General features: G+C 36.5%; 2 protein-coding genes and 2 long non-coding RNA genes across 6 annotated transcripts; 2 read left to right on the top strand and 2 right to left on the bottom strand.

Annotated features, from left to right (window-relative positions):
- Positions 12471-20355, top strand: LOC109710385. The gene is made up of 2 exons (XM_020232910.1): positions 12471-12916; positions 19970-20355. Exons 1-2 carry the CDS (start codon positions 12471-12473, stop codon positions 20160-20162), a joined length of 639 nt encoding a protein of 212 aa, XP_020088499.1. The 3' UTR covers positions 20163-20355.
- On the bottom strand, positions 27111-34856 carry LOC109710938. Of its 2 annotated transcripts, none has more exons than XM_020233752.1 (7): positions 34449-34856; positions 32960-32989; positions 32259-32357; positions 31617-31743; positions 30992-31313; positions 30700-30754; positions 27111-28690 (listed from the first exon to the last, which is right to left on the bottom strand). In XM_020233752.1, the coding sequence occupies exons 1-7, from the start codon at positions 34572-34574 to the stop codon at positions 28640-28642; spliced, it is 810 nt and encodes a 269-aa protein (XP_020089341.1). In that variant the 5' UTR covers positions 34575-34856; the 3' UTR covers positions 27111-28639. The 2 variants fall into 2 exon arrangements, with proteins under 2 accessions (XP_020089341.1, XP_020089340.1); XM_020233751.1 differs by lacking the exon at positions 27111-28690 and adding an exon at positions 28863-29186 and having other exon boundaries at positions 34449-34855.
- Positions 39452-41058, top strand: LOC109710063. Of its 2 annotated transcripts, XR_002216276.1 has the most exons (3): positions 39452-39551; positions 39711-39815; positions 40514-41058. It is a non-coding gene; the product is annotated as an uncharacterized LOC109710063 (long non-coding RNA). The 2 variants fall into 2 exon arrangements; XR_002216275.1 differs by lacking the exon at positions 40514-41058 and having other exon boundaries at positions 39711-40021.
- Positions 63129-63674, bottom strand: LOC109709831. Its single transcript, XR_002216216.1, has 3 exons — positions 63505-63674; positions 63299-63402; positions 63129-63224 (listed from the first exon to the last, which is right to left on the bottom strand). It is a non-coding gene; the product is annotated as an uncharacterized LOC109709831 (long non-coding RNA).

The raw sequence follows: 72089 nt of genomic DNA, 5'->3' as shown, positions 1-72089 counted from the left end.
AGTGATTTAGTAGTACTAGGTTAACAAAGTGACAATTATTAACGTGTCGTATTACTTCCACATCAACGACATATCATTATTTAGTCAATTAAATTAGGGAAAACTTCAAAAAACCCTCCTGTGGTTTCGTAGTTTCTTACTTTGCCCCCCTGTGATTTAAAATGTATCAATTTGCCCCCCTGTGGTTTCTTTTTTCTCTTTTTCTTATCAATTTCATTTTTTTTTTTATAAATCAGTGATAAAGTTAATTTAAAGGGTACTAAAGTGAATATTTGATAAATCTAGATGGATATCTGAAGTTTTTTTGTATATAATTTAATAAAATATTAACGAAAAAGATACCGAAAAGATAAAAATGAAACCACAGGGGGGCAGTTTGATACATTTTAAACCACGGGAGGGCAAAGTGAGAAACTATGAAATCACAGAGGGGATTTTTGAAGTTTTTCCATTAAATTATGTTGCAGAACTTATTTATAATAACTTATAAAGTTTGAGCGAAAATTATATTATATAAAATTAAAGATTGAGGATCAAAATATCACACATTCTATAGTTTGAAGATAAAAGTGCAATTTGGCTTTAATTAAATAGAAATGTTTAGTCTACCACTTTTGGGTTGTAATCTTCGCAACCACCTAATTTTGGCTTAAATAAGCCAGCATCCTACCTATGGCGGGCTGTTAGGTTGGATCAAGTAACGTTCGAAATAACACGAGGCTGGTTGGGACGAGTCATAATCGAGATCTATGAACGCTGTGTCTGTAGCTTTAAGTAAATTTGTTGTATATTTCTAATAGCTCGAACTTAATTTTGGGATTAATAGTAGTGCGAACAATCCGCCAAGTGGTATTAGAGTCAAAGATCATGGGTTTGATTCCTGCATGCTATAATTTTGTACATATACTAGAGAGAGTATTGTTGGCTTAAATGAGCCACCATCCTACCTTGTGGTCGGAGGCGAGGTTAGACCGAGTCATATTTAAAATGGTGTGAGGCTGGGTTAGGCTGACTCATGTTCGAAATGGCGTAGGTTGGTTTGGGCGAATCACAATCGAGATCCATAAGCATTGTACTTGTATGCCTTAAATGAATTGGTTGCGTATTTTTAACATGTAAAGCTTTTGCACAAATAATCCGACACTAATCAGAGGGCCTAGCATTTATCTAACACTTTTTGCTTCTTAGTACCAAAGAAAAAAAGGGCAAGACAAGTTGAAAAAAAATGATTCTTTAAAATGGTTTAAATTGTAAAACATTACAACCCTTCATTAGAGGCTGTAGGACTAGCACTGCTCTTGCGGCAACTAATTTAAGAGCTACGTCGCTCACAGACAAGAGGTTGTATTAGGGACACAAGAGTCACTGTACTATTTTGTGATCTTTTATCTTTTTTTCTTTTTTATTTAACATACTTTCTTGTATCTGGACTCCACTTTTAAAAGACCTAAGATATTTACTTGAATAAATAAAAGAAAATTAAATAAAGTTAGGAGCATATCGAAACCCAAAGTTATAACCTTCCATTCCAATATATACTACATTAAATTATAAAAAATAATTATTTTTTCTCATAGCTTACACTACCTACCAAAAAATAACATTTTTAATTTATATTTAGTAAGTGCACAAATAAAATAGTTTTGGGGTATAATACAAATTATAATCTCATGTTTAGTTGCCTAAACAGGATTGAAGTGAAAAAAGTTATTTTTATAAAAGTGGCTTTTGCGAAAGTAATTTTTGAATTTGATTGTTTGGTTGGGTATAAAGTGAAAAATAAAAAAATTTGGTTTCGTGACTTCGATTGTTTGATTATTTGATTATATTAAAAAAGTAAAAATATAAACAAACGACTATAATTTAAATTTAAATTTAAATTCACTTGGAATTCAAAATTAAATTTTAAATTTTAAATTTAAACCTAATTCTGATTAAAATTTATAATTAAAATTTAAGACATATAATCAAATTTAATTTGAATTTAAATTTTAAGTTATACCTTATAATTGAAATTAAATTCTAAAATCATATTTCAACTTAACGATTAAATCTTAATTCAAATTTGAATTCATAATTTGAATTCATGATTTGACTCAAATTTTGATTTACTATTTGATCTTAAATTTTGAATTCAAATATGAATTCACAATTTGAATTAAAATTTAAATTAAAATGTGAGTTTAAATCATAATTCAAATTGAACATTTGAATTTATAATTCGAATTAAAAGTTCAAACTAAATCTTATTACTGAAATTAAATTCCAAATGCAAACTTAAATTCAAGTTCAAGTTTCAAAATTAAAAATATAAATTTTGAATTCAATTTCAAAATTAAAAATATAAATTTTGAATTCAAATTTCAATGTATAATTTGAATTCATAGTTTGGAACAATTTGAATTCAAAGTTCAAATTGAAATTCCTAGATAAAAATAATTTTATTAAAATTTAAATTTAAAATTTTAAACTTAAAATTTTAATCTAAATGTAGTGTTCCTGAGATTTGGATAGGATTGGCTGCAGTATTAGTGACTGGTCAACATATCTGGAGAGTGTCGGACTGAGTCGAAGTCGTTTCTGCACGAAACGGATGCAGAAATGGACTCGGCGCACTCAAATAGGCAAAACTGGAGTTTTGCCAGATTCGGGCGCCCAGAACTTGGTTTAGGTCGCCCAGAACTGAGTGCTGAAATTAACTGAAACTGGAAGCCAATTCGGATCCTATGTTTCGGGCGCCCAGAAATGGGTCCGAAAATTCACATCGTGAATACCGATTGTGTTGACACGTGGCTGGTGGTAGGTGAGGTCCGCCGGAGTTGGTTACGGGCGCAGCATACCGCGGGCGGAGGAATCGAAGGGGAGCATTTGTGCAGACTGGAAGTTCTGGGCGCCCAGAACTGGGTTTAAGGCGCCCAGATCTTGAGTTTTCTGCAATAGTGCAAGTTTGCAGCCTTTGTTCCTGAGGTTCATCTGATCATTTGTTCATCCTATAAATAGCTGTGCAGCGTCCCTGGTGAGCTCTTTTCCTCTCTTCTTCACAGTGATCCTACACTTTGCATTCCAACCCCTCCAAACTACTCAAATTGCAACAAAGTCCATAAAATTCAGCTTGAGGAGTGCTGATTTTGCAGTTTTCCAGCGACGACCTTCAATGTTTTGGCTCGTGTGCGACGTAGGAAGGTCGGATTGTGGTGAAACTTAGTTTGCTGGATTCTAGACTTCAAGAGGAATCCACAAAGTCCAATTTTGCAGATTTTTGTTGAGGTTAGTAGGGTCGAATTAAGATTTTTCTGAACTGCTGTCACTATGAGGCTTATTTTGAGCTTTTTGAATGTTCTTCAATGCTAACTTTGGAAGCAGTAGACTTTTGAACCTGAGACACACCCTCATCATTATTTACTGGATGTGGGACTGTCCTCACCTGATTTGGAGATCTTTAGGTGAGTGTTGACGTTGAAGTTGGGTGATTTTTAAGCTTAAAGTGCTGAAATTGTGAAATTTGATGGATTTTAGTGGGTGTTGATGTTCAGATATTGATTGTGGATCATCGCTGGCTGAGAGCAGGTTCGGCGGGTTCCGACAAGGGGGATCCGCAGCTGAGTGATCTCCTTGCTGCCAAGAAATTGCTCTAGAGGTGGGTTTATCATCGGTTTTGCTCCTAAGTATATGTATAGTAAACATGTATAGTTTCGACTTCAAAATATCATGTTGTAGCTCAAATTCATCGATTGGTTTAATGTATGAATCTGAATTTGGAGCATGAATAGTAATTAGTTGAATATACATGTTGGACTTGGATCTTGACTTAGGAGAAAACTAGTGATTTAACCTGTCATATGATTCTACTACCTGATTTAGCTCTAGGAGCCGTCATTTGATCGTATCACTGCTGTTTCAGCGCGGTGGATACCCGGGATAGTTTAGAATGCATTTACGCTCGTGCTTGGATGCCGAGCTTATTTTACAGTAGAGACTAGACTGTTTCGGGTTGTCGGGTGCCGTCGGGGTGGACGGTGGACCCAGATTCCTGTTTTTGGTCTCAGATTGTGCCGAGGGTACGTGAGTTTGGTTTTTAGACCTGTTTTGATCCTAACTACTTGACTTTGGCTAGTTGGAGCCTGTTTGAGCTCGACAGAGATACGCTGCATACTCGGTTGGGTAGCTCCCACGAGTGCCACTCCAGAGACGGGCGCTGTGCTTTTGCGTTGGTGTCATTCGTGCAGGTTGGACTTACTCTCCACGGACTGGTTAGTATGGAGGTAGCTGTATAGTCGCGACCGGGCAGGATAGGTGTGTTCATAGTCCCAGCGACGGGTATAATTACAGTCCTTATTAAGATTGGGTCTAAGATGACATTGTTCTACAGAGAGTAGAGTTGGAGTATGATAATATAGTGGCATTTAGCTGTAGATTTATTCCAGCTTTCCTTACTATTTCTGCTTATTCCTGTAGACTTAGTCGGTGAACCGATGAGTTCGAGGGCGGTACCCATTGAGAACTACTTTTTTTTGCAGTAGTTCTCACGCCCAGTTGTTATCCTGTTTTGGCAGAGCCTTCTGTTCCGGCTGCTGCTTCTACTGAGACTGATCGTGGCAAGGGCGTTGCGAGTTAGAGCCCTTCCAGACGAGTCGCAGAGCTAAAGGAACACCAGCTACAAGTAGTTGTAGTTTTTGGGCCTTTACATACAGTTGTTGTATCTCNGTGGGTCCCCAAGGATTGAGTGGGTAGTTGGTTGAATAATATAATATAACGTGTGAAAATGATCAAAGGCGTAGATCTAATGGTAAAATATTTACAAGCACCAAGTACTTTGTACTTTTACAAGCACCATAGACAGACTATATATATATATATATATATATATATATATATATATATATATATATATATATATATATATGGTTTATTTTTCCTATCTACTCTATACTACTATTTGTAGTATTGTATGATTACAGGTACTTCTACTTTTTCGCTTCGTATACAGGGGAATTACCTATGTATACGGCTGGTCTGTTAGCGAGCCCGGGAAACAAGTAATCCGGGACGTGACACTAAAATTTTAAATTACAATCCAAATTTAAATTTAAGTTTGAAATTTAAATATAAATTTGCAAATTTGAATTTAAACATTTTCTTTTAAATTTGAAATTAAAAATAAAATTCAAAATATGAAATCAAATTCATAACTTTAATTGAAATTAAGTTGAAATTCAACTCTAAAAATAAATTCAAAGATTAAAATTTGGACCAAATATCACTATTTAGATAAGCTTTCTGCTTTTGATTATTTTGAAATTTTTAGGCCGAAGTAAGAAAATAAATAAATAAATAAATATTTAGTCATAACTCACTTTCTTAGCCCAATTTTTGTATTGTGACTTTTGTATCTTCTTTTTTCAAAAAAAAAAACTTTTATATCTACTTTCACAAACAAAATAGCTTATAAAACGTCACTTTTTAAAAATAATACTTTCGGTGTTCATTTTCGGCCAACCAAATATAATAAAAGAGAAAGTAGAAAATTAATCTCAAAACTATTTGAGAGAAAACAATAAGGACAATTAATAACGGACCCAAAGCGAATCAAAATAAGATTTCTGCTTTTGATTATTTTGAAATTTTTAGGCCGAAGTAAGAAAATAAATAAATAAATAAATATTTAGTCATAACTCACTTTCTTAGCCCAATTTTTGTATTGTGACTTTTGTATCTTCTTTTTTCAAAAAAAAAAACTTTTATATCTACTTTCACAAACAAAATAGCTTATAAAACGTCACTTTTTAAAAATAATACTTTCGGTGTTCATTTTCGGCCAACCAAATATAATAAAAGAGAAAGTAGAAAATTAATCTCAAAACTATTTGAGAGAAAACAATAAGGACAATTAATAACGGACCCAAAGCGAATCAAAATAAGAAAGGAAAGATATAAGTATGAGTTCCCTAACCTAAGCAATAAACTAAATATCAACTCGTGTCTTTAATATTTGTTATCTGTACCAATGTCTATTGGATCATTGATCTCCAGTTCAACCAATAGTTGAACTATCGTACGTGTAGAATAACGTAAACATAATGATATAAATATTTAAAAAAAAATATAAACTAAGCATAGTGCTATGTATAATTGTTATATATTATTATGTTATATATATAGTTAAAAATGTATTTTAAGTGTAAATTATTAAAATAATTAAGCATTTTTTAATTAATTATCGAAATATAAAATAAAAAACTATGACCATGACCAATTCTTGTAGAATCTAGCCGGTTCAACAATTTGTTGATTGGACCATTGGTTGGAGCAAGTCAAAATCTATGTTAGTTAATTCGCGAACTATTCGTGAATTATTCGCGAATTATTGAAAATCCGAATTAAACGGTCCGTTTATGAATTTTTTCCAAAGATAGAAAATTATTCGCGAATTTTTGGGCCAGCCGAATAATTCGCGAATTATTCCCGAATTATTTTCGAATTATTGAAAATATGAATAAAAAACATATAATTTTTATATTTAAATATAGATTATATTATATTTTATATTCTATATTTTATATTTTATACCGAATTTATTTTTTAAGCCGAATTTTTCAACGAATTTAAAAATTAGAAAATAAATTTTATGCGCATTATATCCGTACCGAATTTTTGCCCAATCCGAATTAACTAACTATGGTCAAAATACATTTTAACCAAGTTCGATTTTACGGGTTGAACTGAACCGGTCCGAGCTGGGTTATGATCCGACCGGCCCAGTCAACCCGGGTTTTAAAACATTGATATGTACTAGCTCACAACCAGCTTCAACAAGAAATAACTTTATAAATTTGTGATTCTTTTATTAGACATTCATTTTATCTGGTTGTCCAATCTCTATTATTAAGTTTAAAATTGAGCGATAAAATTAATAACACGAGATGCATTAAATGGCTTATCTCCGAATTTATTGGTTTTCTATTAAGAAGGCAAACCTTGAAAGGTCAAGTAGTAAAATTAAAATAATGACCTCTTCGGAAGTCAGACGTCACAATTGGTATCAGAGCTAATTATCAATCGAAAATGTGAGATAAGTCTCAGCTAAGCCAAGATTATACAGCGGAGAAAGCGAGACTTTTACGCTGTTGACTGTTGTGCGTGGTGCGTAACTCACCATGAGGTCAATTTAAACTAACGAGACGAGTCTCACATCGCCTGATACTTATGTGTTTGATCCTGACGAGTAACGAGAACGTCAGGACTTAAGGGAGAAAGAATGTGAGACTCCCAGGTAATTCTATATATAAGATATAATAGGGTTAAAACTCTTAACCCAGTTTAAGTATTTTGGACTGTGGATAGGCCAAGAAGTTAAGAGAGTTAAGCATGTTAGGACGGAAATATTCCAAAAATGGATGGCATCCCGGAAAGTTAGGGTGTTACAGAAATTTTTAAAAATTATTGGATATTTCAAATGACCCAAAGTTTAGATCATCTTTATATAATTTTAAAATTGGATAAAAAAAATAGATAATGCCAAATTTCTAGAAATAGTAATTTATCATAAAAATAAGGGAAAACTTCAAATACCCCCCTCGTGGTTTCGCACTTTCTCACTTTAGTACCCTGTGGTTTAAAGTGTATCAAGTTAGTACCATGTGGTTTTACACTTTCTCACGGTTTAATATTTCATTAAGAGAAAAATAAAACCACATGGTACTAACTTGATACAAAAATAAAACCATATGGTACTAACTTGATAAAAAAATAAAATCACAGAGTATTAACTTGATACACTTTAAACCATAGGGTACTAAAGTGAGAAAGTGCGAAACCACAGGGTACTAACTTGATATACTTTAAACCATAGGGTACTAAAATGAAAAAATGCGAAATCACAGGTGTTTTTTTTGAAGTTTTCCCTAAAAATAACAGATACTTTATTTGTTATTTGTTGGATCAAATCTAAGAGTTCAAAATGTTTATGTGAATTTATTATTTAAAAAATCAAAATTTTAATGTAAGACTAATAGCAGTTTGTGTTAAATTTTTAACATCAACTAACAGTATTTAATCACAAAATCAATAAATAAAAAGAGAAATGCTTTGATCTCCCCGTGTCCTCCACTAGGTTATTAATTTGACGTGTTGGCACTATAATATGAAGGATTGTAATTGAACTATCTATATTTATATCTAAATTTATATCTATGCATTATTCTTTCTAAATTTTTTATATAGGAATGTTTTCTTCATTGTTGAGTATAGGCTCCATCCAGAACCGATTCAAGATCCCGCATATTTTTCTCTTTTTTTATTTGAACTAAACCGAATTTTTCTTTTTTCTGCTTGAAACGAACATGATTTCTTTTCTTTTTTTTACTTGAACCGAATTGTTGGAAATAATAGAGCAGCGGAAACTTACAAATCGGATAGCCAACGTATCCGGGAACCCAAATCGGATCGGATTACTTGTTTTACAAGCCTTCTTGAATCATCCTTGTCTCGATGCTTCTGGATCTCCCACGTTTCTCGCCTTCTCCTTCGCGTACGCCTTATGCCACGGATCGGATGCGGATCTGATGCGACGGATGCCGATCGAAGAGGGCTACCAGAGTCCTCTTCTATGTCCACACTCCAAAACCCCGGAAACATAGGTGGAAATCCCAGAGAGGAAGAAGAGAGAGAATAAGGAAGATATTTCGTGGGTTCTTACGAATTTGATCGTATTCAATCGTCCTCATGGGAGAAAACAAGGGGACGTATTTATAGAATAACAGAACCCCTAAATATCCTAAATCTCATATAGATTAGGATAAGAATTAGAAAATCTATTAACATGTAATAGATATCCACTAATAGATACGTTTCTTAACTGACAATAAACATATAATTTATTCTTATCCTAAACCCATTAGAATAAATCACAATCCACATCTTAAGTGGATCGGGTTAAATTAAAACCCGCCAATGTGGACACACCACATGGCTACAATCTCCCACTTGGCCACATTGGCCAATTCTCTCTTATTCATTCATCTCTTCGTACGGGTAATGGAGCGTGCGACCTGACGAAAAGAAACACATGCAGGAGTGCTATATTAAGTCACCATCCAACTAACATAGCACATCACTGACTTAATTCGTCTATGCCCTAGATGTTTCAACACACACCGGATCAAGCATCACAAAGTCCCTCTCCTATAATAACAGGGCTCGACCCCACCGTTATTTTTCGTACTCATGATTATCTCAAGTAACATAACCGAGATAACCGCTCGGGCAATGAGTTACAAGACTTAAGTGGTGTGTTATCGAAACATCTTCCTCACCCCCTCACGTTAATCTGTATTGGTCCAAGCACTTTACTAGACATGCTCCACGAGATCGTATTTTCTCATGACCATGAGATACATGCTAAGTTAGTTACTTTGGACCTCCACTTCATAACGTAGTTCTAAGTCGAGGGCACAAAAAAGATTAGTGCTCACACAGTGACATGGAGGGAAAAACTTATGTCACTCTACTAACTAGTCGACATGCACATACAGTATGATATGTATGCTATGGCGGAGCTCCGGTCATGTCACGCTCTAAAAAACGCCATACGAACCTTGGTCTAGGTACCACTAAGGTATCTAACCACCACAACTCAAGTTATCTCTCTAACCTGAGCATTTAAGTTCGGCTACTATACAGGCTCAATATGATATTTCACTAAAACTTTCATATCCGACTCTTTAGAGTCTCATCTTAAACTAATTAAGGCGACTTTAAATTATATCAACACTTCATTCATAACATATATGAACAAAATAATCATATTACAACTACTCAAGTTTAATATGATTATCTAGTCTCATCCTGCTCACCACTTAGGTGCTAGGGCGATCACCCGTGTGAGTGGGCTGATCTGAGCCTGGTGACTTAACGAATATGTGCCTACTAATATCAATTACGCTATCTCATTAAAAGGAGAAAAATATATTTTCATTAATAAAGCGTAAGATACAAAATAATGTCCATATCAAAACCTACGAAGACCCAAACTCCTAACATGGGTCTGGAACATATCCCTAGCTATCGGCTTGGTCAACGGATCAGCCACCATCCTAGTGGTGGAGATGTGTCTAAGAATGACCTCGCCTAGCCTGATCATCTCTCGAATGTAGTGAAAACGGATATTAATATGCTTGGTCCTGCCATGATACTTTGGATCTTTCACATACTCCAGGGCAGCCATGTTATCAAAGAACATCTCAACAGGTTCATTTGCTCGAGTCACGATGTCGAGGTGTTGGAGAAATCTCCTCAGCCAAACAGCCTCCTGAACGGCCGCTGAACAAGCAACGTACTCCGCTTCCATGGTTGACAAGGCAATACAGCTCTGCTTCTTACTGCACCAGGAAATTGCACCACCTCCAAGTATAAACACATAGCCTGAAGTGGACCTGCACTCATCTCTATCACCGCCCCAATCAGCATCACTATATCCTTTCAATCTCAAGTCCCCACCTTGAAAACAGAGAACGAGATCACTGATTCTTTTAAATATCGAAGGATTCTCTTGACCGCTTGCCAATGAATAGGGGTTGCTCTGGTAACGACTTACCAAGCTAACAGCAAAGCAAATGTCAGGTCGAGTACACATCATAACGTACAACAAACTGCCAATTGCACTTGCATAAGGAACCCTTATTTGCTCCTTTTCTTTATCCGTTTTAGGGCACTTATCAAGACTCGGAGTGTGATTCTTTTCCACTGGAGTGTCAACGGGTTTGCAATGATGCATCCTAAAACGCTCTAGAATCTTTTTAATATAAGTTTCTTGAGACAAATCAAGAAGCTTTCTAGAGCGATCACGGATGACCTTCACTCCAAGCACATAGTTCGCCTCACCCATGTCTTTCATTTCAAAATTGAGAGACAACCACTCCTTAGTGGTATTGATTAACTCCATGTCATTTCCAGCCAATAGTATATCGTCGACGTATAGAGAGAGAAATAAAATTCCGTTCTCTGTCTTCTTGACATATATATAGTGGTCCTCCTCTATCATGGACATACCGATAGAGGTGATGGCTTCATGAAACCTGAAATACCACTGTCTCGACGACTGCTTAAGACCGTAAATGGATCTTTTAAGACGACAAACTTTGTCTTCTTGACCTTTGAGTACAAAACCCTCAGGTTGATCCATATAGATCTCCTCCGCCAATTCTCCATTGAGAAAAGCTGTCTTGACATCCATTTGGAACAATTCCAAATCTAGATGTGCCACTAAGGCTAGAATCAAACGAATAGAGGCAAATCACACAACGGGAGCAAACGTCTCGTTGTAATCTACCCCTTGCCTCTGAGTGTAGCCCTTAGCCACGAGCCGAGCCTTGTATTTATCGATTGATCCATCCGCATTGCGCTTAATTTTTAAAACCCATTTATTTCCAATAGACTTGCGCCCAGGCGGAAGGTTAACCAATTCCCATACTTGGTTCTTGCTCATGGAGTCCATCTCATCTTTCATAGCAGCCATCCACTCACTGCAAGCTGACGTCTGCAATACTTCTTTATAAGAAGCAGGTTCATCATCATCGAGCGGAGTGCACATGAAAATATCCCCTTCGATCTCAAAATGTCGACGGGGAATATGTCCACGTTCACTTCTGCGTAATGGAGGGTCTAATCTGCCGACTTCCAAGGGTATGCTCTCACTCAAAGAAGCACTCCCAGTAGCCGGAGGATCGCTACCACTTCCTTCAGCGACTTCGGGAAGTGATTGATCACCCTCAACCGCAGATAGGGTAGCGTCGTCCTGTAATTCATACAATCCGACGTCTCTTCGCATTTCACCAATGCTTGGAAAATCCCCTTCTAGGAATTCCACATCACGAGACTCAATCTCGGTCATACCACCATCTGGGTGTTCACCATACATCACATANTTGGAGTTTCTTGTTGCGGCGTTTCGGATCTAATGAAGTTTTGGTCTTTAAGAGATTTTCTTGTATTCCGCCTTTTTGACATTAATAAAGTATTTGCTCCGTCTTCGCCCGTGGACGTAGGCCGTTGGCCGAACCACGTAAATATCGGTGTGTTCTTTTCTTATTTTTTTTTTTCTTGCATTAAGTTATTTTTCTGGATCTATTTTTCGCCGTTTCGATTTTAACATAATAGAGACTTATTTTTATAATTAATTTTTATAAATTTTTTTTTTATAATTATAAAAATTGATAGAATTATTTATGAAAAAAATTTGAACCCATGTGTACAATGTTACCCTCGTAAATATTCAAATTTGGAATCGTAAAAAGAGTCCCCACCACGCCTGACGCCACGGCCACCACCTCCCCCTCCGCTCTCGCTCGAATCCCGAAGCGCATTTAATCCCCTCTCCCCTTTCCCACATCCAAACAAATAGCCAATAATCCCTAGAGAGAGAGAGAGAGAGAGAGAGAGAGAGAGGGGGGGAGGAGGTCGCGTCGCCGGGATCCATGGCGGAGGCGGGGGCGGGGGCGCGGGCGTACGGATGCGGCGGAGGAGAAGAGTCGGCGGCGGCGGCGGCGGGGGGGATGGTGCTGAGCTGGGAGGCGGCGGTGCAGTCGCTGAACGGGATAATCCAGCTGCACTTCGAGAAGACGCTGGAGAAGAAGCGGGCGGTGGACGCGCAGAAGCAGGAGCTGTGGCGGCTGCTCGTGGGCTTCTTCGTCTTCCTGGCGGTGGCGTCCGTCAGCTGGGGTGGGGGTGGGGGTGGGGGTGGGGGGCGGATGGCGTGCCGGCACGTGTGGGCGCCGGTGGGGCTGCTGACGCTGGGGCACGCCGCCGTCTACGCGGCGGTGGCGCACCACCTCCGCTGCATCAACGGCTTCCGCTACCAGCGCCGCTGCCACAAGCTCACCCTCGCCCTCGCCACCGACCGCCTCAAGCACATCAAGGCCAGGTACTAACTACTACTCCTAGTACTACAACTACTGCTTTAATGTTTCTTTCTTCTTTTTTTCTTCTTTTTTTCTTTTTTTTTTCTTTTTTTCTTTTTTCCTTCCCAAAATGCCCAATATTTAAAACACTAGAGGCTAAATTCAGCCCTCCTCGTGCTTTTGGAAGCAGTACCGAGTCCTCAGTCCTATTAATTTGTTTTGGCAGCTGGATCACGCACAATAGAGGTCCTCTCCAATCACTAAATTACATGATCCAGGGGTGAAAAACTCATAATAAGCATCGAGGACTAATGATTTACTAGCGTAGACTTCCGCGCGATGCGGCGGATAAAATTTTTTTAAAAAAATTAAACTATAAGATGTGCATAAAAGAAATTATCATTTACCAATGNATGTCTAATAGAGTACGATTCCTTCGCTCTGCAACACCATTTTGTTGCGAAGTATCAGGAATAGTGAGCTATCTATTAATGCCCTTTTGCTCACAGTAAGTCTTGAACTGATCAGACAAGTACTCACGACCTCAGTCAGTGCGAAGCACCTTTACACTTCTTTCTATTTGATTCTCAGCCTTCGCAACAAAGCGCTTGAAGCAATCTAAAGCTTCAGATCGGCGAGAAAGCAAATACACATATCCATAACGGGAATAATCATCAATGAATGTGAGAAAATAGCAAGCACCATGTCGGGCCCTCACATTCATTGGCCCACAAATGTCTGAATGGATTAGCTCTAAAGAATGAGAGGCACGAGTAGTCTTACCGAAAGGCTTTCTACATGCCTTCCCAGCCAGACAAGGCTCGCACACAGATAGGTCAACTTTGGCGAGAGACCCCAAAAGGCCTTCTCGAACCAGTCTATTCATTCTTTGACCTATATGGCATAATCTGGCATGCCATTTAACAGATTCATCATTTTACATAAATTTTCCGTCGCGTAGCGCGGGCCTTCACTAGTATGTATTAAAACTTGACAAACCACCCCAAAATCCCCAAATCATGAATTTTGCGGTCCCAAATCCCTCTCCAATAATGTTCTCTAGTAGAAAAGTCTCTGCCCGAAGGTTTTCTCGCAAAACAAAGTGCCATTGTGTTTAAAAAATAAAAACACCGTGTATAAATTGCCCTATCTGCGATAAAAGCCATATATCTCGAAAACCGTACATCGGCTGTAAAATCCGCCGGTGCCATTGCTCCAGCACAGTCGAGCCATCGAAAACGAGCTATTGGATCACCCGAAATAAAATCCGATACGCAACAGAAGCCCTCTACACTTAATGGCCTCTTCCAAAAATATGAGTTACTATTCACTTTAAGTGAAAAGTAATAAGCATATAAAACTCTTATTTTAAATTATTTTTTGCTGAGATTTAACGGACAGTTTTAAATGTAAAATACACATGATAATATTTAAAAAGATATAATTTATACAGAAAAAAAATCTAAGTTCTCACATCTGTATAGAAAATTGATGGAATTCTCTAGATAGCCATGAATGATTTGCCGTTTACACTTTCAACAATTTTTTTTTTCCACTCCCATCCTATACCGAATAATATGTTATATTTGGTTTAGATTTGTAGTTATCTAAATTGGAGTTAAATACTAATCTAATTAGGATTATATATAATTTAGATTTAATTTGGCATATATGGATTATAATTAGGAGTATAATTCTAATTGAATTAGAATTAGACTCTAATTAGGAGACATGTATTATATATACATGCTACAGCCAAGTTAATGACGCCGCGACCAAATTAAGATGCCACGTTCTAATTAAGCCAAGCANGAAAAAAAAAAAAAAAAAAAAGAAGAGAGAGAAGGAAATAAGGGTATTTTGATTAGTTTGTTGAAAATTTGGCTTGAATATGCAAAATTATTTGCAAAAGCTGAAAACTTATGAATTTTTATGCAAATGGACCAAAGAAATCAAAATATCTCTTTTACCCTTAAAAAGTTGGTGATTGTAGAAGAGTATATTTGAAAATACAAAAAATTAAAATACTTTTTTTGCCTACAACTTAAGGGCAAATAAGAAAAGTTGGTGATAGTAGAACTGCAGAAGAGTATATTTGAAAGGGCAAAATAATAATTTTACAAAAATAATGATGGTTGCCAGAATTTAACTCTAGGGTATATTTAAAATAATTTGGAATGTTAAAAAAATATTTTTAATATTAGCTTTCTAGAAAAGGTAAATCAGACAGTTGAGAAATTTTAAAAAGTATATAAGCAATTGACCCTAGTTAATAAATGTAAGGAGCAGTGTAAAACAAAAGTATCACCAATGATGATCAATCACCTCTCCCTAAGGGTGCACGACACGACCCGAAATGGATTTCGACTGTGCTGTGCCGAGAAAAGGCCGGTGGCCCGGCACGGTCTGCTTGGGCCGTATTAACCGGCCAGCATGGCCCGGAACCCCAGGCCTGGGGTCTGATCTCCGGGGGAGGGAGACAAGAAGGCTGCCCTCCTCCCAGGAGATCTCCTTCCAACGTCTGCCTAGGAGTGGTTTTGGTCCAATGGGCCAAAATTGTTTTAGTCCATTAGACCGAAAAGCTACTCAATTCTCTTCTTTTTTTTTCAAATATATATATATACTAGCGTAGACTTCCGCGCGATGCGGCGGATAAAATTTTTTTAAAAAAATTAAACTATAAGATGTGCATAAAAGAAATTATCATTTACCAATGCAAAAATAAATTTTTTTTTTTTTATCACTTACCAATCCGAAAACAAAAAAGAAGAGGAGATGAAGAGAGATTCATATATAGTGAAAAAATTAATATTAATATCTCAACTCATAAAGAATGACAATTTTATAAATTTTAAGAGAGCCAAATAAAATAATTAAAATTTTAGAGAGACATACAAAATAATTATCTCTAAATTAAATTTTTATTAAATATTTTAAAAGGTTATGATAGCTTTCTACTTAAATTATCCTTATAAATACAATAAGTATGTAATTAAAATTTTGATTATCAAAAACCTATTCAAAGTTATTGTTTTTTTTTATCTAATAAATTTTAGTTGTAAAAATCAATAATTTATATGGAAGAAAATTTACAAATGAACATATTTATAAAAAACTTGTTACAAAATAGAGGGGTATTTCTTGAACTTATTTTTTTAGGAACTCTAATAATTTGGACTTCTTTAACTCTATTTTTACAGTGTTTTTCACTTTTTTATTGAATTTTAGAATTCTTTTAAGTATTTTTTATTTTTACTTTGTAAAATTGCTTTGAAAAAATATAATATAACATGCACTAAAGAATATAGTATAAACATAGATTTTTTTTTATGCACTTATATTTGTTTTTATCCTCATGATAGCTTCGTTAGGAATTAACCTAAAAAAAATCAATAATAAATTAGAGAAAAATAATTCAAAAGTTAAAATAAATATTTTATAATTAAACTCATAACATAAAATTAGTAGAGAAGAAAAATCAAAAGGAAAAAATAACAATTGTCTTACTAATTACTAATTAACAACTGAATTAAAAGTAGAGAATAAATACATTACACCTCCTACAGTGGTTGCCAAAGCTCCGAGTGAATCCGAAATAAGCCATGGACTTGGATCTACCAAATGATAAGAATGCCTCTGAGATTCAATCATAAACCATAGATAAGGTGCAATAATTTTAAGAAGATGAGAGGTCTCATAAATAAGAGTTATAAATAAGGTGCAGCATTAAATTAAATTGAAAATTAATTAGGAAGAATTTAATGAGAAAAAATTTTGTAATTTGAAAAGACATGTTAACTTTATGAGAAAAAAAAAAAAAAGTTAAGTTTTTTTTTTTTTTTTTTTTTTTTCCTTGCCAAAATTCCCAATATTTAAAACCCTAGAGGCTAACTTTTGCCCTCCTCGTGCTTTTGGAAGGAGTACCGAGTCCTCAGTTTTATATACTTTGTTTTGGCGAGCGTGGATCGACGCTACAATATGAGGTCTTCTCCAATCACTAAATTACATGATTGAGGTTATGCCAACGTCACCTCATAAGCATTGCGGATTAATAGAGAGTTATAGATAAAAGTCAGGCCAAATTGGTATATTAAATGGTGACCTAATCTATCTATAAAGTAATCAGGTTCAACGATTTGAACTGGATAAGTTAAAAAGGTGTTTTAAACTATTTGAATCGGCAGTTTGACTCAGTGAATCCGTCTGATCTTAATCAAGGCTGAATTTTTTTTTATCATGTTATATTAAAATTTTATTGACGGCTTAAAATCAAATAATTTTATTTTCTGTTAGAAGAGATTAAACTTATACAAACTAAAATTTAGAAAACTTATATCTACTTAATTTAACCTAAAAAATTATTATTTTATAATTAAATATGAAATTAAAATAATTATATATATACATATATATATATATATATACATATATATATATATATAAAATTGAGCTCCTATGCTTTTAAAAGTACCAAGTTATCGGTGCTTGTAGATTTTTAGTCATTGGATTAAGAGATATGCGGTTAGGATGATGTGGGCTCCCTAGGGTTGAGTGGGTGGTTGGTTGAATAGTATAATCTAATAGTTGAAAATGATCCGAGGAGTAGATTTAACGGTAAAAANGTAAGGACTATATCTGAGGTTCGGCATGTTCCGGATATGAGAAAAAATCTGATCTCATTGGGTACACTTGATACTAAAGGCTTTAAGTATTCTTCAGCTGATGGATTAATTGTTACGTCCCGCTATCGCCAATTTGGTCGATCCGGGCCCGTACACAGACGCCGAACGAACAGCACCTCCTCTGTTCGCCCAAGGCTCAACAACAACGGATACATGTATAAAAAAATTAAACAATTCTCAGGATCATATTTCAGTATACATGGCTTGCACAATGGCAAGCAACAAACACAAGTGATAGTAAAGCTAGCTAAACATGAAATTTCACTGTAATTTAAAACTTTAAACTGAATTACATAACTAGAATATTTAGTTATTTACATGTTCTTNAATATTTGTTTTGTCATTCTTACATCATTAGTTCAACCAGTTAGTGATTGAACAAGTGACTTTTGACTCAGTAACATTTTCAAGTTGCTATTCGATTCGATTTTTAAAATTTTGTTAAAAATTTAATACTTCTAAAAATATTCCAGCTCATTACGAACAAATTTGCACTTTCGGCCCTCAAACATCGTAGCTACAACTTTTCATCTCAAATCTTAGTTTTTCTATATTCGTCGGTTCAAATTTTTTAAATTATTGAAATCAAATTACTCATTTTAATTTAGTTGACCATATAGACCAATGTGTGACTTGTCTTATATATAGTTTGGAGACCAAAAATGTAATTTACTTAAAAGAAAAATGGTATCCTCTACTTTGTCCTACATGATTTTTTAGGGTAGCTTTACTGTACCATTCTATAGTTAAAAAAANTTAGTGGTGTGAGAACTACAAGAAAGTTCCCAGTGGGTTCCGCCGTCGACCTCGCCGACTCACCCACTAAGTCTACTCAGGCATATGTAGGCAATAAAAGTAAACTGAGATAGTAACCAACTATAATATGTAACTACTACAATGCCTGTACAAGCTGAAAGAAACGATGTATATGAAATCCTAAATATACATGCATGCTTTCACTGAATTTACCCAATTCACTGGTTAACCCTTTGGTTAACAACAACTCACCAACCAAATCCCTTACGGGCCCTAAGCTACCTCTCGACGGGATCGTCTGTCGGACAAGTACGTTAGTCCTGGGCAAATACGTTAGCCCAACATGTGACAACTCCGGAGCTCACTGCCTGGAAGGAGCGACCTCCACCAAGCTAAAAACAGACTATGTGAGTAAGATCCAATCCTCCTTTAGAGGATTCAATAACTGGTCATGCCACAATTTAACTCTAACTAGATCTTTATGCTAGTTTCACAATTTTATTGCTCGATGCTAACCAAATCTCTAGTTAGAATGTCACCAAGTTCACTATTGTTATAGTCCATGCATTCATAAGGTTCTATGTCCACATTCTAAGGTTCACAAGTTCTTACTGTTGATAGTAATTCACATTTTCACTCGCACTATGCCAAACACCCTATAATGCATGACTACAAATATAAATATGCTCAATGAATAATCATAGACATAAAAGGTGATTCAAAGACTTCGGATAGCACCACCCACCTGTAGTGGTGTCAACAACTAGAATCCACGTCTCGAACTGTGTCAAGAACAATCTTGCGCGTCTCAGTGTAAATAGAACTAGAACTGCCTCTACCGTAATTAGCGCGTCGTCGACCTGTCGAAAAGTCAATTTAGACTTTCGAGCATGTGTAACTTTCATTTACATAAGAATAAAAGAGATTACATTGGTGTCATATTCTTATATTTTCCAAGTTAGCATTTCTATTCCAACACTTCAATATCTATGTGTATACTACTTACACATAAATGNAAAATTGTGAGCTCAAACATAAAAAAAAAAGCCTTTAAATTATAAATGTTAAAACACCGTGCTGTATTAACTAACCACTTTGTAGGTAAATAATATTCGATAGAAAGCGTCTAATATAAAATACGCTAATAAACTACGGTGACGCTTTGTTCCGAAACTTTAATTATTTTTAATTTTTGACTTAAAGTTTTTAAACTTTTGCAAATATAGTTGATTAAATATTATGTTGATACGGAAGTACCGTGGCATTCCGATTATTGTCGCATCATCAATTACAAGCCTACTCTACCACTTTCACATTAGTAGAAATGAAAATATTGACTGAGCTAATTTAGATTGTCTAATTTTATTACAATAATTTTGAAAGTTTGAGAACTGAAGTATGGAGAGCGTAGAATAATTTTGAAAGTTTGAGAACCGAAGTATGGAGAGTGTAGATCTTACGTCTTCTATTCTAGAATTTACAATAATTAAAATAATTTATAGTAAAAAAAAAATAATTTGACGAGTAAAAAATTAGTAGTTTTTAATTAGAGTGGATGTAAGATATATGTTCTATTTTGGAGTGTACGAGTAGTATTGCTTTAATACAGTATGGTGCCGTAATAATGGTGTTTGACAGGTACTCCCTCCCCAACTTTGGAGCGGGAGGGGAGCCGCCGCCGGTGATGGCGGGGGAGATTGAGATCCCGTACCAGGAGCCGCCGGAGAGCTACTTGGGCAAGTTCAAGCGGAGCTGGGCCATGCATTTCGGCTTCCTCATGTGCACGTTCGGCTTCATGGTCTCCTCTGCCGTGGTGATCCTCTGCTTCTAGAAGCTTGCGGAACCTTCTAGAAGATACGATTGGGCCGTGGATGCGTTGCGTTTTGGGGTTTGGAGGGCGTTGAGAGAGTTCGATGAGTGGAGGAGAGATGGGAAGGGGATGTGGAAATGGTGGGAAAGGGTTAGTTTATTATTAGAGTATTTAGTGGTAGCTAGGTTTTGTGTGTCCATTTAGTTGTAGGAAATGATGCNCTTTTTTTTTTTTTTTTTTTTTTTTTTTTTGAGAAAAGAATAGTACGTTATCCGCTTCATTCATTCGGAAAATGAACTTAGCACAAACAGTGAGACAACTAGGTAGAAAAGAGAGACAAACAGCAAAACAAAGGATTTAAGGACCAAAAAAAAAAAAAAACCACACGCATAGTAAATGAGCAGTTCTCCAACCACCCGCCTCATCACCTTGCAATACAGTAAAATTCCCTTTGTTCCACTAGGCTCTTTATTTGCCCTACCACATTTGTCAGATTCAAGTTGTGCTGTCTAAAAATCAAATTATTCCTCTCCCTCCAAATGAGCCACCAGCTTGCCCCTAGGACACAACCTCTTTGCGGCGTTCTAGGGAAGTACTTGCGTATTGAACGAGTCCCAGAGGGTTCTAACATCCATCTCGCATGTGGTCTTGTACTCACCATCGAGGGAGGACGTAAAGTATGAAACGGCAATATACACATCTCGTGTGGAGATGGTCAATAGTTTCGGTCGTGTCCCCACAAAGCACACATGCCTGCTCTCCTCACGAACCCCTTTTTACAAGTTTGTCTACAGTTGGAATACTTTTATTTAAAACAAGCCAAATAAAAACTTTAATTTTCACAGGTAATTTCAGCTTCCACAGTTTTGTTGCCGTAGACTCTCTCCTCNAGTTTTGTTGCCGTAGACTCCCCCCTGCTCATCACGAAGCAGTTTGTACGCAGATTTGACTGTGAACCTGTTCCCAGTACTCCAACACCAAGGAACCGTGTCTGGCCTGTTAGATAGAGAAAATTTTGAAACCCTATCTTCGAGTTCTTTGATGCAATTGCCTTTGTTCTTAGTCTCCGGATGATATCCTCTCGGGATCCTCCTCCATTTCCACCCTCTACTATCCTAGCACTCTTTGACTTTAAACCGCTTTCTCACCACTTTGTCGTAAATAGATGAGAATTGTGTCAGCAGTGAATCCTCGCCGCACCATCTATCTGACCAAAAATCTATGGATGCCCCGAACCCCAAACTATAGTTCACTCCGCACTTGAATCCGTCTCTCAATTGCAATACACTTTGCCACCACTGAGAGGTTGGCTTGAAGGACCTACCTTCCTTCAGTGGCTCCCTTCTACCATAGTACATTGCTTTAATAATTTTGATCCAATGCAAATTTGGTTTCGTGAAGAACCACCACCACCATTTGGCAAGAAGGGCATCATTCATCGTGGCTAAGTCCAGTACTCCTAGCCCTCCTTCCTTACTCTCCTACATACTCTTTTTCAGGCTACCAAACAGTCGTTGCCTATCTTGTCCAAGCTCCTTTTCCAAGAAAAATCTCTTCGTAATGTCTTGATACGACGTACAACCCATTTTGGAGCCTTAAACACAGAGAGAAGATGGATAGGAATGTTTGAAAGCACAGCATTGACTAGCGTCAGCCTACCCTCTCTCGACAATAATTTCGCCTGCCGGCTATCAATCTGCAGTGGATTTTATCGATTAGACCTGCCCAGTCTCCTTTCTTTAATCTCTTGCTTGTAAGTGGTATACCTAGATACATTGTTGGGAATCTTCCTGTTTTACATGCTAATATGTTGGCTAGCTTTCACGCCCTCCTTTTTTTACTAGCAAAATAGAATAGTTCTGACTTTTTCAAGTTAACTTTCACCCCTGAGGCCCATGTAAACAAGCTCCACATAAATTTAAGATTTCTCATATATGTCTTTCTAGCCTCACAGAAAAAAAAATGTATTGTCAGCATATTGTATGATTGATACTACAGTATCCATTGTAGGCCCGATTCTTTTTAATTGATTGTGTTCTGTTGCCGCTAATGTCATCATTATAAGGCATTTAGCTACCATTAGGAAGAGAAAAGGAGAGAGGGGGGTTCACCCTGGCGTACTCCTCTCTTAGTTTTGAACCAGTTAGTTGCCTCCCCGTTGACAAGCACAGCAAGTTTCGCATTTTTGATAAACTCCCCGATCCACCTGTACCATTTCTCATTGAAACCCCACCACTTCATTATCCTAATTAGGAAGGCTCAGTTGACCTTATCGTATGCCTTCTCAAAATCCACTTTTACCCCTACCCCCTCGCCCCCTGTCTTAACGCCCCAAGCCACAATCTCATTAGCAGTAACAAAAGAGTCCACTAGGAGCCTCCCCTTCAGAAAAGCCGATTGTGAATTAGAGATTATTTCATGCATCACTTCTTTCAATCTATTAGCCAACACTTTAGAAATAATCTTCTGGATACCATTCAGCAAGCTTATAGGTCTGAAGTCGTTAGCCTGAGCCGCACCTTCTTTTTTAAGTATTAGACATACATATGAATAGTCAATAGATCTTGTGGAAAGTCGTTCATCGTAGAGCTCCTAAAAAATACATCCTATATCATCCTTAACGATTTCCCAAAATGTTTGATAAAAGCTCATTGGGAAGCCATCAGGTCCTGGTACCTTATCCCTCCTAAGTTGGAACACCGCTTTCTTAATCTCCTCCAAAGAGAAAGTTGTAAGCTACCCAAGGTTTGTAATACACCCGTTCTTGAACAAAGAATTGCAATTCCCAAAGGTAGCGGCTTCATGATTTTCTGAAGCAAAAATCTCTTTAAATTTGCACCTAAAGTATTGTCTTTTATCCTCTTCATTAAATATGTTGTGTCTATTATCCTCAATCACTCCGATCTCGTTTGGTCGCCTTCTGTTGTTAGCTTAAGTATTTGTTTATTCCATGTTTAAGAGGGCAAGGTGGTAGCTTGCTCCTTTAATGAGGGGGGAATTAGCTATACATTGCTAAAAGCTGTTGTACCCAAAAATGCTTTTTATGTAGTGTTTGGTCAAAAAATAGAGGATGGAAGCATATATTCTCAGCATTTTTTCTAGGATTGTTTGGTTGAATATAATTATAAATGTATTATAGTTGAAAATATAGCGGCCATAATTAGGGCAAAAACTTTGTGGGCATCATCCCCAAACAACTTGTTTGGGGATGATGCCGATGGGCACCACGTGGTATGCGGGTGCCCATCGCGACCCTCGGAAACGAAAAAAAAGAAAAAAAAATTGTGGGCTCTGATTTTTTAGAGAGAGAGAGAGAAAAAAGCAGGTGAGAAAAAGGGGCGGTCGTGATGGGGGCCCGCACGCCACGCGGCGCCCATCGGCTCCGTCCCCAAACAACTTGTTTGGGGACGGATGCCCACAAAATTTTTGTCCCCATAATTATATGCATTTTATTTGATTAAATATTATAAAAAGTAGCGTGGTAATAAATAATTTGTTTAAATGCATTTAGTTGTAGGATATGTATGCAAATTTCATCATTTCATATATGACGTGTGGAGGTATCCCAGTGTGGAAGAAAGTTTGTGTTATCTTGTTTAAAATGTAATTAGAGAGGTAATCATATCTTTTATTCAGCTATTCTCTCTGACTGCCATGGTTGAAATTGCGTTCAATTTCGGCATAGTTTCAACTGTTGCAATGTATAGTTCTATCTACTTTTGTAGTTTCAACTGCAATAATCGAATTCAAATGTATTAAACCATATATCCTATTTAAATCTGTATATACTTATAACCGCAACTACATACAAGCAAATAACCCCCCTTAGAGACAACAATTGTCAACCATATCTGTCGAGAATTTGACAAGAAAAGAAATTCCTTTATCCTAGAATGGAAATTTCAAGAATAGGGGAGGAATTATGGAAAAAAGTTGAGAGGGGAGCTACCCAATAACGCCTCGCTGGGGAGCCCCAACGGTAGCCACCTATCTCTTTTATCTCTATTCAAGATTATTATCCTTCCTCTAAGGGTTTTTTTTTTTTTTTTTGGATTTTTGTCTTAACTAATACGTAAAAATTATTGAATGGAAATAAAATTAACACATGACAGTAGATTGGGTGCTCCCCAACGAAGCAAAGCTGAAAAGCTCCTGAATGAAGTTTTATCTGAGGAATCATGATAGTTTCGCCATCATTCCAACCAAGCAAGATGAGGAATAGATCTAAAAATATCTTTTAATCACACAAATATATAACTAGTAGAAATATCTTTTAATCGCACAAATATACGACTAGTGAAAATTTTAGTTCGTTGACCTTATGTCTATATCAGCCGTCATATTTGAATTTGAAAACAAAAATCTCTTAATAGCTAATCCACGTGCATTGCTAATCCATCAACAATATTTTGAGATACATTTTCATGTACAATTGATTACCCTATTACCTTGTACCACTTGGGAATAATCACATAATAATAAAATGTTGATCTTTTGTTTTCTACTGTGTTAGCCGCAAAAGAGTACTCAGACAAACAAAATCTGCACAAGTTCCCCAAATAAATTTTTTTTTAGATAAAAATAGCCCGCTTTATTCATTCCATAAATGAATTTAGCTGCAAAACAGGACCTCAAGTAAGTTAAAAGGCGACAAAAGAAGAAAAAAACTAAAAACAAAAATAAAGGACAGAGATTACACCCCTGATTCAAAACATGTCACTTAGTTGCAAAACTCAGCCCATTCCCTCCCGACATCCCGAATTCATCTAGTAGCCACTAAGGGTCGGAAGATTGGTTCCTAGAGATCACATTCTTTCTTTACTGCCAAATCCACCAATAAGCAGCCGCCCAAGCCGGATCCTTCATTGCAGTTCCTCGGGTGCAGTTCCCCAACAGCTACTAGACACCCTTGATCTCCTCTACAGAGCTCGAATTATGTCTACCTTCTAGAATGTTGAACATTAAAAATTTGCTAAGTACACGTCCCACAAGTAGATGATTGACAGTCTCGACTTCGCTGCTGCACATAACGCACTGTTGGTTCTCAAACCAACCTCTTTTGAGAAAGTTATCAATCGTGAGTTAAGTGCTTTTTAAGGACTAGCCAAATAAAAATCTTAACTTTAGATGGTATATACATATCCCAGACTTTCAATAGAAGGACATTTCAAACGCCCCCGCCATTGATCAACGTGTACACTTACTTAATGGTGAAAGACAACCTCGTGTTCCATCTCCAACAGATTTTATCGGTCCTATCTACGATGTGGAATTTTGAAAGTAGCACCTTGAACTCTCTAATTTTGCTATCACCTCTTGACATCCCGACCCCAACTCCTCTCAAAATCTTTCTCCATCTCCAACCTTGAGAGGAGTAACACTCCTTGATAGAGATGTCAACGGGTCGGATTCGGGGCGAATTTTTAAAAACCCGAACCCGAATCCGACTCCAAACCCGAGAGCCGAATCCGAACTCGAATCCGAGCTTGACGGATTTTAATAATCCATATCCAAACCCGAACCAGACCAAAAATCCGAAATCCGAAACCCGAACCCGAAAATTTAAACCCGAAACACTTATTTCTTTTTCAATATTTCAAAATATATTATATTAAATCTAAATTTTTAAAATACAAATTCAAATATAAGATCAAATATATATATATATATATATATTATATATAATACAAAATAAATTCGGGTTTGGGTCGGGTTCGGGTTCGGATAAAATTTCAGGTATCCATACCCATTGACATCCCTACTCCTTGATTAGAACTCCCTTCCATGCTACTACTTTGTTATAAATATTGGGGAAGAGTGTCTTCAATGGCGCGTCACCACACCACTTATCAGACCATAAAGTGATAGACTTGCCCGCCCATCTCCAAAAGCAAAACACGTACTACTTTTAGATATTGTCTTGGTAATTAGCACACTCTTCCACCATTGTGAAGTAGGTCTAAACAGTTTTCCTTCACCCAAATATTTTCTCCTATTATAATATAAAGTTCTAATAAGGTTGTTCTATTGGAGTTCCCGTTCTATAAATAAACGTCAACACTATTTAGAAAGTAAAGCTTCATTCATCCAGACGAAATCTTTCACCCCGAATCCGCCTTCTCTCTTCTCTCTGCATACATATGTCCATACCACCGTCCATGCACCTCCTTTAACATCCACCTCCTCTTTATAGGAAAAATCCCGTCTTAATAACTCAATTCTTTTAATTATCCCCTTTGGAGGTTGTAAATGGAGAAAAAAAATGCGGTGGTTAGTTGGTAATAGCCGAATTCACCAAAGTTAATCTTCCTCCTTTTGATAGAAGTTTTGCTTGCCATCCATCAATCCTTCCTAGAACCTTATGAATGATCCCTGTCTAGTCCTCTTTGCATAGAGCCTTATTAGTCAACGGTAACCCTAATATTTTGTTAAAAATTTACCCACTCTACATTCCAAATATTTGGCAAGACTAGTGCCTTCTGAGGCCTACCTCCCAAATAAAATAATTTATTTATGTTTATTTACCTTCACACCTAAGACCCACTCAAACAAACCCACATGAACCGATACTCCTAAAACATTAACGACAAAGCATGATTGGCTAGTATAACAAAAAAGGGTGAAATCCAATCCACGAAATAATTTGATCTATGGAAAGATCCATCTGTCTAGATATCATCATATACATCTAGAAAGCCATATGTTTTGGAAGAAGCTTGTACAGTTTGGGAAGGGGTTTTTATTGATAAAAAAGAAGAATCTATTTCACCAAGCCTCTCTTTGGGACAGTGCTCAAATCATTACGCCTTTCGTGCAAGTCAGAAACTTAACCAATAGAAAATTTCGCTATCTTAGGACCGTTATAGTTACGGCCGCATCCAAATGCATGTGTAAAAGATCATAATCGCACTTAAAAGCCGAGTACTCTACCGTTGAGTTAGCAACCCGGATAAATAGGATACGTAGATACGATCGAAAAATACAAAAATCAATTATTCTTCAAATACTTCTTCTCTGTCTCACAAGAGAATAGAGTGCCGTCGGCGTACTAAATGAGAGTCGCCAAACTATCCATAGAGGGTCCAATGCCTTTGATCAGATCGTGTGTGTTTGCCGCTTCCATTATCCTGGTTAAGCATTTTCAACATCCACCATCACCCCAACCCCCTCTATTTTCTTTACAGCCCCACACAACCAATTTGCTCGCTATGACAAAAGCATCGAACAATAGTTTACTTTTAAGAAAAGCTAACTGGGATGTGAAAATAAGGGCTTGTATGATTCCTTTCAGTCTATTTGCCACTCCAGTACTTTTGAACTTGTCTTCTGTATCCCATTCAATAAACTAACGGGTCGAAAATAATTGGATCACATTGCACCTTGAAATAAGAAAAATCAATAGGACGTGTGGAGATCCGTCCATCATACAACTCAATGAAAATATTAAACACGTCCCAAAAGCTCTAATAAAAACTCAAGTGAGAAACCATTTGGACCTGGCGCTTTGTCATCTCCTAGTTGGAACACAACTCTCTTAATCTATTCCATAGTAAAGGGGGTAGTTAGCTGTTTAGGGTTCGAAACTCGCCTGGTTTGGAAAAGTTCACTCTAATCTCCATGAACGGCAATTTTTCTCCATTTTGTCCTCTACCGCCCTAATCTCGTTAGAACGCCATTCTGTTATTGGTTATTGCATGGAAAAACTTTGTATTTCCATGTCCGAGTTTCCACAACACTTCGCCGTTCTCAAGTGCACCTGAAAACCTACCTTTAAGGTTCTCCCTTTTGTCAATTAACTCCTTCGTTAAGACCTGGAACTCCTCTACTCCGTCTATATACTAAATTTCTTGCAATAGTACTCATTTTGCTTTCATGATATTATAAGAATTGTTCGCACACCACTCTCGTATCTGTTTATGACAGTGGCGCAGTTTGGTCGTAAAAGATAACACTATAATCCCATGAGTCTCCAGTTCTCTCTAGCATGCCAGGGGACTTGAAAGAAAATTCTTAATTTTCAACCAAACATCTTCAAGTCTAAAAACACTACCTCTGTCTTACCCCAATAGAAAGAAGAATTGGACAGTGATCTGTGATAATTCTGGAAACTGCCTCTACCTTCGAAAGTGGAAATTTCAAATTCCGCTCGGTCGAAATGAGGAGATGATCTTATTTCGCAAGAGCTGGACCAAGTGAATAATTGATTTACCATAGGCAACTCCAAAAGCGCGAGATTCCGAATAAGATCATCGAACATACGTCTCACTCTATTGCTCCACATTCCGCCTCTCCGTTCAGCTAGACTTATGGTACAGTTAAAATCATCACAGACAACCCAGCCACCCTTACAGATATCCCTAAAGAGCAGCAGTTCCATACAGAAATCATCCGTACCCTCCCAAGATGGAGGGCCGTACACATTAGCGACATAGAAAGTTTCCCCGCTCTGAGCATGAGAAAGTCGGATTGTGAGTGAGAAATTTTTCGTGATCACCTCACTACATGAAAAAATCCGTGAGCTCCAACAAGTTAGAAGCCCACTGGATGCTCTGCAAGCACCAAATAAGAAAATGTTAAGATAAGCTCTGTTGTAGTTGCCTAAACATTCCAAACATAGAAACAACTTCACACTCGACATTCACTCACAGTGGACCAATCAAATACTCAAATTAAATGAGGAATTATATGAATTAGGATAAGAATCAAAAGCACATTAGTTTGTTAGGTTGCCAAATATATGCATGGTAAATTAAATTGTGTAGTCCAAATCAAGTAAAAGAATCGGTGATATACAAATGATTGGAACAAAGAATGCGAGCTCCATCCATGTAGGAGCTTAACAGATATATTTGAAAGAAGAAAATGGTCAGTTGTATACAATTGGTGTTACATAAATAAATTGATTTTACGGTGCTCTCCTGGTGAGCTGTGTTGTTGGTGATAAATTAGTAAGAACCTAAAACTGCCACCCTATGGGGCCTTAAGAACACTGCACAGTGAGTTGTATGCATTTACACACAGTTTGAACTTCTCCTCCGCGACGGCCTGCACGAAAACAAAGATGATCCATCTTGGAATAGTAGGACTTTCGATAACTCAATTTTGACAGGTCAGGGTATAATCTTCTTAGTTATTTTCTCGGATGATGTTTTTTTAAGGGTTAATTGCCTATATACTCCTTAAAACTTCGAAAATATCTCATTTACCGCTACTTTTTTTCTTTCCAATATGCCCCTCATGCGTTTTCCGTTATTCCAAAATACCCTTACAGTTACCGCCCATTAAGTTAACGTGGATTAAACGTGAGTTAAATATTTATTAGAATTAAAAAAAATTAAAATGCCTCTTTTGCCCTTAACTTAAGGGCAAAGGAGAAATGTTGGTGATAGTAGAAGGGTATATTTAAAAAGACCAAAAATCAAAATACTTTTCGTGCCCCTAACTTAAGGAAAAATAAAAAAAGTCGATGATGGTGGAAGGGTATATTTGAAAGGTCAAAATAGTAATTTCATACAGATAACAGCTATTGCTAACAATTCATTAACGGAATTTTAACTCTAGGGGTATATTTGAAATAGGTTGGAACGTAAAAAGGGTATTTTCAATATTAGCTTTCTAAGAGGGATAAATCAGAAAGCCGGAAACTTTTCAGGGGTATATAAGTAATTGCCCCATATGTTTTTAAGGGTTACTTTCATACAGATCCCTTCAAATATAGTGAATTACAAATATATCCTTACAAAGTTCAACTTTCATATATTGTCCCTGCAAAAGTCCTAATATTTTCAAATATGTCACTCTGGTTTATTACCGTTACAACACAGTTTATTTTATAAGTGAAATGATCATTTTGCCATCACAAATATATCTATCCCAAAGTCCCAACTGTTAATTGAAGAGAGGTAAAAAGGTCAATTTACCTTATTAACTAACTAGGGTTATGTATTTTACTTATGGTTAATTAATTTTTCTAACGGATCCTAACAGCAGGGACATATTTGAAAACATCAGGAGTTTTGTAGGGACAACATATGAAAGTTGAACTTTGTAGGGATATATTTACAATTCACTATATTTGTAAGGACCTGTATGAAGTTAACCCTTTTTTTAAAAGCAATGTCCTTGTAAATGGCCTCATTGGACTTTGCAAGATCCTCTGTAGAAGTGTTGCTTGAGAAAAGCAGTTAGAGTAAAGCTATTTAGAAGGGCTTCAACAGCTTTATTAGTTAAAGCCACCAACAACTTCCTGCTGCAACCAGAAACAAAAGCTTCAAAATGAAACTTCTACTTTTGGAGGGCAGCAACTCACTTCACCATCGGACATAACGAGAAGGTTCATTATATTTAGTTGGCAAATGCCTAGTTGATACTCAAATAGCGAAGCCGCTCGAAAAGACGAGCCAAACAAGCATGTGGTGCATGAAATTTCCACAAAGATGTTTATTCATGGAATTTGCCGATGTAATATCAAAAAACTATTTTATGTTTCTCCGAAACTAGTATATAAGAATGACTTCTCTTCAAAGCACTTGGATTGCTCAAAAAAACAAAAGCTGACCTGTGAAGGGCCTTGATGCTTGTCAGGATGCCACTTCAAAGCAGATACACGAAAACTGCATTTAGAAATTGAAAAATCAGTTCAATTTAATTGAAAAGAAAAAAAAGAAATTTTATATCATTATGCAAAACAAACTTACCGAAAAAGATCGAAGCACAACTTCAAAATTTTGTTTTACTAATATTTATCTCATATATATTTTTAAACTTTAGTTGTTGCATACGCTATTAAAGTAAATAGAATTGAAAAATTTTACAATATTCCAATAAATATGGAATTTGGGGGAACTTACGCGCTTTTGACCTCGTCTAGTTTTAAAGGTCCAGTAAGCGGCAACCCCAGAGTAACCCTATGGGCTTGTGAGCCTACATTAGTTGATTCATCATCACCATCATCATCACTTTCACTCCATATTCTTTTTCGTGCTTTTTGCCTTCGTGACTCATCACTCCATTTGAATGTAAATTTTGTATCATTTAAACGGAAGTTCTCCCACAATATGTAAGACCAAGCAAAACCTCGGTGCCGACCAAATACAGTTTCAAATACTGAACCAGGATGAATGAAATCATCTTCGTCATGAAAGTCATAAAAACTTTGGTTACTTTGCCAACCTGAAAAAATTTAAAATATTATGACAATGGTAACGGAGGTGCCAAAGATGTCAATCAGCATGTATTATAAGGAGTATAATGCAAATATGTATAGTCTGAGGGCACACATGCAGAAAGCCCTCAGAAATGAATGCAAAAACAAATAAAACAACAGTGGTATCATGACAAAGTGAATTGGTTCACATATATGAGAAGGCTATAAACAAAATTCAAGATATCATAAAAACCTGAGTTGAGATTTTATGTGCCAAACCAAAGTAACATCAGAAAGAGAAGAGTGCAATTTTGTAAGAAGAAACTCACACTTGCTCCCACCATTTTTGCCTTTCCCAGAGTGGGAGGAACTGTGACGATTGGATTTTCCACAACGTTTAACACGAGGAATATTGTCACATCCATGCGAATCAGCAAACCAATTTACATCTGCATCCTAGTAAGGAACGTCCCAACAATTCCATTAGAAAGACAATAGATGGACGAAAGCAATGGGTAACCATATAATGCTGTCAACTGTGAAGCCATTAAGTTCCAAAATATGTTCAACAAGAAACAAAATCCTAGTTGTTCAGAGTCCAACAGTAACTATGTACGCTAGCACTGATATTAAGCGCCTATTTGGCCATCTCTAGAGCAGCTTTTCTCTTCTCCAAGAAGCAACAGTCAAGCATTTTAGCACCAAATGAAAAATGTTTAGACCAATTGCCATGGTGGAAAGCTGAAATGAACTTGTCGGAACCAAGAGCAGAAGCTCTCTGATCTGAAGCTTGTTTATAAGCTGAAGCAGGAAGCTGGAGAATGTTAATGAAAAAGTTTATAAGTGCTTTTTCCAACATTTCTTCTCCCACAGTACTTTGGTAGAAGATCTAGACTCTTAGATAGGCCAAACAGGCCATTGGCAAATTTTGAAATGCTACTTTTAATGGCCTAGTAGTAGTCAAGGCACACCTGAAAGTTTAGATGTGAAGATTTGCCGTAAAGAAGATAGTCTTTAAGAGCTTTCTTTGATTCTGCACGCTTTCGGCGAACTGCATATCTGATGTAATTCTGTTGAGAAGTGCACATTGTCAAAAATACCAAATTAAAAAAAGACCATAAGACCTCGACCTTTAGCTCAAAATACTTAAAGCAATAAATGGTTTGGCCAAATACTTACTGTACACCAAGCAAATATTCATACTCGAGTATTGCAACATAGATTCATTTTTCTTAGCAAAGAGCCTTCTTTTCTAGTGAAATCAAAATCTCTTTTGATTCCCTTCAAAGTGGATGTGAGTTTCCAAATATAGGGAATAAATGAAAATAAATCTCCAATAGCCAAATACATTTAAGAACGCGGCGTATTTTTGATTCTTGATCACGAAAACAAAGATCCTATATAGTTATCCTTATTACCTTACAAAACAAACTAGAACTCAGATATAAAGAGGAGATGTCTTGTGATTTCAACAATCATTGCATATCCCAAAAACAAAAGTCCAACATAATTTTGTCCTCAATAAGTATTGATGACCAATATGTAAATGGACAAACTAGTAGGACAACAATATTCCATGTGAGAAGAATCATAGATTGAAGGTGAGATAAGTTATTTAAACAATTTTAGAGAAAGGGAACAAAAAAACAAAAGGGAAGCTTCAATATTATACCTTACATGGTTTTTGACTGCTTCTTTCACCCTGGAGGAGAACAATATAGAAGTTAGAATAATTACGTAAACTGTAAAGTACTAAGCAAGGAAGAACTAAGAATAGTACAAAATGGCTGAAGAGTACTTAAAAGAAAATGAAATTTCTTTCAGATTAACTCTAAATTGCTTCAGGAAACCAATAGGTTTCAACTCCCTCAATGCTCTTTTACTCTCTCCAGACAGAATAGTGGGTGTAAAACAAAAAAAAAACAAAACAAAACAAAAAAAAAAGAAGAAGAAAAACTATACTAATGATGACATCTCAACATAGACTCAAACAGATGATATGAAAATACTAATGTGATTTGTGGCAGATACGCAGGGCAATGACAAAGTATGAGTTGAAACTATCATAATGTTCATCCAGGGAAATAAAGCATTTAATACATTTGATTGCAATGAATTAATTCAGATGAAAAAACAGAAAAAAAAAAAAAAAAAAAAACACAAGTATCTGTATGTGATTTTTGAATACTAGCATCTACGAAATATAATTCTGTGAATAGGTGCATATTTTTGTGGGTGTATGGTAGAAAATCAATCAAGATGGAAAGAGGGTACAAAAACACTTTTCATTCAAGGACCTGAAAATGTAGATTACCTAAAAATGATCAAAAATTCAAAAGGCTTTCTACATTCCCATGATAAAAGGTGATTTTTCTACAAATCTTATACATAAAAATCTTATTTCCGGAATATTTCTCCTCCTCTCTTGACCTATCAACGAAACAAAGAACCTGTCCATATTGCAGCGTGAAATTTTCCATTTACCAATTCTCCACAATTCCATTCTTGGTGGTTTAATTATAAAAGTTCTGTTTTATTCTTGATTTTGCAACACACTCTCAATTCAGGCTTTTGCAGCAATTTTTCACCCTTTTTTTTTTGTCTTTTCTTTTTAAAGCACAATATGAAACATCAACACGAATGAACTACAATCAATCTTTTGTTCTTTTGCTAAATATATACCAAAGAAACCACAAGAGAGTTCCATCTTTGATTAAAAACCCATCAAGCTTCACAACAATAGAAATTTAATAGAATGAACCACATACTATGTACCATCAAAACACAAAAAAAAAAAAAAGGAATTACTCTATATCATAGTCACAAATTTTCCATTTTCCTTTTCTCTGCAACATCCTTGTTGGTCCGTGTCTACGCCACACAACAATTCAAGGTTTTTTTTTCCCCCAAAAAATTTCCTTCCTTTTCCCCCTTTTTTAGGAAATTTAGATACATTTATTACATCATGAATTACACTCCTACATTGTTCTCATCCTATTTAGACACCAACAAAGGAATCAAGGCCACGAAGCTCCACAAATACACTAAATTAACACAATGCACCACTTAAACACGAAAAGCATCACCATTTACGTCAAATTCCTACAACAACATCCCCCCGAAAAAGCGGGAAAAAAAGGAAAATTGAGTCATCTCACTACCTTGTAATCGAATTTACTCTTCCATTTGGCTAATGATAGGGGCGTGGAATGGAATTGCGCGAATTGGGTCGACGAGCACACCCTATTCCGCACAATGGGTATGCTCCTCCATGAACTCGCTTGCATAATTCGTAATCCAAACCCTATTCCGCGAATCGCAGGGGAAGGGAACGAGAGAGGGAGAAGGAACAGCGTAGGGTTCTTATTCTCGCTCCGCCATTGAATTAGCGAAAGCGGAGATCGCGCGAACTACTCCGCAACGCCTCCTCCTCGCCCTAATTTCGCGTGTGGAATTGTGCGTGCGGGATTGGGAAACGGGATAAATGGGAGTCGGAATAAGTGGCCGAGCTCGCTATTCCGCGCGGAATAAGTATTCCGGGTGGAATAAGCCCGGGAATAGAAGCAAAGTGCTCGACGAAAAGTCCACTAGGAATGTCGATGAGAACGATATCCAAAATTTTATCAGAATCCAACCACAAACAAAGTGAATTTATTTAATGCTAAATTAATAATATAATTTTGGATATGAATATCAAAAATAAAAATAAAATAGATTTGAATTCGGGTATGAATTTTGATTGTACCGATCTGAATCCGAAATTATTTTACATTATATATAATATACATATAAATATTTGATGTTGTATTTTAATTTATATTTTAAAAATTTAGATTTAATGTAATATATTTTGAAATATTGTAATGATAAATAATTGTTTCGGATTCGGATTTTCGAGCTCAGGCTCGAATTCGGGTTTCGGATTTTTGATCCGATTTGGGTTTGGATATGGATTTTTAAAATCCACCGTATTAGGGTTTGGGTTCAGATTTCGAATTTGGTAGTTGGGTTCGGATTCGATTTTTTGAAAATCCATCCTGTATCCGACACGGTGACATTCCTATTCTATACAATACATTGAGATTTACTTTACAATAGTTTGGTAATGACTATAATTAATAATTTAAAAATCGAGTTGAATGGTCTGTTCAACCGGTTCAATGATAATCCAATTCATAAAGCAGTTTGATTTAATTTTTTGAATCGAATAAATCAAAAAATTATTTTGAACCATTTGAATTAGTAGTTCAACTATCGAACTAGTGAACTGGTTCAATTTTAATCAATGATCAAGTTTTTTTTTATCAAATTATATTAAAATCCAACGACTTAAAATCAACGCCTGAATTTATTTTCTATTAGCACATAATAGTAGTATTAAAACTTACCATTTATATCTACTTAATTTGGTCTAAAAAGTAGTATTTTATAATTATGTATGATATTACAATAATAATATTATTTTCTAGAGTCCGGCTAGGGTGTTATTAATAGCACCAACGATTTGGTGCTATCGAGTTTTCCACCGTTAGATTTTAACTCTTTAACTATTTTTACCCGTTAGATTATACTATTCAACCAATAACTTATTCAACCCTAGGAGGCCCATATCATCCTAACAGTATATTTTTTCATCTAAGGGCCGAAAACCTAATAGCACCAATAGTTTGGTGCTATTGATAGTATTTCAACCTAGTTTTATTTTCTATATCAAAATTAAAAATAATAATTAAAATATTTATAACTTTATATTAAGGTCACTAGTTCAACCAATAATAATTAAATATTAAAAAAAAATTATATTTATGATTTAGTAGAATAACATATTTTACCTATGAAGTGATTTATTTTACTTGAAAAAACAGACTTGAAGATCCAAAAAAGAGAAAAATAAAATTACAGGGTATGAAAGTGATACACTTTAAATCATAGGATATTAAAGTAAGAAAGTGCGAAACTATTAAAGTAAGAAAGTGCGAAACTATTGGGGTGGTATTTGAAGTTTTTTCATAATAACATTTGGGTTTGTAACTATTGGGGTGGTATTTGAAGTTTTTTCATAATAACATTTGGGTTTGTAACGACCCAGCCCACTAACAACAATAACTCGTTGGGCCTAACCACCGGCCTAAAATGCTTAAGCCCAGTTATTATTACTAGTGTCTAAGTCTCTTATAAAGACAATGACAACTCCGATGTGGGACTATTGGGGTGTCACAGACTCCCCCCGTTAAGACCCTGACGTCCTCGTCAGTCTAATAACACACACAGCCCAAAATCACCAGGCAATGTGAGACTCGTCTCGCTAGCCAGTCATCTAGACCCTGGCTCAGCCGAGACTCGCCACACATATCCAGCTGGTGAACCGGCTCTGATACCAAATGTAACGATTCAGCCCACTAGCAAAAATAACTCATTGGGCCCAACCACCGGCCAAAAATGCTTAAGCTCAGTTATTATTACTAGTGTCTAAGTCTCTTATAAAGACAATGACAATCTCATTCCCATCCGATGTAGGACTATTGGGATGTCACAGTATTTCTAGCATTATTTTTATTTGCTATATTTTATTTCTGTTTTCAAAGATACTATTGAATTATAGTCCTTTTATCATTTTCTATACTGTTTTTTTCAAAGACATTACTAAATTATTATTTTCTTGCCAATATCTTTACTATTTTTAATAAATGTATGATGTTAGATAGAAGTCAACAACTCCATTAAAAAATACTGATTAGATAGTAGAAAAAAACAAAATAAGCCTGCAAGATCGATTCATTTAAAGCTTCTATCAAATATTTTCAACTATTTTTTTCACTATTTCTAGCTTCTTTTTTTCTTATGAAAATAAGTCGAATGCATGCTCTACTGGTGCTTTTTAATTAAGCAACTCGCTTTTGTCTAAAGTTTTAAGTTTATTACTTATAATGTAGAGATTGACAAATAAAAAAAAAAAAAGAAGAAAAGTTTAATGATGTATTGACAAAAAAAAATTATACAGCTTAGAAATTGAAAAGATTAGTATAGTGTAGCTAAGTTTTTTTTACTTTTGCGTTCGGTCATAATTATTATTAATAAAATATATAGGATAGAGAGGTACAAAAGGAATTTTATATTTCATTTAATTTTTTTTATTTTTTGAGATAATCAAAAACAAGCTTGATAATTTTCTTAAAAATAATAAAGAATAATTAGAAAAAGTATATGTTTAGAAAAACGAGATAAAGTATAAATCAAAGAATAGTCCTATTCTAGTGGCGAGAGAGAATAGCTTTTAACGAATTATTCTAGAATAACCCAAAATTTCTCCTTTCTACTAAAATAAATTAACTCTATCAAAATAACTTATGTTTGGCAGACACTTGCCGCGGTAAAATGCTCTACACCTCAGTTATTTTTGTACTAACATATGGTCCAAAATTATATAAGCATAATGCTGTTTTATTTTATTTTGTATTTCTACAAAAATCATCCAAACACCTCTTTGCGAAAATTACAGCTTTAATCCAAATACTCTTATTTTTAACAAATACTCTGTTTTTAAAATGTTCCGTAACTATCACACCCCGAATTACACGTTTTCTGGGGCAAGCCAACAAACCTGCTGTATATATAAAAATTTTTCCTGTATACAAAGCGATAGCTGTACCTGTAAACAAACCAAGCTACAACCATAAGCTAAAAAGCTGCTAAACTATATATATATATATATATAGAGAGAGAGAGAGAGAGAGAGAGAGNTTCTTGAGGTAACAAAAAACAAGCTTGATAATTTTCTTAAAAATAATAAAGAATAATAAAGAATAATTAGAAAAAGTATATGTTTAGCAAAACGAGATAAAGTATAAATCAAAGAATAGTCCTATTCTAGTGGCGAGAGAGAATAGCTTTTAACAAATTATTCTAGAATAACCCAAAATTTCTCCTTTCTACTAAAATAAATTAACTCTATCAAAATAACTTATGTTTGACGGACACTTGCCGCGGTAAAATGCTCTACACTTCAGTTATTTTTGTACTAACATATGGTCCAAAATTATATAAGCATAATGTTGTTTTATTTTATTTTGTATTTCTACAAAAATCATCCAAACACTTCTTTGCAAACACTTCTTTGCGAAAATTACAGCTTTAATCCAAATACTCTTATTTTTAACAAATACTCTGTTTTTAAAATGTTCCGTAACTGTCACACCCCAAATTACACGTTTTCCGGGGCAAGCCAACAGATTTGCTGTATACATAGAAATTTTTTCTGTATACAAAGCGATAGCTGTACCTGTAAACAAACCAAGCTACAACCATAAGCTAAAGAGCTGCTAAACTGAATATATATATATATATATATATATATATAGAGAGAGAGAGAGAGAGAGAGAGAGAGAGAGAGAGAATTAGGATTAGGCTGGAATACTATTGATAGCAAAACGCTCTTTTTGCTATCAAGTTTTTAACCCCTGGATGAGAAATTGTAGGGATAAGATGATATTAGTCAGTTAGAGTTGAGTGGTCCCCCTAGGGTTGAGTGATCCCCACTGGTTTATAGTATTTAATCGAATGATTAGAAATGATGAAAAGAGTTGATGCCAAGGCTAAAAATTTGATAGCAAAAATTACGTTTTGCTATCAATAGTATTCTAGCCCAACTATATATATATATATATAGAGTGGGCTGGTATGCTTTTGGAAGCACGGAGCCCTCCGTGCTTCCAAGTTGTTTTCGATGTTCGGACTTTCGAATCGACGATCGGCTCCGTTAGAGTCGATCTAGAGTATTTGAAGTACCTAGAAAATAAATTTTGCGATTTTTCGATATCATTTGCCTAGTGATCGAAGGGGCTCAAAATCAATAATTTTAACGGCCGTGGTGAGCCGGTTGCAAGTTTAACGGTGTAGAAATATCCAAATCACATGAAATTTTGATAGAAAATTCTTTATACCATATAAAACAAGATCAATAACTTCGATCTAAAATTTTAATGTCATATCATCATATTTTGTGAGATTTTTATTTTCAGCCGTTGATTTTGAGCCACTTCGATCACTAGGCAAATGATATCGAAAAATCGCAAAATTTATTTTCTAGATACTTCAAATACTCTAGATCAAGTCTAACGGAGCCGATCGTCGATTCGAAAGTCCGAACATCGAAAACAANTGCTAACAAAGAAAAACCACTTGGCTAGAACTGAATAGAGATAATCCCACCATCAGAATCAATGAATGAGTCTCGTACATCCGATGCATTTGGTAACACCTTTCAAGTAAGTGCTCTCAATTTATTTATTTATTTTTTAGAGAAATAAGTGTCCTCAATTTCATATCTCATTGATCTCATAAAATATCATGTAACTTTGTAATCGAAGTGCAATAGATAATAATAGTACATTTTAAGTTTTCAATTGATATTTTTTGTTCTAAAGAATTGTAGGATTGGATTGAAGAAATGGTAGAATATGTGAAGTTGTGGGGGTGAGGAGGATGTTCTGGAGCATCCAAATATGCATGCCATACACATGCTGCAGAGGGTAAAACATACCTTGCATCCTCTCCCCCATTCCTATGACATCAACTGTAATTTACCACACAAACTGTTTGGATTTTGTTCTTTTACTCCCAAATCCTGCTATTGCCTTTGTTGTAATCTCTAGATTAAAAAAAACAAAGAGATAAAATTGGGTTTTTCTTTTTTTGCACATTTACCTTGAGAAATATATCAAATACTAATTTTTCAGGCTTGTCCCTATAATTACACATTTTTGACAAGGGTATTTATGCAAAGATAGGAAAATAAAAAAGAAAAAATTGTCCAAATTGGTTTATTTGAGTAGTGCCTACGTAGTATTTGAGAGAATGACTAGGAAAGCTAAGAGGAGGCTATATTACACTCCTGGTCCTCAAACTATAAGTTGCACAACACTTTGATCTTCAAACTTAAGTACATGATGATGGTAATATTGAGGCCATTTTACATCTACCTGTAAATTCATGAAGAAGATGGATGATGTAAAATTACCAATTTGTAGATACTAATGTTCATTGCATATTAAAATAATGAGAGAATGCTGTGAACCATGAAAATTGTGTAAGATTGTAGACTTATCGCGTATCTCTAAAATAATGATGTACACTGAAGGAAAATACCATGGAATTAAAAATATTCATACTACATGAAGTCTAAAGTTTAATCAGAGTGAAATTAAATGTTTTATATCCTGTTTTTCAGTTTTTAGGCAGAGAGACTTTCTGAATTCTACGAAGCATTCAAAGGTGTTCATATCGGTACCTTTGAACTTCATTTCTCAATTATTTTCACTGAAGTGCTCAAGCTATTAATTTGACATAAGTGCAATTATAACTATGTAGGTTCCAACCGTGTCTAGATGTTCATCGAGTAGGTAGTTCATCCACTATGTAACCTTGCGCTACATTCATCATGTGCTGTTTTTGAAGTCTAAATTATATTTGTTCACTTCGCCAAGAAGTTTTTTGGAAGGCATCAAAATTTTATTTAAGAATATATGATTTTCAAAGAGGCGTTCTATGTGTAAGAGCTCACTTGGGAAGGATTAATTAGCAACACTTTGGGTAGATGATTTCCAATTCTCTTTTAAAGTGTATAAAATAGTGAGCTTTTCGTTTCTTTATGATCTTATTGATGGGTCCTAATTGAGACAAAAAAATTACTTAAAATTTGATGCCTTTTGATAGAGGGTCCTCTTCTCATACTAATAATTGGTTTATCAATACAAAATACTAATGAAAATTTTCTGTTAGGAAATTTAAATCCAATTTTGACAATGTGCTACACTGAGGGAAGGTCTGAATGAGTTCGCATAGAAAATATTTGCTTAAATGCAGTTTCAAGTAAGAATATTTGTTGAATATTATAAAATGGTTTTAGAGACTGTTTAAGATCATCTTTCTTTCCTCTTTATTTGGGTAACATAGTACCTTTTTTTTCTTTTTATTATGTAAGTTTGTTTATGATCATAGGATGCTTTAAATATATAGTTAATTCTATATGTAATTGCTGGTAATGCTTAAAACCTATTAGATGTCATTTGGGCTCTGCATTTTCCCAGTTGATTGGACCATGTAATTCAATAAATTATATTGAGTGTCCTTAATTAGACAATGTAATATAGTGAATGCAATTTTGAGTGCACTATACAAGGAAACAGAAAAAAAAAAAAAAGAAGAAGAGAAGTTTATAGTATTTTAATTGCAAGTAATGTTGTTAAGAATCTAGCAGCTCTGCTAGGTATATTCTTGGGAAAGAGGAGAGCATGGGAGGCTCAGATTCGGAGATGATAAGAGTAGTAAAATGGTTCCTCAAAAGGTTTAGCTCTTAGTTAGAGAAATCAAATACAATATTAAAAAAGTAAAATTATTCTTTATATAGGATAATAGAGAGATTATATGAAAATTTCTTAAATTTTTCGTTATTGAATTATCTAAGAAAAGTTGGACTTCCTAATTTAAACATCTACAGAACATTCATTCCATCGCATGCAGAATATTTTCTTTAGGTATTATGTTTATCTAACAAGCTGTTGAACCAGCTCAACTTATGTCGGTTTGATTATCAACATTGAACTATGTGTGCCAAGCTTTTCAACTAGGATTTTCATGCCTGTTAGCTTATTTTGAGGTTGATGAGAGTAATAGTTGAAATTCTTCTATTTTTTTGTTGGTAATTTGCAATTTTGTGAAATTTTCTTCAAATTTCATGAATTTTTGATATAAATTGATTTTTTTTGCCTAAATATAAAGAAAATCTTGACAAATTTGTGTAGATTATACTATCATTTTCATCAACTGCTATATAATTTTATTTTTTCTATAGAATCAACCCGCCGCAATGCACGGGTACCTTCACTAGTATATATATAAAACCTCGAGGGGTTTCAGTACATATAAAAAGTCCACTACACACTCGCTCCAGCAAGTACCCCGACAACAACACAGTATGTACAAGGAAAGTCCAAAACTGCCTCTAGAAGGTACTCCTCTAGTACTGCAGCAAGGCTGAAAGGAATCTAGCTCGCGACTCTCTTTCCACGATCAGAATCGGCGACAGCAGCAACCGCGGACGAGCTCTGCAAAAAGGGGTAAAACAACTGGGTGTGAGAACTACTACAAAAGGGAGTAGTCCTCAGTGAGTACCGTCACCGACTTCAACGGCTCACCCACTAAGTCTATAGAAAAGTGCGTATGAGATAGTAAGGAAAGCTAGAAATCCTACAGCTATATGCCACTATACTATCGCTAACCAACACTGGCTATCTGTAGATATAACAAAAATATAATCTCTGACCCAAACTAACTAGGGATTGTGAACGCACCCGTCCGTCCCGCATGCCGAAGCTACACCGCACACCACCCCGAGGGCTGCCGGTGGAGAGCAAAGTCCTAACCGGACACTACGGCATCAACGCAAAAGCACGTAGACAAACTCCGGAGCGGCACTCGTGGGCGCGACCCAACCGAGTATGCAAGCGTATCTCTGTCGAGCTCAATCAGGCTCTCACAAGCTATAATCAATGCAAATGGGTCTAACTGGTCTAACAACCCAAACTCACGTGCCCTTGGCACAATCTGAGGCAAAATACAGAAATCTGGGTCCACCGTCAACCACGACGACACCCGATAGCCCAAAATAGTCTACACACTACTGTAAAATAAGCTCGGCATCCCAGCACGAGCGTAAACTCATCCTACACTAATCTGGGTATCCACCGCATACGAACAGCGGCGATACAAACGAACCACAGCTTCTAAAGCTAAATCTGGTAATTTTCAGAAATGACAGTGTGGAATCTATATGTTTTCTCCTAAGTCAGACACAAATCCAACATGTAAAATTATAATTCTAGCTTAACTCCAAATTCATATTTTATACTCTAATAGGGATGTCAACGGGTCGGGTTTGGGTCGGATTTTCAAAAACCCGAATCCGAACCCGAATACCAAGTTGATACCGGAACCCGAACCCGACGGGTTTTAAAAATCCATACCCATATCCGGCCCCGACCAAAAACCCGAAACCCGAACCCGAACCCGATCCCGAAAACCCGAATCCGAAAACCCGAACCCAAAATAATGAATTTTTTTACCATATTTCAAAATATATTATAGTAAAATTAAAATTTCAAAATACAATCAAATACAATCAAAATACATTCATACCATATAATATCAATATTTCGATACAAAATTTCAAAACACAATCAAAATTTCAAAACACAATCAAATACATTCATGCCATATAATATCAATATTTCGATTGAAAAAACGTAAATTCAAATAGTTAAATACAACAATACATTCGCTAAATATCTAGTACAATTTCTAGATATCAAAATGTTACTTTAGAATTTAAATAAGTTATCTAACACAACATTCGCTTAGCCTCCTCGTCATTGGTCAATCCTCCAAGATGCGTTGGCAAATTATATATTATTCTTGTACATGAGAAAAGATACAAAAACTATTAAAAGTATTTCTAGAATAATAAATTCTCATACTATTTTCTAAAAAATTGATTAGAAATTACCTCATCAACATCAATGATGCCACCTTCATCATCATCATCCAACGAAGATCGATAATACGATGTAGCTGTAGAGGAATCTACAAATAACATATTATATATCAATATAAATAATAACTATAATAGACATATTTTAAATTACTAAATTGTATATCACTAAATAAAAAAAAAAAAACCTTCTTGATGAAATTTTGCCCAAAGACAATCACGAGTACACATTAATGCTTCTAAAACATCAGGATGGAGCCGATTTCGATGTGGGCTTAAAAATCTTCCACTAGTACTAAATGCCGACTCGGATGCAACGGTAGAAATAGGAATTGCAAGGATATCTCTAGCCATCATCATCAATGTAGGGTACTTGAGGCCATTACTTTTTCACCAAGCCAACATATCAAAATTATCTGTTCTTGGTAAAGGATCCTCCTCTAAGTAATGATCCAATTCGGATTTTATAGGTGTACTAAATGTTGATTTCTTCTTCTGCATCATATATTGATCATAAATAACAGTAAAATTCTTCCTGTTAATTATACTACCACTGCCAACTTCAGTAATAGAAGAAGAAAATGAATGAGAAGATTCACCACCAACTTCCTTGTCTCGCTTGTTTCTTTCTTAATACTCACTAAGGAGATCATAACCTAATTGTCGAATTCTATCAACTTCATTATTGACTTCGGTACTGTAAATGGTCGAAAAATAACAATCCAATAGAGTCAACTTATATCTTGGATCCAAAACAGTTGCTACTCCCATAATGCCATGAATTATATGCCAATATTTATCAAATTTTTTCAGCCTTTTTTCAGCCATGGATCTAATCATCTCATTAAGATCTACAGACCACTGAAGTAATGTCAATCAAATATCGCACACTTTTTCAAAAAATAGATTAGTCGTGGGATATCTTGTACCGGAAAAAATTTCGATTGCACTATAGAAAAGTTCGAGCCTCTCACACATGTCCCCCGCTACACACCAATCGTCTTCTGAAGGCAAGCACTTGTATAATGGCTCACAAAGTTTCAAGTATGAGAAAACATCCCTATATACCAAAGCTGATTGAAGCATTAAAAACATAGAATTCCTTCGCGTTTTATACAATCAAGCACCAATTTCTTAGTACTTGAAATGTCCAACTAACGGGCTGTTTCTTCAAACTTTTCCTCTCTCTTTGGTGTTGCCTTCCAAAATACAACACTATCTCGTATTTTCTCAAGAGCATCTCCTATCATCTCTAATCCATCTCTAATAATTAAATTAAGAATATGTGCACAACAACGCATGTGAAAAAAACGCCCACGGACCATAAAAGACCTCTTTTCAAGCTTATCCAATAGGATATCTACAATAGCATTATTCGAATTGCAGTTGTCTACTGTTAGAGTAGAGAGCTTTTTATCAAGATTCCAATCAATAAATGTGTCCATCAATACATCAGAAAGTGTATTAGTACTGTGTGGACAAGGTACATAGGCAAACCTATAATGAATAATAATGAAAGTAACTTTTATGAATGAGAAATATGAAAAGTAATACTACTTGCATACAAAAATTAAAATATACCTCAACACTCGACTTTGCAGCATCCAAGAATCATCAATAAAGTGAGTCGTGATCGCCATAAAGCCTCTCTTTTGGTTCTTAGCTGTCCACATATCAGTAGTAATAGCAATTCTACTTCAATTTGATTTCAATAAATTCATCGTATTTTCCTTCTCATAATCATAAATTTTTAAAATTTCATTTCTCACTGTATTTCTAGAAGGTTTTTTGAATGCCGGTTGAAGAGAAGCCGAGTATTTTCTAAAACCAACATGCTCTACTATGGAAATTGGATATTCATGCATAATAATCATCGACACTAACTCCTTTCTTGACACCTCTTGATCAAAGGTAAAATTGACAACCTTTACTTTCTCACCACCGAATTGTTCTAACTTTAGTTTTTTTTTATTCACTATATCTTTCATGTCTTTAAATTCGTGCTTTGGGCATACCTTCAGATGCGAATGTAAGTGGCTCGTTCCATGTTTTGTATCCCCATAAAGTTTCTTTCCATAATAATTACACTTGGCTTTTATAGCTTCACCAACTTTTTCCTTCGTAAAGTGATTCCACACCAAGGAAGTTGCTTTTTTTTTCATTACTTCATTGGTTTCTTCGTCATCACCGATAGTATCAACTGGGGACGGATTTGATCCTACATTTGTATGAATAATAGGTGGTGCCGATGAAGGTTGAGAGTTTTCATTAGCCGGTTGTGTAAACATTTTTTATCCTTTTGGTTTTTATAATTTGACCTTCTAATCAATAATCAAGAGAGTAATAAATAAAAAAAAGTATCTAGCCAAAAGGATAATTGAATGATTATGCAAATAAAACCAAAACAGAGTAGCAAATACATATACAGTTTTGCATACACAATTTTTCTGGGACAAACAATTTTTCTTTGGGAATCATCATTCATCTCATTATTGCAAATGTATCTATTGCATGGAATTGATTATTTCATGCATCTGATTATTGTATATATATATATATAGAGTGGGCTGGTATGCTTCTGGAAGCACGAAGCCCTCCGTGCTTCCACGTTGTTTTCGATGTTCGGACTTTTGAATCGACGATCGGCTCTGTTAGAGTTGATCTAGAGTATTTGAAGTACCTAGAAAATAAATTTTGTGATTTTTCGATATCATTTGCCTAGCGATCGAAGGGGCTCAAAATCAATAATTTGAATGGCCGTGGTGAGCCGGTTGCAAGTTTAACGGTGTAGAAATATCCAAATCACATGAAATTTTGATAGAAAATTCTTTATACCATATAAAACAAGATCAATAACGTTGATCTAAAATTTTAATGTCATATCATCATATTTTGTAAGATTTTTATTTTCAGCCGTTGATTTTGAGCTACTTCGATCACTAGGCAAATGATATCGAAAAATCGCAAAATTTATTTTCTAGATACTTCAAATACTCTAGATCAAGTCTAACGGAGCCGATCGTCGATTCGAAAGTCCGAACATCGAAAACAAAGTGGAAGCACGGAGCCCTCCGTGCTTCCATAAGCATCCTAGCCTCTCTCTCTCTCTCTCTCTCTCTCTCTCTCTCTATATATATATATATATATATATATATATATATATATATTTGATTATTGCAAATAGGAAAAAAACAGGTTGTTGAAGACAATAATTAACATGAAGCAACTATTGGATAACACACATGCATGCTTCTTCTTCAGCAGCATCCAAGGAAAACAAAAGCAACTGCACCAAATGCAAACATAAATCCTAATCAAAATACAAACATAAATCTAAAAAAGTCCGACTCTGCGCTAAGTGCTCAAAACTCTAAGCTTTAGGAATTAGGATGAGAAACACATCTCTCTTATCCCTTGGAAACAGTTTCATTCTTTTGGCAGTTACAGATGACATGACCTAAGGCTTGATAGGCTGATTTTAATTCACCATCTCAGAGGCATTTTTATGCCTCATTTCCATTTTCTGCTCCTTTGAAATAGAAGAGCTTAAAAAATACTATCAAGCTATTTAACACTTCTTTTTCTTGTATGGGATAAGTTCGTATACAATAATGAATACAAATATAGCGGATATGGTTTAGGAATACTGGTGTAATTTGTTCTGTTAACAATTTAAATAGTTAAGGGTCTCTTGGTTTCTTTTTCCGATCTTTTTTGTAGTTTTTGAAATTGATGAGCAGTAACTTTGCAGGCCCCATACCAGAAGAAACTAATGGATCTGACCTTGCTGAACATCGACGAGATTAAATGGGTGAACTCATACCATGCTGAATGCAGAAAACGAGAATAGAAGGAAGAGGAAAAAGAGATCAAGGAGGAAGAGGAGAAGGAAGGGCATCGTGAGATTGAGAGTACCGAGTACGAGAAATCGCGGAATGGCTTCGATCGGATGGGGACTAGGGACGGGCCGCGGGTGAGGCGTCTAGGGACGGGCCGCGGGCGAGACGGGGTGGACAACAGAGGGAAGGATTGCCGGATTGGGGACGAGCGGCGGAGACCGCGGACGGCGGATCGAAGAGGGCGGCGAAATAGCGGATGGGGCAAAAGGACTTAGGGTTTAGTGATGAGTAATCCCTCCCGCAGCCCCGCTCTGGCCGCACATCCCGAGGACCACATTGAAAATAAGGAAAAATAGCAAAATAAAGATAGGGATTTTTGTATACCGTTGGATGAGGATCCAATGGATAAACATTATTAAATATTTTATATATTATATATAAATATATATATATATATATATATATATATATATATATATATATATATATATAATTTATTCGGGTTCGGGTTCGGGTTCGAGTTCAGGTTCGAGTTCGGGTCGAGTATATACAAAATCCATACCCGTACCCATATCCGTCGGGTTTTTATTTTCTATGCACATAACCAAATCCATATCCGTTTAGCTCAGGTAAACCCGCCCCGTTCGGGTTCAGGTATGAATAAAATTTCGGGTATCCATAACCATTGACATCCCTATACTCTAATCCATAAATTCGTGTACTAGTAAGGAAATAAACCAATGATACATGTCGACGATGTTAAAACTTAGGAGAGTTCCGACGATTTCGGTAAACATTAACCCACCTCGACACGCTAATCCAACTACGGTGAGAAGTCGAAAGGAGAGGAAACCACGTGCTCGCCCGACCTCCCAACGATGCAACTACGATGCCCGCGCGCTCGAACAGCTCCCCGGCACAACGTCGAAGTCTACCCGAGCTCGAGCCGCGACTCCACCACGAGCGACGTCTCCAAACTAGAGAAAGAGAGAAAGCAGCAGCCAAAAGCTCATTCTCTGTCTCTCTCCTCCTAATTTTAACATCGTCAACATGTATTATTGGTTTATTTCCTTGCTAGTATTCGAATTCATGGATTAGAGTATAAAATCTGAATTTGAAGTTAAGCTAGAATTATAATTTTACATGTTGGACTTGGATTTGACTTAGGAGAAAACATATAGATTCTACACGTACTGTCATTTCTGAAAATTTCCAGATTTAGCTTTAAGAGCTGTGGTTCGTTTGTATCGCCGCTGTTGGTATGCGGTGGATATCCAGATTAGTGTAGGATGAGTTTACGCTCGTGCTGGGATGACAAGCTTATATTACAGTAGTGTGTAAACTGTTTTGGACTGTCGCGTGCCGTCGCGGTTGACGGTGGACCCAAATTTCTGTGTTTTGCCTCAGATTGTGCCAAGGGCACGTGAGCTTTGGTTGTTAGACCAGTTAGACCTATTTTCATTGACTATAGCCTGTGAGAACCAGATTGAGCTCGACAGAGACACGCTTGCATACTCGGTTGGATCGCGCCCACGAGTGCCGCTCCGGAGTTTGGCTACGTACTTTTGTGTTGATGTCGTAGTGTCCGGTTAGGACTTTGCTCTCCACCGGCAGCCCTTAGGGTGGTGTGCGGTGTAGCTTCGGCATGCGGGACCGGTGCGTTCACAGTCCCTAATGAATTTGGGTTAGAGATTGTATTTTTGTTATATCTACAGATAGCCAGTGTTGGTTAGCGATAGTATAGTGGCATATAGTTGTAGGGTTTCCAGCTTTCCTTACTATCTCTTACGCACTTTTCTGTAGACTTAGTGGGCAAGCCGTTGAGGTCGGTGACAGTACCCACTGAGGACTACTCATTTTTGCGGTAGTTTTCACACCCGGTTGTTGACCCTTTTTTTGCAGAGCCTTCGTCCGCGACTGCTGCTGTTGTCGATTCTAATCGTGGAAAGGGAGTCACGAGCTAGATCCCTTCCAGCCTTGCTGTAGTACTAGAGAAGTACCTTCCAGCGGTAGTTTTGGGCTTTCATTGTACATACTGTGTTGTTGTCGGGGTACTCGCTGGAGCGAGTGTGTAGTGAACTTTTTGTATGTACTGGAACCCCTCGAGGTTTTATATATATATATATATATATATATATATATTCAGTTTAGCAGCTCTTTACCTTGTGGTTATAGCTTGGTTTGTTTACAGGTACAGCTATCGCTTCGTATATAGGAAAAATTCCTATATATACGGCGAGTCTGTTGGTGTGCCCGGAGAAAAGTGTAATCCGGAGCGTGACATGGTGGGTACGGTACCAGCCCAATGCCGTACCGGTACTCAACATCAGATTGGCGCAACCCGAGAGCATTCGGTTCAGGAAATACACTGGGGCACCGGTACTCCTCTGCCTGGTACCGATACTCAACACTGAAAACCTGCACTTTGCAGATTCCAGTGTCAAAACTTTGCTCTCGCGTCGCACTGAGTCCGTTTTGCGTCCATTTCGCGCCAAAACGACTCCGACTAATCCCGACACTCTCCAGATGTGTCGACAAGCCTCAGATGCTGAAACCCACAGGCTGCAGAACACCAGTGACACTACAGTAAGATAACCTAAATAGAAAATTAAAATTTTTGCGTGGAGCAAAATTGAAATAAGATTTTGTCTTTCAAATGTAAAGCGTTTCATTTGAAGGCTTTGCTTCAGTAGTTGTTGAGAGAAGTGATTTAGAAGATTTTAATATAGTATTTCTCTTAAAAACACTATTTAAATAATATTTTGCCAACAACATAAAACCTACACTAGGAGGGCGAATAGGTTTTTAGTGTCTATTCCAGTCGTAGCAAAGTATTTGGCATCCTCGCAAAAAGTTGAAATTTGTAAGGTTTAATTCTGCTATAGAGATAAGTAGTTGAGAAATAATAATACATGACAATATTATTCAAGTAATACTGCATTAACCAACACTAGCCTTATCTTATGATTAGCCAAATAGGCACTTAGCCCTCTTTTCAGATCGTAGTGTTCAAACTTCAAACGCGCCGGCTCTCATTCTTCAAAAGAGTTCACAGAAAGCTTGAAAGCACGTTAAAACTTGCGTCCTCTAAGAGAGAAGCTAGCACTAAGTCAACATTGCTCTTTTTCTTCTTTTTTTTTTGTGGTTTGTCACACCAATTTTATAGCATTGAAGAAAAGAAGCTTCGCAGCACTTTTATTATTATTATTTTTAAATTTTTTAGCCTTTCAAAGTATGAAGCGGGAGGGTATGTGGATCCCAAACAGGGCCTCATTTAGTAGAGTTGTTAGTGGGCTGGTCAGATGTTGAAATTTTGGGTACCAATTCCAACTTGTGTGGTATATTAAAAATCAGCATCACAAACAATGCTTATGCCACTGATATTTTTACCTACTTATTATAATTTTATCATTGACTCATTTTGTCATTTCTCGCAAAAATGCTGCTTGAATGTCAACGCACGACGAGCCCTTTCTTTTTTCTTAATTTTTTTCTATTTTTAAATAAGAGCCATATTGGTAAGCGTGGACTTAGTCTTAGTTAGGGTCAGGAACGACTTTAGTTGCTAAAGAGTTAAGAGCGCTTTTGATTGCTTTATATTTTCAACAGAAGCATATTTGTAAGATATTTAAAAAAAAAATTAAAATTCGACTTCTTTGAATTTTATTTTTGATTTTATGGTGAGAAAAAAGTTGTTAATAATTCTTAAATATAGTGCGGGTTTTGACAGCACTACTAAGATACTACTATCTTACTTTTTCATCTAAATTTTCCTGCCATTTATTAATTGTAATTGAAGCAAAAGTTAAATAAAGCTTAATTATTTTTTTTTTATATTCAAAATTATATATTTATTTTTCTTTTTTTTTAAGTGAAAGCCAAAATTTAGGTTTTGGCTAATTTTTTATTTATTTTTTGTTAGTTGGAATAGCTGTCTCACAAGTCATGTTAATTAGATTATGAAGATAAGTATAGTCTTAGGTACATTAATTCTCTGTGATATACTCTACTTTTTATTTTATTTTTTTTCTTTGAGGATAAAAAGAAGCAAATAGCTTTAATAAGAAAATAAAATTTTATAATTGTGAAAGTTGCATGCAAGTCGTTTTCATTTTTCATTTTTCCCTATTTACCTTTTCTTTTTCAGTTTTCACATTCTTCTCTTTCACTTTTCCTTTTTTTCTTTTACTTTTTTTTTTTTAACAACCATATAGAGATCGACAAAAAAAATAATTGAGTATCTCTATTAAAAAATTAGTAAATAGTAGAAAAAGAAAATAAAATTTTATAATTGTGAAAGTTGCATGCAAGTCGTTTTCATTTTTCATTTTTTCCTATTTACCTTTTCTTTTTCAGTTTTCACATTCTTCTCTTTCACTTTTCCTTTTTTTCTTTTACTTTTTTTTTTTTTGTCTTTTTTCTCTTTTCTGTTGTTTCTTAGACCACTAAAAGTTTACACTTATCTTTCCCTGCAGTTGAAATGATTGGAAAAAAGCTTTTCAATGGTTTTTGTTTTATTCCATCCATCCCTTTCAATCAAAAAGAAGTGTTCAACATAACAAACCTAGCTTTAGAAATGTTTTTAATTTAAGAAAAAACTTCAAATACTACCCCGTGATTTCGCACTCTCTCATTTTACTACCCTATAATTTAAAGTGCATCAATTTGGTACCCTATGGTTTTATTTTTCGCTTCTTATTATCAATTTCACTATTTTTTTATCGTTAAATCAGCGACAAAGTTAAAACTGAAGGATACTAAAGTGAATATTCGATAAAGCTAGATGGGGTATCTAAAGTTTTTCGTATATAATTTAACAAAATATTAACGAAGAAACTAACGAAAAGATAAAAATGAAACTACAGGGTACTAACTTGATACACTTTAAACTATAGGATAGTAAAGTAAGAAAGTATGAAACTATATGGGTGGTATTTGAAGTTTATCTTTTTTTTTATGAAAGTTATACAATGAAATACTCAAATCACCATCAACTTAAACTAAATTTTTCTAAATAGTTTCTTACTCTAGTAGAACTGTGACACCCCAACTTCCCAGGGAGTTTTCCATCCTAGGACTACTCTTGACCTAACACGTTTAACTCTCTTAACTTCGTGGGCCTAGCTACCGTCCAAAATGTTTAAGTTAGGTTAAGAGTTTAGCCCTATTATATCTCATTTATAGGACTATCTGGGGTCTCACAATCTCCTCCCTTTTAAGCCCTGACGTTCTCGTTAGGCTTAGACTCACAAATACCAGACGATGTGAGATTTGTCTCGCTAGCCTTGTCATTCCGACCCTGGCTCAGCCGAGACTAATCTCACACTTCCGGCTGGTACGTAATTGGCTCTGATACCAACTGTGACACCCCAACTTTCCAGAAGGTCATTCATCCTAAGACTACTCTCGTTCTAGCACGCTTAACTCTCTTAACCTCTTAGGCCTAGCCACGACCATAATGCTTAAGCCGGGTTAAGAGTTTAACCATATTATATATTATTTATAGGACTACCTGTAGTCTCACAAGAACAAAAGTTGCAAATCAGATTTTCTATTTCTTAAGATCAAAAATTCATTTGAGCTTTAACAAGAACTAAATAAAGTATGTTTGATTAATATATTTAGGTCCAAATTAGTAAATTACAAAAATTTCTCCTGCACTTTAGCAGTCTCTATTTACCGACTACTGTTATCTCGGTTAGATCCAAAAACTTAAAGCAACAGTTGAATTTAATTACGAAACTTAGGTCCAAAAATTTAAAACAACAGTACTTGAATTTAATTACGAAACTTAATTAAAAGGAGTCACTATATCACATCGTTATGTATCTCTGCATTTGTCTGTTTTTACTTAACGAATTTCTACATCGCTCAAATGTTCGAAATTGATAATTTCTAGTTTATGTATATTCTTCTACTCCTTAATTACTGCATATAAATAAGAGTTAAATCAATTTCGTATGTACTTTCATCCGCCTCTAATTACATAAAAGCCCCTACCACTTAAATTTAGAAAAATTATCAAAACTATCCATATGACTATAACATTATTTGCGTCTATTAGCTGTATTTTTTTTGTAATGGAAATTGATGGAAAGAATATTTTGAAATGGGTTTTTTTTTTATATGGAATTTCAGCAATATGGGTTGGTCTTTTTCATATTTTAACTCATATAAAATTTTGATAGTAATTGGAAGGATGTGTACGATATTATTTACGAATTTATGAAGATAATATTGATACTGACAATTTTGAAAGGATCGTTTTGATATTTTTTAGGTTTTGATGGGTACGTTTGAATTATCCTTATAACTTATATTATCTGTAAACTCTTTTTTTGTTAAGTTCTAAATTTATAGTCAACAATCCTTCCAAATTTTTCGCCTATTCAAGATAATGACTATAGGACTGTTTGATTACCCAAGAAAGTGTGGAAGAATGTTTTCCAACAAAATAATTTTTCGTGAAAAACTTTTTTCTATTTCTGTCTATTTGGTTTTAAGGAAAACTAGCATTTATGAAAAAAAAAATTCCTAGATTTTATGAAAAAAAAAATGGTGTTTTTGTTTTTCTTAAAAATAGATTTTATGAAAAAAAAATAGTGGTTTTTTTTTTCTTAAAAAAAATCGAAAAACAAAAACATTAATTTTCTATGAAATTGCTTTCCAAAAAAGTTAGTCTTTTCTTGGAACCAAATGACGAAAAATTAGAAAATAGATTTTTTTTATAGAAAACTTTTTTTTTCGGAAAAATAGTTTCGCACATTTTTTAAAAATCAAACACTCCCCATGTATTGCATAAAAATTAATGTAATTTATAAGTGAGAGGTAATTGAACAAACTAAGTAGGGAGAGGTAATTGAAATACAAACGAAAGTGCATGAAAAATATTTTTGTAATGTTGCCTTTATAATTTAGAATATTCTTAATGATAATGTGAGGAAGGCTCATCCATTCCCTATTTGAAGTCACACAAGTTTGAATTTAATAATTAAAAAGAATTACATTAAGAGTCATATTAATCTACTTACCTTTAAATAATTAAGAATCTAGGTGTTAACATGATAACATCTAAGGCTCATGCCTACTTGGACAAAGTGGATGTTGTTTAATTGCAAAGAAAGGAACATCTTGTCACGCCCCGGGGTCCCTTTTCAGTTTAAAACAAAGCGGAAAAGCGTCTGAAATTTTTTTTTTGAAAACCTGACCCCAGAGTATGCCAGATCCGCCACAAATACAGGGAATCCACTGTTCACACGGACAGAGTCTCCCCTGTATTTGCACGGCGTCGGTCAAATACACAGTACAACCAGGATACAACCACAACCAGATGAGTATAAAGATAACTATACATTCATACATTCACCATTCACATCACAATTTTACATTCAAGATTTAAACAGAAATCCACAAAAAAAATTTTTGAAAACTGTTTCCTACACAGAAACTTTTATTCTTTTAAAAACGCTACCACGAGGGGTAGGAAAACATTTTATTTTACAAAATCCAGAAATCCACATTTTCAAATGTAAATAAATACTGAACCACATAAACCAACTAAACTATATATCAACAGAAATACCAAGGATAATAACTAAATCGAAATAACCTGGGTCGGAAGCTCTATCGACCGCTACACACGTACCTCACGTCTCGTCCCACTACTCATCGCCCGCGATACCTGAAAAATGGTGGGGGAGGTGAGAACATGTAAACATGTCTCCCCTCCCAGTGGGTACCGCAAGCCGAAGAAGGCGAGGAGTACTCACCGGATCAGGAAGAGAGCTATACAACAACACGGAGAACTAGATAGACATAAGTGCTGGTAAGTAAAGATGCTGATAAGTAAGGAGCTGACAAGTATAAATGCAGGTAAATAAAACAGTAGCTACAATAAACAGATAAGGATGTACTGAAAATAAACACTACAGCTACTGTATGCATGCGTCAACTGACGATAAGTTCAAAAGTACCCAATCTCGCTGCCCGATTGGTCCGAAGACCTCAGGCCCATGCCACACTGCTCAACCTGTACCTGACCCTCGCAATGAAGCCCCTGGGTCAGAAGCACAGTACCTGACCCTCGCAATGAAGCCCCTGGGTCAGAAGCATATACCCTCGCAATAAAGCCCCTGGGCTCACGGGTTGGCAATCCAACCACTTTTCCGGAAAAGAACACCCTCTTGCGGTGGATCAGACCGCTGGTGTTCGTGAAATGCGTACCTGCAGTGGCGATCAATGTAGTATGCTCAAAGATCATCCATCGGCAACTAGCCGACAATCCAGCCCCTTGGGGCTCACCGACCGTATAGGCCATCAGCAACTAATCGGTTACGTCAAGATAGAACTATAGCAACTCGACCGAATAGGTCATACATATCAAAATAGGGGAACCGCCCAACCAAATCACAGATATAGATAGAACTGTAGCAACTCGACCGAATAGGTCATAGATATCAAAATAAGGGAACCGCCCAACCAAATCACAGATATAGTGAACCGATAAGTCAACTCTACTCCTAAGCATGATATCAATATGGAACTGACTGAGTAGAGGAATGCAGAACAGACCAACTAGGTCAACAGATACGAATGCTCAACAGACCAACTAGGTCAACCGATACGGATGCGGATAGAACTACTCTACTCCTACTCAGGATACTAAGCATGCAAACAACGAGTAGAGCATAATCAAACAACGTGGGTGTAATGTAAACAACAGAGGTGCAAAGCTCAATATATAACGTATGCATGGATAATAACAAAGGAGCAAAGGTAAGAAACCATCACTGAACGTGCACCACTGTACCGACGTCGGATCGAAGTACCCACCTGTACAACTGTCGCGCCTGTCACCTGACTGCAAAAGAACGTCAACAGGACCTAAGGAGGATCCACTAGGTTAGTGTCTAACCCACAACTAAGAAGCACTACATCATAATCCCTCTAACAAACCCACGGAGATCAGTTTCCCAAAACCGACTACCGTAACTCGCCGGAAGTCCCGAAAATCGCACCGGGACTCCGTCGGGACCACTGAAATGTCCCGAAACGCACCGACCCATGCTACAAGTCATCTGCTGCCAGAAAACACTCCAATTTGGATGTTTTGGCAGCAAACATAAGATAAACACCGCGACACTATTATCGCCGGATAATTGTACGAATACGGGTTCCCGGAAGTGTCGAATTCGACACCGGAACCCACCGTCGCTCACCCGTCATCACCGAACCCACAAAGTGATGATGGTGACCAGCCAACAAGGCTTAGCGACCACTCACAGAGCAACCAAACGACGTCGGAAGAAATTCGAATCGAAACCGCGTTCTATCGGCGGATTTCGCCGAAAAACGCTCCGGAAATGCATTTTCGGTCTTCGCAAAGGTCCGGGGCCTTGGACAAGCAGTCCGGAGGTTATCCTCAGCCCAAACTTGCTGCCAATAGCAGCCACGACGGACAACGTTGCATAAAAGCCCTTCCGAATACCCGAAATCGCATTATTTCATGCGATTTCGGCGCCTTTATGGTCCGTTTACGCAAACCAGAGATCAATCAGCCGAGTCAAAATACCCGCTGACAGTTTTTGACGTTCCGGAGGCCGTGCTCACCTTTCGGAGCAATATCGGCCACAGCGGAGAGCGCGGGAGTGACGCGAAAATCTGCGAACAGCGCGCACAGCAAGAAGAACATGCTTATCTCGCAAATCAGACGCTCTCAGACTCCAATGAAGGTGGCCACGATGATCAGCACTGAACCAGGATCATCGTGCTCACCTTCAGAAGACTCGGGGTGGCCTCCGTTCACCGGAACAGTGACCGGAACCCCAAGACAAGGTGCAGAAAGCTATTACGTAACTCACCGGAGCAAGGTAAGGCACGGGACGGCCGGCGGCGGCCGGATGGTGGGCTAGTCGGCCAAGGGAAGGTGAGGCCAGAGCGGGGAGGCCAGGGCGCGCGTCGGCCGACGACGGGAGGCGGCGGAGGCGGCGGACGATGATGCCCTAGCCGCACAACCCGAGGAGAGCTCGAGCTCATCCCGGTTGACAGGGTGCTCCGGCGGCGGGGTAGCCGGTGGCTGACGGGTGCGGCCGGCCAGGCGGAGCCGATGCTCACGCCGGCCGGCGGCGGAAGGCGGCGGCGGCGATGCTGGGTGTGGCTCGGCCTGCACAGACCCTGCGCGGCCACAGGGAGCGGGAGCGGTGGCCGGCGGCCACGGGGACGGCTGGGGTCGGCGGGAGAGTCACGCGGGAGGTCTCCGACGGCAGAGGGATGACGGCGCGGCTGACGGTGGGCGGCGGCGACGCGCGGAGGCGGAGCTAGCCCCGGCTCGGCCCGCACTTGGTCAAGGCGGCCGCAGAAAGAGAGAGCGGCGGCCGGCAGCGACGGGAGCGGCGGCGATGGCACGCGGGGGCATGCCGGAGGCCAGCTGAGGGCGGCGGGACCGAGGGTGGGCGGCGGCGATGCGCAGAGGCAGAGATCACCCAGGCTCGGCCTGGGTGACTGCAGGTTGGCCGCAGGGAGCAAGGTGGCTCCGGCGGCGTCGGCGGCGCGCGCCGACGGCGGGGGCCGGCGAGGGTCGGCGCCGGAGGTAACTCTCTGCCACAGGGTGAAGGATCCTCGGGGCTTCGCGCGTTTCCCTGTGTACTCAGGCCGAGAGGGTGGAGAGGAAGATGACCATGAGTTTTCCGGCGGCCGGAGTTGCTCGCCGGAGGTCTGGGCACGAGCGTAGGTAGGGCAGGGACCTACTGGGGCTATCTAGGGCACGGTTGGGGAACTAGGTAGGCTAGATCTAGGGTTCCTTGCAAAAGAACCCTAGATGCACATTGTATGCAATGTGCAAATTGCACAAAAGTCCACCTGAACTACAAATTTCAACCCTAGTCCCTCACAATGGGTAACTATCGCGCTTTAGCACCTCCACAATCGATCTCGCGCGATTCGGTACATAAAATATTACGACTTTTGCGAATTTCCCGATTTTCCACTCTCGACCCCTTAGCGAACTTATTGCAATTCCCAAAGATCCGTCCATCGGATTTCCAATCGGATCACACCAACGCATTCAGCACGTCGAGGCATCGAATCTAGCATTTCGTTTCGTCAGATTTGATCTCCGATTCACGACGAAATCCATTCTCTCTCCAAAAGGCCAAAATGGTGCACAATTACATAAGAAACATGTATTTTCAGATTTTCTCGAAAACCGTGCATCAGATCTAAAATCCGTCAGTGCCATTGGTTCCAGAATAGCTGAACCGTTCAAAACGAGCTATTGGATCGCTATGAACGGAGTCCGATACGCGCCGAAAGCCAGCTCTACTCCGTGGCTTCACCGAAAAACCGAAGTTACTATTCACTTAAGTGAAAACTAATAATCGCGTAACTTCTCCGTTTTAGCTCAGTTTCTCCTGAAACTTGACGAGTGCTTGTGTAATTAAATTACACACATAAACATCATCAACAGAGAGTTTAATTGCACTGTAAAAATCTCAGTCCTTACACATCTTGCATGACATCTATAAATAAAAATACACTACTTGAGGAATCTCACAATTTTTAAAGCATTATGTTTAGTCCCAACACAAAACCATAACCCTAGTTTGCATTTTACACTATTACAAAGTAAACAATGATAAATTGGGAGTATAAACCAAGCTAGTTTTGGTTTGGTCCCTCAACAAAAATTGACCCTTGATGGATCACTCCACCAAATTTGTTATATTTCCCATATAAAAATAAAAAGGGAAAGATGCATAAACACCTCACTAAACTTTGCATCTTTACTACACTACAACAAAAACGGTCTATACCAACACTTTTAAATGTCGGTACAGGTCAAAAAAAATGTTGTTGGCTAAATTACCAACACTTTTAAAAAGTGTTGCTATATGTGGGGTCACTAGATATATAGTAACAGTTAAAGAGTGTCGCTATAATTTAAAAAGAGTGCTGCTAATTTACCAACACTTATTTAAGCATTTAGTAACCGCCAGAACTCTACCTCGTTGGCTGCGGTGGCGGAGAAGGACGAGAGGAAGGGATCTTCGTCTAGAATTTCAGTCGATTGAGTGAAGGGAGAAGGAAAAATAGTAATCGATTTTTCTTTTCTTTTTCTTTTCTATTTGTAATCGAGCCGAATGGATTGGGTGGGGTGGGTTGAGTAGAATAACATTTTATTTTTAGTTGGATTGGACTTTATATTTACACATTATTAGATTTTTTTTAAGTTTTGAAATAAATAGAACACTTATACAAAAGTGTCCCAAACATATGTCCCTATAACCTAATTCTGTTGTAGTGCAAGTAGGCCCTTAAACTTTCAAGTTTAACAAATTAGAATTTATAAACTTAATCAAACAGTTCGATAAATTATTCTAATTCTTAAGAAAAAATTAATAAATAAACACTGTTTCTCAAAAAAATAAAAAAATCTTACATGTGATCTTGTGAGGCTTTGGATCACTTTGGAATATGTCTTTGCTATTCTAATGCTTGAGAAAGGCAATCAAAATCAAAGATATATTCACTTGTTTTTTAATTCTTATGCTCTATTTTTATCCTGGAAAAGAGAAGCAGATTTTTTATATTTTGAAGCATTACAATCACGGATTGTCATGTCACTGGCACGATGCTGTACCACCGCACTACACCAAAAGAGACTTTTTGTGGCAATTATTTAGCGGTGATTATCAAACGGCCGCTATTACTATTATTTTATTACACTTTTAGCGGCAATTATGTTCAAATATACCTACTAATATTTATATATTAAATATAATCCTAATCCAACCCCAACCTAATCCAACCTCAACCTAACCCAACCCAACCTCGTGCCCTCTCTCAACCNTTATTTAGTATGTTTTTTGCGGCAATTATAATTAATTGTAGCGGCATTTATAATAGTTGTTATTGTATATTATTTAGCGGCATTTATAATAGTTGTTATTGCATACTATTTAGCGGCATTTATAATAGTCATTATTGTATAATATTTAGCTGCATTTATTTGAATTTTTACCAACCGTCGGAATAAATACCGCTAAAACTTTTAGCGATCCCGCCAATAGCGGCAATTGTTAAAATTGTCACAAAATATTTTAGCGGCAATTGTAATTGCCGCTAATTTAAAAAATAATCACCGCTAAAAAATAATTTTGTTGTAGTGCCGGTACACTACAACTCACCGGCACGGCCGTGCCAGTGTCGGCACAGTCCCGTGCCACTGGTTAGCTTGTAGGGTTTGACATGGATTTTTTTTTTCTTTCTTTTTTTGAAGGATTGTCAACTTTTTCGGATGTTTTAAAATTTGTAATGCATATGAACTTAACCCAAATTGCATCTCTCATTCAGACCAAGCTTGTAGGGTTTTGAAGGATTTTTTTTTTTCTTTCTTTTTTTGAAGGATTGTCAACTTTTTAGGATGTTTTAAAATTTGTAATGCATATGAACTTAACCCAAATTGCATCTCTCATTCAGACCAAGTTGAAATAATCATACACAACTCATAAAAGTATATAAACACTAAATAAGATTAATAATTAATAACATATAATACTAGAGATAATTTAACATACTCAAATCATAATACTAAAGTCTAAACTTTTATCTCTCATTGAAACTAGGCTGGAATACTATTAATAGCACTAATGACTTGGTGCTATTAAGTTTTCTACCCTTGGATTAAAAGATATGCGGTTAGGATGATGTAGGCCCCTAGAGTTGAGTGGGTGGTTAGTTGAATAGTATAATCGAACGGATGAAAATGATAAAAGAGCTAAATCCAATGGCAAAAAACTTGATAGTACCAAATATTTCGTACTATCGATAGTATCCCAGCCGGACTCCTCTCATTGCTAATAATATGTTAAATGCTTAGTAATTATCATCATCGGTTACCAGAGTGATCCCTGTATATAAATTAATATTTCTGATAATGGTGAAAGCTCATTTGATATCGGCACATCTCAAATTACGTACATATTCATTATAATGAATTCTATCATGATATACGTGTATTATTATGACTAACACCAGCAGAAAAATAATGACGGCACCATCAAAATATCTTTTTTAACCGCTTAAAATAGAAAAAAAATAAGTAAATAGATTCATAACAAACCGTGCCGACTCCGCACGAACGGGCACAGAGTTATGCACACTGCAATATTATGGGGCAATATAGAGGGCAGCAGGTGTCACGCCCCGGATGTCTCGTTCCCCGGGCACGCCGACAAATCCGCTGTATACAAAGAAATTTTTCCTGTATACGAAGCGTCAAAGTACCTGTAGAAATACAATACTACAAACAGTAGCATAGAGCTGCTAAATATCTGAGTTTCATATACATAGCTAGAATCCAAAATACAAAGCTACTCGCACTGGCGAGTTAAACAACTATGTACATAAACTCCAAAACAAAACTACCTGCAGTAGGGGAAAGCCTCTAGCTCTGACTGTCGGGTAGGGCTCTAGCTCGCAACGCCCTTGCCTCGATCCTGGGCGGCAGAAGATGCAGCAGCCGGCACCTGTGGCTCTGCAAAACATAAGTAACAACTGGGCGTGAGAACTACTGTAAAAACAAGTAGTCCGTAGTGGGTACCGCCCAAAACGACATCGGTCACCCACTAAGTCTACAGAAGGGAGCAAGGATAGAAGGAAAAGCAGGAAGTACACTCTACCGCTATCATCCACTACACTATCATGCTCTACACTAACCAACTGTAGGAAATGTCAAATCTGACCCAATCCAAATCGGGACTGTAAGCATACCCGTCCCCGGGACTGTGAATACACCCGTCCCTGCCCCGTTGCGACTATCGGGCTCTATCCACTCTAACTGGTCCGTGGAGAGCAAGTCCAACTGGCATGAGCGACACCAACGCGAAAGCACAAGCCTGACTCCGGAGTGGCACTCGTGGGCGCTACCCAACCGAGTATGCAGCGTATCTCTGTCGAGCTCAATCAGGCTCCAACTAGCCAAAGTCAAGTAATCGACTCAAACTGGTCTAACAACCAACAGGTAACGTGCCCTCGGCACAATCTGACGCCAAAAAGGCGATACGGGTCCACCGTCAACTCTGACGGCACACAACAGTCCGAAATAACCTAAACGACCCTGTAAAAATTCACTCGGCGAACCAGCACGAGTGTAAATATATTCTAAACTATCTGGAGTACTCGTCTCGACCATACTGCGACAGTACAATTTTCTAACGACTCCTAGAGCTAAATCAGACAGTTTATACAGGTGACGGGTCCAAATCGCAGGTTTTCTCCTAATTCAATTTCCAAGTCCAACATGTATAATCTACTTAATTTAAAAAAATATGCTCCAAAATTCAGATTTCACAATCTACATATAGTCCATGAATTTAAGCTAAAATTAATTACCGAAATCAAGATCTATACATGTCGACCAATAAGAACTTAGGAGTAAAGCCGATGTAACCCACCTAAAATGCTAATCCCTGGCAGCGAAGGACTCCCCCTGGTGTAGTGCAACCTGCTGGATCACCCGGAACCCGCCGAGTACAGAAATCGCCTAAGCCCGAGCTCTACGCAACAAAATTCACCAATTCAGTCCAAAATCCACAGTAGCAGAGAAGAAAGGGATTTCGACCTAGCTAACCTTTACCAAAATTCGCAAGTAAGGGCTTCGTGGATTCCTTTCGAAGTTCCGAATCCAACGAACCAAGCCTCGTCGAAATCCAATGCTCCTACGCCGAGAGCGAGCTGAAATACTAACAGTCGACGGTGGATTTCAGCAAACAACATCTTTCCGAGTTGAAGTAGTAAGAACTTGCCCAAAATCCCAGGAAAGGCTGAATTACTCACCTCGACAGCGATTAGCACCGGTGCGACGTCAAGAACGGCGAAGTTGCACGCTCGCCCGGTCTCCTCGCGATGTCCCGGCGTCAAATACGTGCTCGAACGATCCCGCGGCGCGACGTCGACGACGAAACTCCAACCGAGCTCTCCTCCTTGCTCACAATCGGGACTAGAGAGAGAGATGAAGGAACACAAACCCTTCTCTCAACTCCTCTCCTCTGTATATAGGTTGAGGGAAAAATGGGTGACACAAACGAGGGAGAGAAATTACTCAAATAGCCCTCTACCTACCCCCTTGTACCGGTACACGGGCTCCTGTACCGGTACAAGAGCCAACCCGAGAGCAGTTGAGCTATTTCGCGCTGGTTGTACCGGTACAGCCACTAAGCTTGTACCGGTACAGCAAGCAGAGAATGCTGCTGTTTTGCAGAATTCTTCGCGATAAGCGGCCCTCGCGTCGCACGGAGTCCGTTTTACGTCTATTTGACGCCAACGCGACTCGGACTTGTCCCGACACTCTCCAGAGCTGTCGACAAACCTCTACAGTCAAACTCCAGGGATCTCACAGCAGGCCCATAGTTTCTGGGTGCTATGAGGTAGGGATCCACGCCACGTGCCGGCACGCCACTGTCATGGGACCTTGATTACAAGATTATTTGTAAGTAGACATGCTACCGGTACGGCTGCTTAATTAGTAACTTTGCTTGAGGGGAAGAACAAATTATACTATTTTATAAAGTTTGGTGGTCCGGTAGTCAAAATTAAAAGTTCAACAGATTATTTAAAAAGAGTCTAAAATTTAGAAAATGTTTATGCATTTATTTAGTAAAAAAAATAAGTAGAAATAAACACACTTTGTTATATATGTGCCACATCTATTTCTTTTTCCTCTACATTAAAGGAGGGTTTGGGGGGACCCGAGAGTGACACATGTCTCCCCAAACCCCCTTTTACTCTCTTCCTGTATAATTATATATATATTATATATATTATATATATATATTATATATATATATGAGAGAGATAAAAGGAGGAAAGGAGAGAGAATGAGGAAGAGAGAAGTCATGTTTTGAAGACCACCTCTACTGTATGCTTTCGAAATACTCACAGACGAATCCAGTACTTTAAATCGATGAGGAACGTCCGATTCGAGCCATCGTTTCGTTAATATCTACGCATTGAACTATTAGAAACCAAATTTCATAAGTTTTACTTCGTTTGCCTATGTAACGAGTAGCCTCAAAATGAACGGCTTTGAAATAAAAAATCTCAATAAAAATAATTAATACAAGTATTCAAATTTCAAATCGAAGTATTGATTTGTATTGACCTTAAGCTAGATTTTTTTAAATTTTCATTAATTTAGATACAACTTTCTACACCGTTGGAACTTAAAAACGCGCGCATCGGCCATAAAATAGGATTTTTTAGACTTTTTGATCGCCTTAGTAAAAAATTATAAAAAATTTCCGTCTAAAATTCAATTAGCGTATATATACTTAACGAGCCGATCTCCAATCGGATCCCCTATTATCGGAAAACAATCCGGTATTTCAAAGATATTAGTACGACTCTATATACAGCGCTAAGCCTACTATCCTATAATTAGATTAGGACGGTCCTATCAAGTTTTCTTTCATGACTCAGATCCGACAATGCATCGACCGTTGAGTTATCTTAGTATTAAATATCTAGAAACAAATTTCAAAATTTTTAAATGGTTTACATCGTGTCAATACTTCGTAAATCTGACAAATTTCACGGCCTATATACGGTTTCTTGGTTTACGTTTTTGTTAGAGCAATCCAAATTGCTTAATTTTTGATAGACAATTCATCTATTAAATAATGTTTGTAACTTAATTCATAACGAGACAGAAAGTCTATACCTCACTATTTTACTAAGGTTATTCATGATGACCTGTTACATTTTTCAACATCTTAAGATTAACTTATAATGATTTATAAATAAATACAATATTTAGTTACTAAACTCTAATTGTTTAATCAACTTATCTAACGGTCCATTATCAATTTAAGTCCATCATTCAAATCACTTGAAGACTAACTATCCCAATCCTAATTAATAGTTTATTAGCCGACCTTAATATATATATTTCAAATTTTAAAATTTTAAATTTTATATTTTATATTTAAAATTTAAATTTAAATTTTAACTTATAATATTTATTTCAATTTTAAGCTTCAAAGTCTAAAATTTTAAATCTCTAAACTCTATGAAATTAATTAATTTTATTAATAATACGTGTAATAAATTGCGTAATAAAATCTAACTTGATAGATGCAATTTAAATCACGTAAAATATCGCTGTATAAAAAAAAATACAGTATTTAAATTTTAGGAGTAAAATTTTAGAAATATAGTGTATTTTTGTGTATATATAATTAATGCTATTAAATAATTTCTTTTACAATTTTATTTTTCTCCTATTTATTGATTTTTTTTAAATTATTTTGATAGATTTATCTCAAATCATTTTCATATAAATATTTATAAAATAAATTATTGTATAAATTACTTTGCGCATATACCAATTTTAATGACTTTTATTTAAATAGATTTACCGATTAAATTATTTTTATATAATTTTTATTTAATTAATAATTAGACTTATAAAACTATATGAAAATATTAAAAAAAGTAAAATTTATTATAAAAATATTTTTACATCCGCAGCATTGCGCGGGTATTTCACTAGTCATCAATTATAGAGTTGGCAAAACAACTATGGCCCCATCCTAATTGCTCATAGCATAGGATTCTTGTATGAGTATGAAGCTATTTAAACGAAGTTTACGTAAAAATGTATGCAAATAACATGAACTTAAATTTTTTTTCAAAAAAAAAAGCTACCCAACCTCTCATTTTATTTGATTTTAGGAGTCCGGCTACTATACTATTGATAGTACCAAGCGCTTCGTACTATCGAGTTTTCACTGTTAAATCTACCTCTTTGATTATTTTTATCTGTTAGATTTTATTCAACCAACCACCTACTCAATCCTAAGGGACCGCTATCATTCTAACCGCACATCCCTTCATCTAAGGGTCGAAAATCTAATAGCACAAAGCGCGCGCTTGGTACTATTAATACTATAACAGCCTAGTTCTGATTTTAGTTATCTATTACACAAGCAGAGCTACTTTTAGTAAAACAAATCAAACTATTTAAAAGCTCGGATAATAAAATTAAAATTTATAAAAGTTGGATCGTCATTTTGAAATGACCTAAAATGTATATAAAGTTTTGTACAATTTCACCTAATTAAACTTTATTATTGAGATAATTTTGTGAACTGAGCCAAAATTAGGTGGGGCATTTGGTGCCAATGCACACCCAAGTCATGTAATGATCACTCGTGCACATTTAATGTTGGATTGGAGTGATGAATTAAAGATGCTCAAATGTTCTGAGAAATTATTGCGAGCACCGGGGTCTGTGCATCCGGATCTGATGAAACTTGTTATTACTTTTTTTTTTTTTTTTTGAAAGATAGGTAGTACGCTACCCGCTTCGTTTATTTCATTTTATTTAGAAATAAACTTGTTATTACTTATTAGAACATCAAATATGTAAACCATGGTGTATGTAATAATTTCTCCTCCAAAGGATATCCATTATTACTATGTGGGCCGGCAATCAGCTTGTTATTCGCGAGCCAGTTAATGTTAGGCTCGAAATAAGTTCAAGATCAATCGCTCGTTTAATAAACGAGCCGAACACTACCCGGAACTTGCCCCGGCTCAGCTCAATATTGTTTGAGTGAGTGATTAATTGAATATTATGATCTAACAGATAAAAAATACCAACAGGGTAAATCTAATAGTAGAAAACTTGGTAGTACCAAGTGTTTGGTGCCATCGGTAGCACGGAGGCCTTCGTGCTACCAAGTTGTTTTCAATGATGCGGCTTCCAAATCGACGACCAGCTCCATTAGACTTGATCTATACTATTAAAAGTATTTGAAAACTAAATTTCATAATTTTTTAGCATCATTTGGCTAGTGATCAAAAGGTCTCAAAATTGATAATTTTAATGGTATATGTGATGCCTTTGTGAATTTAACGGTATAAAACAATTCAAATCTGATGAAAATTTTATAGAAAATATTTTTTACTATTTAAAGTAAGATCAGTACCTCTGATCTTAAATTCAGGTCTTTTATCATCATTTTTATGAGATTTTTATTTTCAGCCGTTTATTCTAGACTACTCGTTTAATAGGTAAATGATGCTGAAAAATCATAAAATTTAGTTTTCAAATATTTTTAATAGTGTAGATCAAGTCTAACAGAGCCAATCGTCGATTTGGAAGTTGCAATATTGAAAACAATTTGGTAGCACAAAGACCTCCGTACTACCGATAGTATACCAGTCTAGCTCATATATATATATATATATATATAATTGAGCTCCTATGCTTTTAAAAGTATCAAGTCATTGGTGCTTGTAAGTTTTTAACCCTTGGATTAAGGAATGTGCGGTTATAATGATGTGGGCTCCCCTAGGGTTGACTGGAGGGTTGGTTGAATAGTATAATCTAGCGGATGAAAATGATCCGAGGCGTAGATCTAACGGTAAAAAATTTACAAGCACCAAGTGCTTGGTGCTTTTACAAGCACCATAGCCGGAATCATATATATATATATATATAGTGTAGAGCTACTATGCTATCGGAAGTATAGAGAATTTGATGTTTCCGACTTTTTGACCCTTGGATCAAGAATTGTACAGTTAGAATGAATGCGGTCCCTCTTAGGGTTGAATAGTATCCCTAGGTTTGAGTGATCCCCACAGGGTAATAGTATTATATATATATTGGGCCAACTCAAATATAAAGGGATTTATATTTTATAAATTTTAATTATTAAATTAAGATTCTAATTATATAATTTTTTTTCAACTTTTTATTCAATAGTAGGGCTGACAATGGAACTTACTACTCATGAAACAGCTCGTGCTTGACTCGTTAATCAACAACCTGAATCCGAGCCTAATTTTTTAGCCAATATTTTAAAGAGCCAACTCACGTACAGCTCATTGACAGTCCTATCCCTGTACATGGTTGAGAATAGAGAAAATTAAGGAAACCTCTTTTTCACAAAAAAATTGGACCACATCTAAACTATGGGTGCATGGTATCTTTAGCCGCCCTAAGAGGCTGTTTGATTGTACGCATTTACAACTGCAGTGCAGTTGCAAATACGTGCAGTCACAATTCCTTTATTTGGTTTAGTGTAGTTGAGTTCAACTGCTGCAGTTCCAACTGCACAAGAAGGCCCAAATGCTGCAGTTAGAACTACATCCAAATTGGTCGTAGTTNTTGGGAACCTAATTCCCTACACGCCAATACTACTACACCCGAGGAGATCCCAACTCACCCACCAACCAACTTATCATATTAGATCGCCTACTTTTACTAGGCTCCGCATCTAGATTGCCACTTTTTAAATGTTCGTGGTTCACGAACCACGAAAATGTTCGTGGTATCGGCCTGAGTATATATATATATATATATCACATCTCGATAATACGATAGCCTTCATATCTCTTAAACTACAAAGGCTGAAAAACTGGGAACCTAGTTCTTAACATGTCAATCTTACTTACGCCAGGGAGAATCCCAACTTATCATAGGGATCCAAACTCACTAGGGGTGTCCCATTATCATAATATATATATAACCCGGTTGAGTTTATATTTCCCTAAATATAAAACATTTAAAATTAATAATTTAATTCTAAGATTAATATATTAAAAAAAAGTTGAAAAATAAGTTATCATCCCGACTGTTACCATGAATGATGAGTACTTTGTCGAGCACGAACTGAGCAATTAGTCGTTGGACTTAGGCTCGGATTAAAAAATCGGTTATAAAATTTCTCGGTTGAGTGAATGTCGAGTAACTGTCAGGATAGGGACATGTACCAACTCTTATCTCTTTTAATTCCTTTGGAGAAAAAGTGTTTTTTTAACCTGGTGTAGATTTGATACCCACGTACCATAGAAATCGGCGGGATTCCCCGACAAACCAACATGCGTAAATATTGACGTCACGTCAACATTTACGCACGTCAGTGTTAAAAAAATAAACCAAATCACATCAACTCAAGTTGACGACGTCAAGGTTGACGTGTTCTTCCGGGTTTACGACGTCAACCTTGATGTAGGTTTAACCAGCATCAAGGTTTGACGTCGTCAATCAGTCCCTATCCTAGTGGGTGTTTAATTATTTCTAACGGTGAAAAATTTACAAGCACCAAGTGCTCGGTGCTTTTACAAGCACCATAGCTGGACTCTACAGAAATATACACACACGCATGTATATATACATATGTATATATACATGCGTGTGTGTATATTTCTGTAGAGTCCAGCTATGGTGCTTGTAAAAGTACCAAGTCGTTGGTGTTTATAAATTTTTAGCCCTTGGATTAAAAGATGTGCGGTTAGGATGATGTGGGCCCTCTAGGGTTGAGTGGGTGGCTGGTTGAATAGTATAATCTAACGGATGAAAATGATCCGAGGCGTAGATCTAACGGTGAAAAATTTACAAGCACCAAGTGCTCGGTGCTTTTACAAGCACCATAGCTGGACTCTACAGAAATATACACACACGCATGTATATATACATATGTATATATACATGCGTGTGTGTATATTTCTGTAGAGTCCAGCTATGGTGCTTGTAAAAGTACCAAGTCGTTGGTGTTTATAAATTTTTAGCCCTTGGATTAAAAGATGTGCGGTTAGGATGATGTGGGCCCTCTAGGGTTGAGTGGGTGGCTGGTTGAATAGTATAATCTAACGGATGAAAATGATCCGAGGCGTAGATCTAACGGTGAAAAATTTACAAGCACCAAGTGCTCGGTGCTTTTACAAGCACCATAGCTGGACTCTACAGAAATATACACACACGCATGTATATATACATATGTATATATACATGCGTGTGTGTATATTTCTGTAGAGTCCAGCTATGGTGCTTGTAAAAGTACCAAGTCGTTGGTGTTTATAAATTTTTAGCCCTTGGATTAAAAGATGTGCGGTTAGGATGATGTGGGCCCTCTAGGGTTGAGTGGGTGGCTGGTTGAATAGTATAATCTAACGGATGAAAATGATCCGAGGCGTAGATCTAACGGTGAAAAATTTACAAGCACCAAGTGCTCGGTGCTTTTACAAGCACCATAGCTGGACTCTACAGAAATATACACACACGCATGTATATATACATATGTATATATACATGCGTGTGTGTATATTTCTGTAGAGTCCAGCTATGGTGCTTGTAAAAGTACCAAGTCGTTGGTGTTTATAAATTTTTAGCCCTTGGATTAAAAGATGTGCGGTTAGGATGATGTGGGCCCTCTAGGGTTGAGTGGGTGGCTGGTTGAATAGTATAATCTAACGGATGAAAATGATCCGAGGCGTAGATCTAACGGTGAAAAATTTACAAGCACCAAGTGCTCGGTGCTTTTACAAGCACCATAGCCGGACTCATATATATATATATATATAGTGTAGAGCTATTATGCTATCGGAAGTATAGAGAATTTGATGTTTCCGACTTTTTGACCCTTGGATCAAGAATTGTACAGTTAGAATGAATGCGGTCCCTCTTAGGGTTGAATAGTACCCCTAGGGTTGAGTGATCCCCACAGGGTAATAGTATTATATATATATTGGGCCAACTCAAATATAAAGGGATTTATATTTTGTAAATTTTAATTATTAAATTAAGATTCTAATTATATAATTTTTTTTCAACTTTTTATTCAATAGTAGGGCTGACAATGGTACTAACTACTCATGAAACAGCTCGTGCTTGACTCGTTAATCAGCAACCTGAATACGAGCCTAATTTTTTAGCCAATATTTTAAAGAGCCAACTCACTTACAGCTCATTGACAGTCCTATCCCTGTACATGGTTGAGAATAGAGAAAATTAAGGAAACCTCTTTTTCACAAAAAAATTGGACCACAACTAAACTATGGGCGCATGGTATCTTTAGCCGCCCTAAGGGGCTGTTTGGTTGTACGCATTTATAACTACAGTGCAGTTGTAAATGCGTGCAGCCACAATTTTTTTATTTGGTTTAGTATAGTTGAGTTCAACTGCTGCAGTTCCAACTGCACAAGAAGGCCCAAATGCTGCAGTTGGAACTACATCCAAATTGGTCGTAGTTCCAAACTGCAGCAGTTAGTCAGGGATAGGATCACCCACAAATTAATAATAATAAATAAATAAATAAATAGCTAAATAAATAAATAATATATATATATAGGTAAATAAAAATACTTATAAATAAATTCATACTAATAAAATTTTTTAGACAATACAAGCTTTGTGCAAAAAATTAATTTTTTTAAATCTAAATTTTTATAGAATGTGATCGTGTATGTTAATTTAATAAGTTTTAATTAATTTATATTATTATTAAATTGATAAAAAAAAAATGAGAGAATCGTTAAATTTTTAAGTTTGATTTACATATTAAAATTAAATAAATTAAAAATTTTAAATGTGTCGATTAAATAGTTTGAAGAATTATTGATGATAAATATTTATT

Source organism: Ananas comosus, linkage group 5, assembly GCF_001540865.1.
Source record: "Ananas comosus cultivar F153 linkage group 5, ASM154086v1, whole genome shotgun sequence".
Lineage (NCBI taxonomy): Eukaryota > Viridiplantae > Streptophyta > Magnoliopsida > Poales > Bromeliaceae > Ananas > Ananas comosus.
The sequence above is the reverse complement of the archived record's forward strand: the minus strand, read 5'-3'. Positions and strand labels throughout refer to the sequence as shown.

What these genes read in the sequence shown, in the direction of transcription:
- LOC109710938 (XM_020233751.1), bottom strand. Translation starts at nt 34,574, where the DNA reads ATGCAAGCGAGTTCATGGAGGAGCATACCCATTGTGCGGAATAGGGTG. An exon ending in AGAGTAAATTCGATTACAAG is followed by an intron (nt 32,990 to 34,448) that starts GTAGTGAGATGA and finishes GTTCTCCTCCAG; the next exon opens with GGTGAAAGAAGCAGTCAAAA. An exon ending in CAAAAATGGTGGGAGCAAGT is followed by an intron (nt 31,314 to 31,616) that starts GTGAGTTTCTTC and finishes AAATTTTTTCAG; the next exon opens with GTTGGCAAAGTAACCAAAGT.
- LOC109710385 (XM_020232910.1), top strand. Translation starts at nt 12,471, where the DNA reads ATGGCGGAGGCGGGGGCGGGGGCGCGGGCGTACGGATGCGGCGGAGGA. An exon ending in CTCAAGCACATCAAGGCCAG is followed by an intron (nt 12,917 to 19,969) that starts GTACTAACTACT and finishes GGTGTTTGACAG; the next exon opens with GTACTCCCTCCCCAACTTTG.